The sequence below is a fragment of the Rhea pennata genome, chromosome 3 (genome assembly GCF_028389875.1).
Source record: "Rhea pennata isolate bPtePen1 chromosome 3, bPtePen1.pri, whole genome shotgun sequence".
Taxonomy (NCBI): domain Eukaryota; kingdom Metazoa; phylum Chordata; class Aves; order Rheiformes; family Rheidae; genus Rhea; species Rhea pennata.
This window is the reverse complement of record NC_084665.1, coordinates 113,297,257-113,368,545: the sequence shown is the minus strand read 5'-3', so window position 1 is coordinate 113,368,545 and position 71,289 is coordinate 113,297,257. Positions and strand designations below refer to the sequence as shown.

Here is a 71,289-nt window from a genome sequence, read left to right as displayed (position 1 = left end):
TCCAAAAACATAACTCACCATATGTTGCTTCCTTGTCCCCAATCCAGCGCATGGCCCAGTCAGCCTTCTTTTTAACACATGGTAGCGTTTCAATAGCATTAAAAAGAAATTCCCTGGGAAGCATATAATGCATTAAAATGACATTTCAGTAAAGCAGCCAGTACAATAAACCTTCATAGCTGTAGATGGCCTTGTTCATTTGCAAGGGCTCTGTACTTTTACTTCAGTATAAGCTCCCCTCCATTTTATTTCTATCAAATCTAGGTGCATTTGTGTTTATCTGGCTTTGTATGACTTCTACTTTACATCAACAGCAATTCACACAAACTGATGACAATACTAAAAAGAGTACTGATTCACAAATATGCTTGAACAAGGTTCTCAAAACTATAGACCAGCTCACTTCCACTTTTCAGTGACAGAGCACTTAACTTTTCATGGAGGTAACTCTTCCTTAAACACTTCAAGCAATTAGGCAACCCAAAGTAGGAAGAATGATGTGGCTAGTCAGCTTTCTGCAGAGTAGCAGCAATTAAATCTCTACACTGTAGCTAGCATTTCAGTAACACACGACATTACCCCCAGCAGGGTGCTTATCTCCCAACACAATACAAGAACAACTTAAAAAAGCCTAAGCTGCTCAAAACCCTGCATTTAGTTTTGAGATCAAATTGTTGAACTGATAACATCTTGTTATGAGAAGTTACATTTGTAATCAATATTTTTTCAAGCATGCAACATTATCTACATGTAACTGCCAAAAATGAACCTTTCCTTTATTATATTAAAAATAAAAAGCCCCAAACAGTCAAATTAACTATTTGCAGAGTTTTTCCTCACAGCATTGCTCCACCGATGTGATATGAGCGTCAGTCATTAACTGGAGACAGTATTAGAGACTCATTAAAAAAGCTGTTCTCTGCAGAGAAATTTCCCTATATAACCATCTATCAAAGCAGTGAGTTCTCCATATCACAGCTTATTGTGATTTAACGTACTCTCTCATTTGACTGCTTTATCTTTTAGATATTTAGTCTCATTCCATTATTTCAGTGTTAAGTATCTGTATTTACTCTGAATCCAGACAAAATCTTGCTCATACACTTAGGAACAGAAAGATGTTCTAAAGTCAGTCTTAAGCAGCACTTCAGTGGTATTTTAAATTAGTCTAGTTTAAATCCTAAAGGTAGGCTGAAAGTCACAGAAGAGTGATGCACATCAGGTAAGCCTCAGTTATCAGCTTTCAACCTTCCATTATCAAGCAATACTAACCTCTCTTTTGAATCTTTAATATATGTGTCAATTAGAAGACTGTACATTTCTGAATGTATGTTTTCCATGGCAATCTGGAAGCCATAGAAACAACGGGCTTCTGTGATCTGTACTTCTTGACTGAACCGCTCCACCTAGAGGAAATAGTAACCCAGTGCTTACAGATCCATAAATAACAGAGTTGCATATTAAGGGTACTGATGTTTTATAGAAAGAACTACAGTTGCTCAGCCCATAACATTATCTTCAAATTAAATCTATGCATTTGGATTCTGAACAGAAAAATGAAGGGCACCAGCATCTTACAGCTGCAAGTCTGCCTAAAGCACGAAGCCATTCTTAGGTCCTCAGAGGAACAGAGAAACATCTTGACTTGGTCTCCATTAGGAAGAACACTGACAGATTAGAAGTAGAACAAGGGCTCCAAACTGGCCAATTGTTGCTATAGGGCAGTGCTTTGTGCTCTAGGGGGGCAAATGGCAAACCTGTGGATCTTAAAGAGCATCCCCCCTCCCTCTGCTGAATAGCCTAAGACAGCATTAGTTCCTAAGCATAAGTAATCAAGCTAGATAGGCCAGCAAGGGCCTCTTTAAACAAGCAGTTATTTGGTTGGCTTGATTTCACGGACTAGTTTATTTCAGGGCCCTTTCTACACACTTACCAAGTTCTCATTCACAATGCCATCACTGGCAGCAAAGAAGGCAAGGACATGGGAAATGAAGTATTTTTCCTCAGGCTTCAGGGACTCCCAGTGCTGGATATCCTTTGAGAGATCCACCTGAAACATGGAAGAAGCAATGACACAATAAAGGGCAACTAAAGAAACAGAGGTTTCAGGCTGGAAGCTCGTATCCAAGCCCAGGGAGCCATCCCACAGCAAGGCACTCTCCTAGGCCCCTTAAGGGCCTAGAAGATTGGGCAAGCTTATCCAGCTTTGCTATCAAGGCTGTGGCAGGAGAAGCGCCTCCTCGGCGGGGAGAAGCTCCCGGGCCTCACCTCCTCGGCGGTCCAGAAGGAGGCCTCGGCCTTCTTGTACATCTGCCAGATGTCATGGTACTGGATGGGGAAGATGACAAAGCGGCGGGGGTTGTCGCGCAGCAGCGGCTCCTCCTCGGCGCCCCGCGGCACCTGCGGGCACAGAGCGGCTCGGCCTCAGCCAGGGGGCCGCGCCGGCGGAAGGGAAAGGGAGGGGAGGGGAGGGGGCCAGGTGCTGCCCGCCGCCGGGGCCGCACTCACCCGCTTCGCCTCGGCCTCCGGGAAGATCTTGCGCGCCGCCTTGCTGGCCAGGACGCGGGTGCTGCTGAGCGCGGGCGGCTGCGGAGAGAGGGGGTGAGAGCCGTGCGGAGGGCGCCGCGGCCCGCGCTGGGGTGGGGGGCGCAGGGAGAGGGGCTCACCGTGTTCTCCTTGTCGCTCAGCGCCAGGTTCTTCAGCGGCGACAGGCGGGGCTGGTCGTGGCGGGCGGAGAGCGGGCCGCGGGAGGACAGCATGATGGTGGCGATGGTGGCGGTGGTGGCGGCGCGCACAGCGGAGACGCGGGCTGGACTGGACCGGGCCGCGCCGCGCCGCGCCGCCCCTTTATATCCCCTTCGAACTTGGCGCCAGAACGCCCGGCTGCCCACTCACAGCCCGAGCCGGCCGCGCCGGGCCCCGCCCCCGCGCGCCCATTGGCCGCTGGCGCGGCGCGGGCCCCGCCTCCCATTGTCGCCAAGGCGGGAGAGGAGAGCCCGCCCGGCGCTCCGCGCTCCCGCCGCGGGGAAAAAGGCGGGAGAGCGCGGGCGCGCGGGCCCCGCCCCTCGCGCGGGGGGCTGCGCGCGGGAGGGGCAGGGCCGCCGCTGTGAGGAGCCGTTAGCCGAGTAACGGCCGGCGGGGCGGGCCGCCCCCCGCGCCCCGGCAGCCTGCTGGCATCCGCCGGCCAAGCCACCCTGCCGGGACGGCTTTCCGCAGGGCACGACCCTGGCAGCGTGGCTCGGACTCGGGTCCACCTTTATTCCAGATGCGCAGTGTCAGCGGGGCGCCTCGTGCTAACAAAACTCCCGCGCCGCGCACCGGGATGAGTCTGTGTGTACATACACCCTGCAGCAGTCTTAGGTTTCTCTTTCTGCAGGCTTGAGCTGATCCGGAAAGCTGCAAACTCCTCCGTTTATTGCGGATGGGTGTTAGCATGCATAGGATTTAATATAAAGCATAACAGCTATTTCACCACTGAATATAGGGTATATAAAAAGATTTAAAAAGAAACCCACAACCTTGAGCACTTGCAGTGTGCATAATCTCCTGTAAAGAGAAGTGTGGCAGTAAATCCTGAGTACAGCATCTGGTTTTGAAAGATTTGGGGTATAATAGGGAAGTGGGTAACAATTCCAGATCTGAGGTTTAAGGTACAGCTTTGGAAATACGTTTTGTGCCTCCCTGCCTTGCTTTCCCCTTCTCATCCTTCCTCCCTGTTGATACATTTTCCCTTTCCCTCTACACTGATCATATCTATTTGGAGATAGAAATTGTTTTCATGGAGAAGCAGCCTCCATATGCCACCTGGTTTCATACAGTTTAAATAAATAGTACAGGAAACAGCAGAAAATAGCTACAAAAAAGAAAGAAGATTCATCTGCTTTAAAAAGTCATTTATTTTATATCAATGCAGTCTTTATTTAAGCAGCAACTATTTCCCTCTTCCTACCTCACCACACCAACTCACTGTGACTTGCAGATATTATGAAAGAAAATTGCCACGGTCTGTGACACGTCCCAGTCCCGATCTGAGCCAGGACAGGAAAGACGTATGTCTTGCTGAAGCTTTGAATGTGTCAGTGCAACCTGACTCAACAGAGGATCTGCACGCTTTTGTTTTTGGTAACAATTCGGCCAAAAAGTTTTCTCTATGACAACAGAAAGAGAAACAACTGACAAAGAGCAGAGAGAAACCACCAACGTGGCTTTAAGCTGGTTGCTTTCCTTGGAGCTGCGAACTGAGAGGCCTGTCGGTAGTTCGCGTTGCTGTGCCACATGCACGTGGCCCTGGATAACTGAAGCTTGTCCTCAGGTTTAATGGAACTGGAAGCTTGTTGAAACTTTGAGGCTCTTCAGTGGTGTGGGATGCAACTGAAGTCTCGTCATCTAGACAAAAGCACAGTCTGCTCCAGCGCCATGAGTTATGAGGCCCAGTGCTGCCCAGTGGGTAAGGTGGGAGGGGAGCTTCTAGAAGACCAGGACCCCAGGGAAATTGATAGAAACAGGCGTTCAGGGACCTACCTATCACTGCAGCCCCTTAAACCATCTTTCAACTATATAACAGTACTGTGTAGTACTTTAATGAGTAGATTTGGAAGAAAAATTAGAGTATTCCCTTCTGACATAATCTTCTGACATGGCAAGTTCAAGCCTATTACTTGCCTCAACACTTCATGTCAAGGTCCCTGAGTTTGACTCTTCTCAGCTGGTGCATATCAGAAATGGCCAGCAAAGTAAGTCCATTAGCAAACTGTGATATTTGTCCTATTTAGGACATTGGACTGACTTCAGGCACCCACCTAGGAAATCTTCTACAAGACCTTCTGATCTAGATATATATATAGCAACTCCAGGATGAAAAGCGTTACCAAAGCACATCCCAATATCCTCAAATAAGTCTTCAATCTAATATGCTACAAGCCACGACTTCCATCTGCCGCAGAAAGAACAGAGGGCCAAGAGGCCATCACTGCTATCCCAGACACCTGCAGCAACCAGGGATTTGGTGCCAAATACTCAGATAAAGGTAGATTCTGGCCCAGTGTCCAAGTGAAGGCCAAGGAAAGGCAAAAATGGCAACAAAAATACCCCATGCTTTCGGCTTTTTGGTTTGATTCCAGTCAGGGATTTCAGGGAATATTTAAGGCAGTATCTTTAGTTTCTGTCCAGGTAGGTCTGTGTTTGGGCACAGTGGCCTTTGCTCCAGGCCCTGATCCTGACCCAGATCCTCTCAGAGAGCAGCCAAACCTCAGCAAAACACGGACATCTCAGACCCTCTTATCCCCAGCCATTTCAGAAAAACAGTTACTCTAAACAAGCACTGGATTTAGCTGCAGGTCATGCAGGCTATTTATCTGCCATCCCAGTCCAAAACCAGGTGCACAGGGAAACCCACCTACACAAATCCATCAGCGTGAGTGGGAACAGCCAAAACATGGACACGCTCCAGTTCTGATCCAGGAGCCTGACTGTCTCCTGTAACCTCTGAGCTGTACACGGCTCCACCATGCCCTACTGTCACCTGCTGCTGGGGAGGGGCTGGCAGATAGCTACAGCAGCCCCCTCCCTGCCCCTGCCAAATTCCTTCATCCTCCCTCCCAAATAAAGGGACCCAAAGCTATTTGTCCACAAGCACTAGGCCGCCTCTATGGACCATCATAATGTAACTCCTGTATTATTATTGCAAGTTGAACAACTAGTCTCAGAAGTCAGTGGCACAGGAGCAGAGCCCTACACCATGAAAGATGGCTCTTGGAAGGGCTTGGAGATGTTGGACAGGCCTGCAAGGAAGAATATTTCACCTGTGTGTTCTTATAGACACTGCTTACTGATATTCATGCCTCCCACTTTGCTACTCCTGCCTGACATGCCTCCTACTTTGCTACTCCTGCCTGAACCTACCAGACCTCTGCCACCTACCTGGTCCTGTCAAGATCATAATCTATACTCTAGAAAGGGCACCGACTCACATGGACTAAGACAGGACAGACCCTCAAGTCTGGCAGGTGGCTTGCAGCTTTCAGTTAGCAGGCTGATGTATCTCTTCCGTAAGCCAAAGCTATGATTATTCCATAGAAAGTTTAGCCCAACCTTTGTGAATGACATCCTGTGGATGACACAGGACATTCGGCAGCAACTTCAAACCACAATGAAACACAAAACAGTGCTTTAAATCTCTCCTGCAAAGGGGAAGTCAACTCTGTTACGTTTATATACCAGGTGCAATACCTAATCCTATACATACTGTGAGTAGCACAGAGAAAAGCAAGCATTAGGAACTCTGTCTCCCTATCACATATATCCTTCTGCATGATGCAACTGCATTTAGGGACCAGCATTTTCGAGCAAGCTCCTCGTCAGCTACAGTCAAAACAGTAGGCTGCTACTCTACTTTGAAATGCTAGCAATTACCATCAAAACTGAGGATGTCCTACCGGCTAGCTTGCATCTACTCTTTGGGTATTCAGAGGGATGCTTGGCCCAGAGTGGAATTATGTTAAAAAAAAAAAAAAAAAAAAAAAAAAAAACTAATTAGTTTTACACCTTCTTTCTTTATAGGAATTTAGACACCCAGAAATGTGAAAGTAATAGCAGCCCAAAGGCAATTTGACAGAGGCAGGTGTGGGACGTTGCATAACCAAGCCATTCCTGCAAGTCTACTTCCAGACTGCACACCTGGGAGTCTCAGCCAGAGGAATGAACCCAGCACCCACCTTCAGGCCTTGGCATGTTTGATCAGCTGCAAAGCTCAACATTGATGAATTCAAACTAACACAAACTGGAGGGAAAGGTCTAAATTACTCTTGCACTGTCACAGGTACAAAGTAATGTATGCGGGCAGTGTTGTGAAGGGCTCAGGGATGTTATCTGCACAGAGTGCCACTACTGCTAAGAAAAGAATCTCTAGGCGTACAGTTAATACTCTTTTGCCTGGGATTGATTCACTTTTAAACATATGTGCAAGACCTATAATTCCTGTTCTGTTACAGAAATAATCCCTAGCATTGCAGGGCACATGTGGAGTGAGACTGAGGGAAATAATGGGATGCGTGGCCTCCTGGAAGAGAAACATGGTGCTAGTGAGGATCTGCAGGTCATCTGCAGGCACCTCTACTAGATAGAGTGAGTCCTTTTACTTGTTTGTCTTGTATACATTTCTTCAGATAGTGCCAAGCTCTATCACTCCAGGGCAGGACACTTTCAGAGGTGCTGGTTCATAAGCCAAGCAGCCAGAGGGAATAGGCAAACAAAGCCCGCAAAGGCAAGCGAAGAAAGGAGGTGTTCTCAATGAACACCCTGAAAAGGCGAGGGAAGAAGCAATCATCCATTCAGCTTCTGAGGTACACAGCATCATCTCACCCTTCCTTAAGATCTACTGTTTCGTCTCATCCTAATCTGCCACAACCTTCACCAAAAGCTTTTCCATAACTTTCACCAACCGTATAACTATAGCACTGCATAATAGAGGCTGAACCTGTCATTCCTACAGCCAGTTCTTTCCCAAAGTCACATCTGAGCCTTAAAAAGCCAGAAGCTGTCTTTCATAACAAAGGAAATGAAGCCATTGGTTTATTTAGAATATGAAGAGAAGAGAGAAATCTCTGTCTTCATATCCTTGACATTTGTGAAGAGATGTTGCACAAACTAGGCAAGAAAATAAAGTTGCTATGACTATCTGCCAACAGCCTGGGTCCTAACAACCAACACTGTAGGTATTCTCAGTGTCTTTCCACATGAGCACACCTTGACAAAACTCCTTCCACCTGGCCACAGTTTAACCATCATGTGCCTGCTTCATTTTAACAGGTGCTGCCTTAGCTTTCAGCTGGCTTATGTGGCTGCATTGGGTAACGTTCCTCACTTCTGTAGGGCCTTCCTCAGCAAAACTGTCAGGTTCATTTTCTTCTGTCTTACTGCAGACCCACCACAGGCTGGACAGTCACTGGTTCCAGGTAGTGAACTGGCTCATATCACTGCAGCAATGGGTCTAATTCAGATTAAAGAAGATGAGGATAACTGCATTGGAGAGACTTGTTACTAGCTGAGGACACAGTATTTATTTCAGGTTCAGGGAAGGTGATTATTTTGCATGGCCTTAGCCAGCCAAACTGATCATTTCCAAATTCTGAAATCCCCACCCACAGCTCAGTTCCACACACATATTATTTGTATAAAGTACCATGCTGAAAAGCCCCTACTTTAGGCCCCAAAGTCCCAAAGTCTGAGTTAAACGTGCAGAAAAATAATAATAACTACTTTAAATATAAGCTGAGATAGAGAACAGGTGGGCACAAACAGGACAGCAGGAGGAAGCCACGAGACAACACTAGCAAGATGACACATAGGGGTTTCAGTGGCCACTGTTTTTGCCACCAAGCTTGGAGTTAACCCTTGGCATTTTTGCATAATTTAGCCCAACTCAGTTGAAGAGAAAGATGCTTGACATCTCTCCAGAACTGTTCTGAACCTTAAGGACTTAAACCAACTGTTCAACAGTTTGAATGAAATTTTGCTTGAATTAGAGCTGTAAACACACTGTTTAAAGGCTGTTGCCTTGCACTCATTGCAGGGTTCTTAACTTAAGAGAGAACTCTATAAACTAAGTTGCAAGGCCTCCATGCTGCCTGTTTGGGTAAGGCACTTTAATGGATGGTTTCACTGAGAAATCTAAAGCAGAACAAAATAAAAATCTATATTAGCTTGATTCTAGCTAAATATTAGATTGGCTAATGCCACCCATTGATTTGCTGGGTTGAGTATGTTGTCATTAGGCGACCTGCAGTCTAGTTACCTGATGATAAAGGCCAGCCTTTCCTGAGGTAATGAACAGCTATTGGAAATCCACATCAGGAAGCAAAGCCATAGCTAATGTGCTTAGCACCTCCACTTTCTTTAACTTTCTAAAAACACATTTTTCATCTACTTGAGATCCTTACCTGCCATTTACAACTCTTAGGGCAAAGCCTGCAGATAACATGCAACCACATATGCAATTATAATGGCATAACCCAAAGTGTCATTCCTCTGCTATTCATGAAACTGAGTTTCCCCCAAGGATCTTCTCTTCCACAGTGAGACTCCTGGGTTTGGGATATCCTGCTGGACATGAAAGGTACTGATAAAATGTCTAGTGGGACTCCTTCAGGTTTTGTCCCCCAGTGTGGCAGCTCACAGTGGGAAAATACTGCACTGAATTAGGCAGCTACCTGCAGCTGACACACAGACCATAGAAAAGCAGAGTGCCATACTGCACTGAAGGGAAGGGAGGCACAGACCTGCCTATGAGACAGGAGTTTAGCACGCATGTCTCCCACTGTGTTTAGCTGTGAAGCTAAACAAGGCTGTATAGTGTGCACTAGAGTAACAGAGGTAAATATTGCTCCCCATAACCTTATCAATAATAGATATCTTGAATGAAACACATTAGTCAGGTGATCTAGATGACTTAAAGCATAGCCCCATAGCAGAGCACTGAGGGAATTATTGAGTAATAGAATACCCCAGTAAATTAGGCGGGAAGGGAGCGCAAGAGGTCATCTAGTCCAACCCTCTGCTTAAAGCAGGGCTAAATTGATCAGGCTGCTCATGGCTTTGTCCAGGCCTGTTTTGAATATCTGCAAGCATGGATAATCCACACCTCCTCTGGGCAACCTGTTCCTGGGTTTGACCACCCTCATGATGAAAAAGGTTTTCCTAGTAGCTAATTGGAATTTTTCTTCTTGCAACTTGTGTCCATTGCCTTTTGTTCTTCCACTGTGCATTTCTGAAAAGGCAGTGGCTCCATCTCCTCTACACTTTCTCAGTAGATACTGCAGACAGCGATAAGGTCTCCCTTCAGCCTTTTCTTCTTAAGGCTGAACAAACCCGGTTCCTTCAGCCTCTCTTCATACCTCCCTTACTCCAGCCCCCTGACCTGTTTGGTAGCCTTCTGCTATACTCGCTCCATTAAATCAATGTTTATCTTGTACTGGGGAGCTAAACAAACTGGACACACTACTCCAGATGTGGACTTACAAGTGCCAAATAGAAAAGCAGCATTAAAAGAGTTTCCATAGCTGCAGAATCAAGTTTCTAGTCAGTCCCACTTGCTAGTCATGCTGAGGTCAGCAATACAAAAGAGCACCGCTGATTTTGGTGCCTTCTTCAGAATCTGTGAACCCATGATGGAGCTGGAGTAGCTACACCAGGCACTGCATTTGTACTTGTACTGAGGATGGTTGTCACTCCCCCTTTCTGGCAGGACACTTTCTTGTTCCTTGCAACATTTTGGGCAGGGGGCAATGTGACGGACAGAGGGCTTTCAGCCTACTGCTGACTTGCCCAAAGCAGGTTTTAATCTCTTCTGTACTCTGATCGCAGAGAGCGTGGCTGATCTCTTACCACACATGGAAAATTACAGGCTATTCCTGCTCCAGTGTCAATCACAGCAAACAAATAACTTCAGTGAACTTTCCTTTGGGTTACATTCTTCAACATTTACTCATATGAAACTGGGTATGCAGGGAAGGCAGCCTGAGGTCCCTTGCTCCTGGGCAGGCTTATGTTGTTTAGTTAAGCATGGTTCCTGCACAGTTGCTTTTCTGATACATCTCGCTAATTGCTACCACAGCTCCAAGTGGTCTGAGCTACTCCCTTCCTTTTGTGCTGTGAAACTAGGTTGCCAAGTTAGCAAGCTGTTGGGGAGCCCCCATGCACCTGTAAACATTTTTGAAGAAAACCAGTCTCAGAACTATGAAAGTCAATAATTGAGGAGACAAAAGCAGGCCAACAGATCAGGCTTTCTTACCTGGGTTTGTGGCAGGCAGTTGGTTATCATGTAAACTTTACCTATCTTCCCATAGCCTCTGCAGGAAGGTCTTGGGCCCTACACACCTGCTACCCTGCTCTACCTGCTCTCTAATGACTCTTTCTTCTCCAGTAGAGAATTTTTTCCCTCAAAGATCCACAGTGAAAAAGACACATTGATTCCCTCTCCCTGCCCAGGCTCTCCAGAGTATTCTGGCATCTATACCTGAAGAGATCACCTAATCAAGGATGTCAAGGGACCAAGAAAGTGTCATAGAATCATAGAATCAGTAAGGTTGGAAGGGATCTCTGGAGATCATCTAGTCCAATCTCCCTGCTCAGCAGGATCACCTAGAGCAAGTGTCCTCTCTTTTGTCCTTGTACAATACTTTTTGACGAATGCCTGGAGCACTGTAGGGTTCCAGAAGACCATGAGAACACCAAAAATTGGGTTTGTATCCACTAGCATTTAAAGGGATAACCAGAGGTGGATAAATAGATGCATATCTGAGATTACATAACACAGAGGACTGTAGGGGATATAGGAGACGGAAAAGGATTGGTATCCATTATCCTTTCGGCAGTGTAGTTTTAAGGAATAAAAGTCCCACTGAACAACCAAGGTCCCTTGCTTGGAATGCTGGAGCTTTTCAAATGGTACTAATGTGTCTATATAGGCAACCAAATCAACCCTAGATCTCCACCGATACAATGAGAGGGAGATACCCACATCTGTATATCTAAAAGTGATGTCTTCATCTCAGACTGAACCCACTCACTATGCCTAGTTCTAGCAGCAAAACTTTAAAAAAACCTAAGAGCTGTTCAGAAGACAGACCCTGGGAAGACTGGAGGCTTCAAAAACCTGCCCTGGAGCAAGCTGCCTCATTTAGCTTTACTAGAAGAAAGCTGAGCAGGTAACAGTAGGTAACACTCCACACTAGCAGTGGGGAAGGACTCTGACCAAACACTGCTTCAATCAACTGAAAAACAAAAAGAAAAAGGGTATAAGATCTTATGGCTTGGAGGAGTAACCACAGGGTTTCAGAATAGAAATATTTTATCATCAGTGCTGATTATGCCTTGAACCAGCTTTCCTGGGGACATGTTAAGTTCTTCAGTTCCCAGTTATGATTTCAAGACTTCACATGACAGTTCTATTTATCACATTATTATTTACTCAGAGGTTACTACCAACTTTAACTGAGGGTAAAAGGATTAGGATAGATTATTTTAGTAGTCTTTTTTTTTTCTCCTGACATCCATCAAACTGCTCTTCCATTGCACAGCAAGCTCAAGGGCACGTGGGAAATTTAGTTCCTCCCAGCTGGACCTGCTGACACACCTGACTGAAGAAAGTATAACAAAAAAGCTTCAAGATAAAGTTTTAACAATGAAAATATCAGTAATATATATATATATATATACATATTTTTTTTTTTACACAGAACAAGGCTTCTCATGTAATTTCATCACAAAAGTAACCAAAACAAGAAGCAACTCTTAGCCAGCAGGCACCCACTGTAGCTACTTCACCCAATATTACCACAGTTCCCATTTGGAGGTTCTGTGACTTCTACCATTTTTAGTGAAACTGAGATAGAAATAATGCCTGTATAGGACTCATCATTTCTCACCCCCCTTCCCTCAAAAGCCCTTAAACAAATCCACTCTCTCCTCCTTTCTCACACCAGGCCTTGGGTAAGAAGAGGCATCATTTTCTGCTGTTAACGCATGCATTTTGGTAGCTGAATTACTATTAGAGTTTCTTTTCCAGAAGAATTTAGAAAAAAAAAGAGTCTTCCACTATTTAGGCATCAGAGATCAATCACATATGGATACAGTAAGGCCTTATATGACCATTCATTTGCTCACAGGAATTTCTTCTCCTCTATAGTTTTCTATAACAGTTGCCTTCCCTTTGACTGTCCCCACCTCTTTTCTAGTTTTTCTGGCATTTTTCAGTTTGTTTTAAGTTCCCATTTATTCATTTTTTCTCTAGTCCTATCACATGAATTCTCCAAGACAACACAAATTGCAGCCTTTTTCCCTGGGATCCTCCCCAATTCCCCTGGCCCTGGTGCTTATGTTTGAGCAGCTCTCACCGATCACCAGGCTCTCAGCTACTTTCTGACTCACTTTCCCCAAGAAGCCTCAAATCTGGAGCCCAGTGCTACAGCCCCATTCCATCCCATCACAAGGCTGGAAGCCACCACACTGCTCTGGGAGGAGGGCAAGTTCCATCACAGAGCACTGGGCTCAAAAGCAGCTTGGAAAAGTGGCATCAACTCCACATGTATCTCAGGGACATGATCTCTTCTCTAAAAGTATTCCTGATAAACAAGATGCACGTTGCTTGTATAAACAAGATACACATTGCTTGTATGTCCTAATATCTCCAGCTCCATATGGTGAAGAAATACGACACTTCAGAGATAGAGGTGTGTGACCCATGAGCCAGGCTTGAAAACGGCTTTCTAATGCTGTGATCAAGAGAAAGGGCAAGACTGCTCCAGAGCTACCAGCCTTTCTGTCATCTTCTCTTGGCAGAGCCCAAAACTATCCAGCAGCAGTGGAACAAATGCAGTCTTCAGAGAGGAGGAGGGAGAAGAGCATCTGCACTCTTTGGACTTCATAACCCTCAGTGCCAATAATCCATATTGACAATGTTATCCGAGCTCAGCAGCACCTCTGGGCACTTCCTGGAGGGGGAACAAAACTTCATGCTGGGCTACTGGGCCTAGCGCATGCTGGGAGAAGGGAAACAGCCACAGGGATCAGACACTGCAAGAACACAGCAAGGACAGACAAATCACAGCCCCAGAAATCTAGAGTAATTTCCTGGGAGTGAATGGATCAAGGCATCTTAGTCTTCCAGGTCCTAAATCCCACAGACCCTGTGCAGGAATTGCTCCCTTACCAAACTGAACAATGCAGAGCTGTTTGTCCTGGCTCAGATCATCAGTTTTTAAATCCATTTGCATGTATAAGTAATGAACAAGCAGCAGTGGAACAACATTTTCCTCAAGGTGCTTTTAGTGAACCTGCCGAGAGAATAGTTACAAAGAGCTTTTCTCTTGTTTCTGTCCCAGTATGTGCCCTACAGCCCCCGCCAAGAGAACCAGAGAGCAGCCAGGACATCAGCTGATGTTGCTCCTACACACATCAAGAGAAGAGGGCGAGCACAAGGGAGTAATTTAGGAAGGCTCTAGCAGGGCACATTTGGTGGGTGTCTGAGGAGGCCAGTATGTACGCTTGCACCATCGCCCACAGGGATCCACCTGGCACCGCATATCCACCGCAGTGGGATACAGGACATGGCTGCATGGCTGCAGCTTCCCAACCCTTGCAAACCTGCTTTCTCCCCTCAGCAGTGCTTTCCTGAAATGTGGCATGGTGGGAATAATGGGAGGACATGTTGGCCAGGGCATTGCCAGTATAACAGGGCCCAGTGACACCTTGGCCTTGTCACTCCATCCGGGACAAAGTTACCTCCGCTATTTCCTCTTCCAGCCTGGGAAATGGCTGAGAAAAAAGCACCAAAACCTTAATTTCAGGCCTGAGGCCTGCAGCTCTCCTCCAGCAATGGCCAGGTTGCATGAAATGTGAAGGGGGGCATTTGCAGTGTTTTCTGAATAAAGCTTCCTGTAAAAGCTAAAACAGCTTTAACCGTGCAGGAACAGGAGAGGGAGCTCTCTGGCCTCAAACTCCAGCCAGAGCTCACCACCCGTGGGAAAGCACAGACAGAAGTTACTGCACTAGTAAACAGAAATGTCACTCCACCAACTGTCCTGTGGGAAACCAGCATCGTGTTTTCTCGGACAAAACTTTTCATGCAGGAAGAAGCCAGCGGTGTCTGTGCATAGCCAGGACCCTGCACTCCCACTGCACAATATCACGCTGCAGCACAACCCACGTAAAGGGGCTTATTCTAGAGAAAGGCAGGAAAAAATACCCTCCTCTGCCTGTAACTAGGGGATGCATGCAGCTATGAGACTCCCCCCCCCAAAAAAAAAAAAAAAAAAAGAAAAAAGAACCATACACACAGAGTCACAAAGTTCTGGTGAAGTTGTACCTAGTCTGTAACGGGGTTTTGTAAGGGCTGTATCTGGTCATACAGCACAGAGGGAGAGGAAAAGCAAATAATGTAAAATCTGTCATCCTCTGGAAACAAATTGTTGCTCAGTGTCATAAAATCTTCTCTTCTTCTGATCTCTCTGAAATTTGTATGTCTTGGTGCCTTTTTTAGTATTAGAATTAAAGTGGCCCAAGCTACTTCCAGCGATAGAACTGGACTTGGCAAAAGGCAGAACTCATTCTACCTATCTTGCATTGGCAGTTATCAAAACATTTTACAAAGGAAATGTCCAAGATGGAGATAAGGACTAGATTAAATTCGCACGTCCTCTTCACTCAGGTTTTCATTCTTCCTTATCACCCTTTCCCCTTTCCCACAGCCTATACAGCAGGCCAAAAAAGGTGCAAGTTTCAGTCTTGTCAATGGAATTAGGTTAACTTAAGCCAAGCCATGCAAACCACAGGGCTGCTGCTATTCCAGCCTTTCCTTGTTCTCCAGGGCTCTGGAACACCACTATATTAATATTTGTTAGAACATGTGATTTGCAGTTTCTCAGCTGGTTCCTCCACAAGTACCATTTTCCTCAGCTACTGGAATAGTAGGAAGGTTTCAGCATTGCAGTAAGACACCACAAAGTCATTCTGCTTCCTTGGCAGAACAGAATCCCCTGCTGACAGCTTTGCCTTTTCCATATCCAGTGAGACTAGTTTATCTCCTGTGTCTTCGCAGAGGATCACTGCTAGGTGATCAGCTAATGCTTTAAGAGTCCTTTCTTGCAGGTTCTAGGAGAGGCTATAGAACAGGGTTACATGCGAGAGCAGGAGCTAGGAATTGCGAGCTTGGTTCCTGAGCTATTCCCTGCTTTCATGCTTATGTGGCCGATAATAAGAAATTGGAGGAAAGCAAGGAATCTACAATACAACTCAAAGATTCCTGAAGCCAAAGCTCAAGAGAATTCCCTTGAGGGGCTGAACTGGCAATAAATGTCCTTCACTGGTAAGGCAAAAGGGTGTGGGAATAAACACTCTGAGCTGTTCCTGAAGATCAGATGGGGAGCATTCGGGCAGGGACTTTCTTCTGTCCACCCTTGCCCCATGTCTGCCTGAATGCTACATCCCAGCACAAGCACACACCACCTTCTCTGAGCCCAGGCCTCTGACAAAATGATATATAGAGAGGATGTGATGCATTCACAGCTTGCAGCCACTGGCAGTTTAAGTGATTTAATCTCTGCTTGTCCACCCCAACCCAGGGCACATCCACACCCCTATTCGTGGCTGTGCCACAGTAATGCAATCATCCACTGCAGAAATGGGAATGCTGCTGACATCCTCCTGGCCCAGGGCAGGGTTCATCACGTGCTTGGGGGGTTGCTCGGCACATCATTAACAGTCAGCAGAGCAAGTCAGAGAAAGATCCGAGTAGTATCTTGTATACTGAAAGCCATTTGTTTAGCACATTTGGAAGACAAGGCACTGATCATGGCCTTCTATGGCCAAGGGCTGCACATGCAGTGCCTCGAGGGCCACTCTGGCAACCTGCAATGGTTGTGTGAGTTTTAGTACAGAGAATTTCCAGGGGACAGTAATGCTATCCATGGCTCAGAGTAATCTAATCAAATGGAGATGTCAATATCTGAATTAATCTCTGAGCTGAAAAGAGTCTCTGATGACCCGGGCCCTTCTGGGGTGTGAATCACCTCGTTCAGTAGGAGGTCAGAGGAAGCACACCCCAAAATTGTCTATCTGTCTGCAATATCCCTCCACAAAGCTCAGCAGAGTGTGAGATGAATCCCATCTCTAGTAATTTCAGGTAGAAGTCATTTTCCCTTGCATTTATGCAGCAAGAGCATGCCTTTCTGGTGGATCTCTGCTAGGCTCACTGCTAGTCCCAGCAAAAACCCCATCATGATCTCTAAAAGCTGCAGTTAACCCCACATTTTCTGAGACAGAGTGAGGTGAAGGCTCCCCTGCCTTACACTGCACCAGCTGGCTTCCAGCAGCCAAACGCATTGTGTTTTTACCTAAGTCTGTGGTATCTGTGGGAGCAGAGAGCCGTGCTGGCATTTTCCCCACAAACCCACCTTGTAGGCCAGGAGCAGCCCTGCGAGTGGAGCACACGCAGACCAGCAGTGGCCAAGGTTTAACAGTAGGACCCCACTGACAGCAGCAAAACCAGAGTTTCCCTCATGAAGTCTTGATCCTAGAACAAGAGGTTGCCCTGACAGGGCATGCCAGGACCTGAGAGAGCAGCAGCCCATCACAGCCATCTGGAGAGAGGACAGGGGAGACAACACCAAGGCATTACCTATCACTAGGTAGTCTGGCATTTCATTTGTATGTCTGCCCATGTGTCCCATCATATTGGCCCTACCAAACAGCTCCCAATACCTTGTAAATAATCTATGGCAAGAATCCCAAAGCCCCAGGAAAGATGTACCACAGGAAGATAGCAGAAGGAAATACAGATGTCACCACTTCCCTAGGTCCCTGCAATCACAGGGAACTAGTTAACCCCCAGATAGATGCATATTCACACAAGCCTTTTAATGCCAAGAGGAATAGCCCTTTCTTTACTGATCTTTGTCAGACGAGAGCAAAAGGCAGGCCCCTGTTGTCTCCCACAGTAATACTAGTGATTAGGGAAAATATACAGTAACTCCTGGCTGAGCATTTCCGGTTCCCACCACTGCCTCCTGTGCCGGGAGGAAAATGTGCCCTTTAGTAACATGCTCATGCAGCTTTCATATGGAAGCACTCATGAAAGCAGAGTTTCAAGCCAGCATGTGTTCTTTACCGCAGCATCAGAAGGAAATCAGCTTGTCTACTTTAGCTATTCGGCTCCTCAGCTGTCTCCACTCTGCTCCTGGAGCAGCGCTTTGGGGTCGTGCCAGCAGCAGCGGCAGCTCTCTAATAGCATATATCTGCACTGCAGCAGCCACCAGTGGGCTTCAGGGGGGGCTCACAGGAGTTGGCAGCAGTCTGTTTCCAAGTCTTTAATACCACTTTAATATTACAACAGAGCAAGCGTAACATATGGCTTCCTTATCCCCCCCTCACAGCACCAAGAGCAAATCAGTTACTTGTATTAAAATTCCTCATGCACAGTCTCCAGTTGTCATTTGATTTGACATTAGAAAAGACATGCTCAGTTTGCATCAATCAAAAATGCGCCAAGTTAGCACCTTCCCCCTGCCCATTACCTCCAGGGGGAGTCAGTGATCATTAGGAACATGGTCCATAACTTAGGAAGGCCCACAACTGTTTAATTTTTTGAGTCAGTCCAACTGACTGCAACCACAAATCATGGACAGCTTTATAAAATCAGGAAGAAAATTGTATTTAATTCATTCATCTTGACTGGCAAAAACAGGAGGAGCAACCACTGCTCAGGAGCAGTTTATTACCTTTTTCAGTGGTAATGAGCTGGCCCTCCTCTCATTTACCACAAAGGGAGATGAACAGCTGTCATCTGGGCTCTGATGAGGCCCAATAAAAATATAGCAAACCAAGATATATAGCAGCAAGGCATTTATACAAGTAGTTACTGATGATGTAAAAGATAACCACAATTCTGCTGTTGCACCAAAGAAAGCTTTCAGTTGCCTGCCTTGATTATGGTCCAGTCCTGGAGGAGCACAGTATACTCATCAGCATCTCTCCCAGCTCTTAGCCAGCTTCCAGAGGCAACTGGGGCTTTTGATTCTAATTTCATGGAGTAAACCTAGATTTTAGTGGATGATTGGTGTCCCCTGCAAGCTAGAACACAGCAGGTTGAGGTGAGAGCTGGGAGCAAAGCGTCCCTGACGTCCAGAGGTGACTGCGTGAATGTGGTCACCTCTCAAAAATGCTGCAAAGCATCTTCAAAGCTCTTTGAAAGGCTTCCCACAAGAGAAGAACCTCAAACTGACAGGAAAACACCCTCAGCGCAAGACAGCCTCCAAGAGAAGGAGGGCAAAGAAACCTTCCCCTGCCGGATATTCCTTAAAGAGTTTTTCAACTCTCCCTATACCCTCTCCAGGCAAGAAGTGCCATACATCCCACTACAGGCTTTGCTGCTGCTATCACTGCTGTCTGGGACCTGTTATATCTGCCACAGTGGGAGGCAGTGAAGAGTCTGATGTGAGGGCCAACTCACACCATCTCCAGTGTGCTGACACCCAGGAACTGGCTGCAAGGGCACATAAAGCCTCTGTGGAGCAGCACAACAGGAGCTGGCATGACTGCGGCACTTCTTTCCATCCCAACACTACCGTCCATCCCTTCCACGTATGATCCACCTCAGCAGCTCAGTGCTGGGGTGCTGACCAGCAGCCATCCACCCTGGCATTGGGCATTCGTGACACAGCCTAGGGGGAAGCACTGCATTTCCTAAACACTCATCCAAGGCTGTGGGCAGTAGCTAATCTCCATGTACATGTATATTTTGCAGTGTGTAGTTTTAGAAACAAAAGAGATGAGGACTAGACCCCTGGGGTGTAGTCCTACTTCCAAAAGGTAGCATACTTCAGATGTTCACTGTTCAAGAGATTCTCATAAAAATCACCATGTACTGAAGTGACAGACAGCAGTGACTTCTTTCACCAAACTGAACAAATATTTTCAGTTATCTCCTTTTCACAGGCTTCCAGCAGCGACATTTTATGAGCATATTTTTAGACAGGTTCTTCTCACTGTTTGCTGAAGCTGGTTCAATCTGTTATAACATTGTACACGCTGTTATGGTAGATTTACATTTAGGGCTGTAAAAAAAAGACTCCTGACAGTTTTGAGAGAGAAAAAACACGGTGGTTTCTGGGGGTTGTTTTTGTTTTTTTTTTTTTGTTTTTTTTTTGTTTTTTTTTTTTGGGGGGGGGGAAGACTTAAAGTCAAATCAGCCTGTAAGCAGTGAGCTAGCAAAGACTTAGCTTTCTTATCAAAAAAGCTCACTGGGCTTTATTAGGCAACTCGTTGGCTGTGTTTTATTCACGGGGGGGGGGAGGGTCTTCCATTCACAGCCCTTCAAAGATGGTTATTATTCTACTTAAAATACTTTCCAAAGTCTCTGCTTTTGGGCCTAATCTGCATTAAACAAGAGCTGGGGGAGAGCTTTTCCTGATGAGCTAATAGAATTCCCATTTGAAACTTAAATGACCTCTTTATGGGATGTCATGCTGGAACCAGTGTTAAAACATACTTAAAAAAAAAAAGGAAGAAAAAGAAAGAAAGAAAAGAAAAAGAAAGAAAGGAAAAAAGAGAGAAGAAGAAATCATGCCCTTCTTTCCAAAGCAGAGCTCTGCTGCTATGGTTACTTTCTTTGTTTTGCAGAGTCCTTCTGTACACTCCCCCTTGCTCAGAGCATGTGCAATCACCAGCCTATGTGCATTTATTAGCACGTGAATTTTGCAGGCCCAGGGTCACCAATAAGGGTTAAAAGTCTCATGTATAATAAGAAGAAAATTAAGCACGATCAAACTCTGAGAGATCAACATATTTCTTAGAGATACCAGTACCCAATATTCAAAACTAGCAAACTGGGGCAGAAATAAACCATCATAAGACTGGTTTAGTCATGTATGAAATTCATACAGAAATCCAAATACAGCAGAAAAGTTAAACAAAGCAATCTGGTTAAGTGACCAGTCAAAGCTCTGAGAAGCCCTCGTCTCTCTTGATTATATAAATTTAGTTCCTCTTTATAACAAGTTATTGATCTTAACTTAAAAGAGGACTTTGTTCCTCTGACGCCTGAAAATGACAATTTAAGGATACATCTCTAATGGCAACACTCTCTAAAAAAATGCATCATTCTTATGGCTAATAACGTCAAGGTGAAATATTCAACAGTCAGTGTTAATGTATTACAAGGTTTTAAAGCCAGTTTGTTGCAGAGGCATCCGAAGCACTGCAAGAATGCAGTCACACTCTGGCACCGTCATTACATCTGGGGCGAGGAATTTGCTGTTCTCAGGAAGTGGTCGATCACTGCTGCCTGCTCAGCTCATGTCTCATTGGTTTTGCTCTTGCAATGGAAACCTAGACATACTGGAAAAAAAGACATCCTCACCCACCATACCACAACACGGAAGAGACCTTTTCTGCTGCCTTTGTCGAGACAAAGCAGTTTGGTCAAAGTTCAACAGCAGAACAAACAATAAAGCCCAAACCTCATGACCCAAAGCTGAAGACCAGCCCACCAGACCAGTGGCATTCCCAGTTCATGTTCTGCAGATTCTGGGGGTCTTCATATTATTTCAAAAGAGCTGCAAAGAGCAACTAGCCCAACTACACCATAGGCTGAAATTCATTCTAAGATAAATTTCCTTCAGAGATCTCTCAGATCAAAAGGGAACATTAAGATTTGCTGCATTTAACCAAATGGCTTCTGAAATGCTGCCAGCTGTTGAGTAAAGGCCTTTGCCTGTGCAGTAAACCAACTCAGCTAAAAGCAACATGGCATTAGGCTGCTTTATGTGAAATGCTGCACTGTCAGCACAAAGTGAGTCCACACACAAGATTTTATAGCATACAATTTATTATTTCTATCATTATTATACCAAAGTGTCAAGCAAGATCTTGAAGATTAAACAGCAACAGTTAACATACTCAAAGACATGCTCATTTTCAACTCCACATCCCACTCCACAGCTTGTAAACCACTTAAGCTTGGAAAGACATCCAGTCTACCACAGCTCTAGCACTTCCCAATTAAATCCTCACCTTTAAATCTCTTGCTCAGAGCCCTGTGTTGTTGAAATAGGATAGCACTGCTCTAGTTGCCTGTTCTTTTCACCTTTTTTACTCTTCCAGGACTACTTGGTTTGCAAGGGTCCTTCTATCACAGTGCATAACATAGATGCCAGCCCACACAAAACATTGGTGCTGCTCTGTTATACACAGGCATTAAAAGCTTTCCAGTTCCTCCTCCAAATCCAAAACCAGATGCTTTTAGAGGTGGCACACTCACTCTGCCTGTAACTATGTTTGGCTGAGAGATGGACATTCCCTAACAAACACCACGCTAGAATATCCACACCATAAAATGACAGGTTACCTTTTAGTCATTCTGTTTTATCACCTCATTGCTTGCTAAGGGAAGTGTAGGCAGTCTCTTTTACACCCTTTGTAACTGTTTTTAAAAAAAAAAAAAAAAGAGAGAGAGAGAGAGAAACTTTCTGCTAATTAAATAAGTCTATGCTTATTTGAAAAAGAAAACCTACACACATTATCAAGAGGTTTAGCATTAAGTTCTCGGGATGAGGGAATCTTTTATACCAGCCAAGGAGCCATTGCTCTGCTCTCTGATTCTGTTTTGCCGTTTACAGAACAGAGGCAACCACATCCACTCAAATAGGGGCAAGGAAGTTACACAATGCTTTTACAGGGAAGCATGTGTTTACAGTTTCATTTTGAAATAATTAGTGTCACATACTACAGAATGTCTCCAGGAGTTTAATACCTAATCCACATGAATGGCATTTTACAGAACTCAGCAAAAAATCCTTGTTATTAAGCAACCAATTATCCCTATGTCTGTATGCTCTGTTCTTACAGGTGCCCTGACATGTCTCTGAAGAAGCAGGTAGCAGGCAAAGGTTGGACTGGCTTATGACTCAGTGATGTTAAATCAACTTGTTTTAACTAACTGTGCAGTGACTGCACATTTACCCTACAATTAAAACAAAAAAGTATGTTCTGCATTCATCCAAAATAAGTCTGGTTCAGACAGCCATCAGAACACAGAAGTAGAGCTGTTAAAAGATGACCAATATGGTGCCTTCTAGGCTAAAACCAATACATTTTTCAGGGCTGATCAGCACAAATATCTAAAGCAGCATTGTTCATTGGGAGATCTGAGTTATTGCTGCAATTCTTTTTCAAAACTTCCTCTGACCTCAAATCTTGACTTCTGTCTCTGTTGGGGTCAAGGCAACAGGTCAAAAGAGTAGATCTGACAAGGAGCTTTCATATGGTCTGCTAATAAAGATCACTGAAGGTCTTTAGTGGATATATCTTTTGCTACTGGTTTCAGATAACGAAATACTTTATTTCTTAATTTCAATAAATACGAACCGAACCTCTGGTATTACTGCAGGTAGCATGCTAGCCTCACCAGAAAATGATGTTTTTCGTAAAGCTACCCTTGCTTATCTCCTCGACAAAACCACGCTTCCTTTTGATCACTGCCAGATGCGGTATGAGTACTAATCTCCAAAAACACTTGAGATAACCTCCTCCTTCTGGGGGTATGTCCCTGTGTTTTCAAAATACAAGCTTGTCTGCAAGCTCTACTGAAGTGTTGCTGAGAACTGATCCAGACATTCCATACCATCCTACAACTGGCTAAACAGTTACAGGAGCCCTAGGAGAAGAAAAAGGAGAATTTTTGCAAAGACAGCATCGGTGTTATGTACAGAGATTTTAAAATCAGGGATATAGAAAGTATTTTAAGGTCATGCTTACCATCACAGTAATGAGCAGTACAAGCCTATAGCAAAGCAGAGTAAAGAAGGAAGATAGGAGAAAATCACATCTGAGAATAAAGGTATCGAGCAAATAAGAACACAAGTCCTACATTTTCTACTGAAAATACTTTCCTAAGCAGAGCATTTTTGCTCCCTGGGGTTGCCCCACTAGGGCACCCCATCTCCTTGATTCTTCTGCCTAGGTTTTCCATCTTTGGTTGCATATAGCTGACAAATCCACTAAGATCAGTCTTTACACACATGCACATCTACCTCCAGCTTTCCATCCATTCCAGAGCAGATTTTTTCCTCTGGTTACCCATCCCTTCAATGGCTAGAACTTCACACAAATGTGGGCATCAAACTCAATTCACTATTTTCAGCCTGGCCAGCCTTGGCTTGATCACTCAATCCAGTTCTCCCGTCCAAGGTCAAAGACATGCACAGTGATTTGTTTTGCTGAGCTACCGCTTGTTGCTGTTCCGTTAATTAATGACAACAAAGGCGCTGAGCAAGTGTTTCCAGTTAGTGCTTACACTTGAGCTGTTGTGATGCTGATGGCCTGTTTGAAACTTGGCCAGCAACCCAGCCAGGAAAACTGGACCTTGGCCTTCCTTATAAACAAATGTTCCTCTCACAGCAGCAGATGACCTGGCAATTCCTCCACACATTTTCCACTGCATTTCTGCACTCACCGCCTCTTTCGGAGTTCAGGATTTGTTACATATTCCTACAACATTTGTTAGAAATGAGGCTGACTCAAAACATAGTGTTAAACTGCTCTGAATTCAGAGAGTGTGGAGATTCATAACGAACTTTTATTCCTGTGATAACCTCAGCTCTGACTCTCTTGCCCAAATATCTGTCCTGCCTACATTTGAGTCATAGTCAAACTGGCAGGAATCCTCTGTAGTCTCAGAGGTTACCTCTTTGCTAGTAAATAAAACAGGCCAGAGCTCTCTGCTCCTCTGCTCCCAAGGCCATCTGACACAGCCTGTACAGTGAAACACCTTAGCCTCTGCCAAAACTGGAAGGTCACATCCAAACTGGCAGCTAAGAAAGGTCCCTGGCTAGCGGTAGCCACCCAACCATATCTGGTCATCATCTGAGAGAGGGCTGGCAGGGCCAAGACAGCACCATGTCTGCCAACGTGCTGAGTACAGAACAACTCACACCAGCGTCCATGTCACACCAGGTTCTGGCCTGTAACCTGATCCTGACCAATTTGCGGGTCTAGACATCGCTTGGCACCAGCTCAGTTTTAGAGAATGCTGGGGGAAGATTCTCCCTGTTTTTCACACCAGTCTCCAGGTTGAGAGGTATGGGTATAGAGCTGACCTTCCTCACGTTGGCAAGGCCAAAAAGAGCCAGGGAACAGAGCTGACCAAAGCCAAGATGCTCTGAAAGCAAGAACTTCCTTGCACAGTGTGAATTTGGATGTAGTTTATCTTATAAATGTAAAGGCTGAGAAAAACCTGGGTCCCCTCTGACACCCAGAGTTCCTTAAAAACCTTAACCTTACTGGCAAATACAGCACACTCAACTGCACAGCACATGCCATCAGCTGGTGCTAAGCTGTCTCCAGGCCCAGAGACCAGAGAGGTACAAGGGACAGCAGGGAAACAGGCCTAGATAAAGGAGCAACTGCTCAAATGCAAACAGGTGCATTTGGAAGAAATAGTTTTCCAGTCTTTCTTGGTCTTGACTTCCAGCCCAAGGCCCAGAACAACTGCATCCACAGCTGCATGGAGAAACAACACTGAGGCCACAATTTTCACCCTGGCTCACTACGTGTCCATAGCGGGACAGACAGAAACATCCCCAGCACTTCCATTGCCATGCTCAAGCTCACTGTCTGTGCTGATACAGGGACTTGCCATAGGGTGCTTCTGAGGACAGCTCTGTGCTACAGATCCCTCTGTGAACCAGCATGGCTACTACAGAGCCACCAGGAAGACCTCTTCCTCCTGCATGTTCCTCAGAGCCTCCTGGCCCCTTGACTGGCTGACAGGGCAGCATAGCATTGGTGCAAACTGCAGGGTGGGCACCATGAAAGCCCAGTTACCTTCTCCTCCTACCCCCTTGAAGCTTTTTGTCAGAAGTTTCAAACAGCTCCACATCCTAAGGCTGATACAAAACCCTAGCAGCATCTGGTATAATCATAGAAGAATTTAGGCTGGAAGATATAAACTTTCCTTGATCCCATCCCTGGACCTTGATCAGATGGGGCACATGGGGACATGTGTTTTCTTCAGGCTAGACAAAACCCATCTCCTTAGCTTCTTACTTGTCCAATCTTAGATGTGGTTCAGACCCCTATGAGCTGCCCAGGAGCTGAGGTCCTATGCTCCTCAGGTACATACTTGCATGGCCTAATCTGGGGCTTTGGATCATCTTTGATATTCATCTTTAACACTCCTAGGTCATGACTCTGGCATGTTTGCTGGAGTCACTGCTCCTTTGAGAGCTGGAAAAGCAAAAGTTACAACACAAAAGCAATATTGCATTTTCCCAGCCTGTCTCCCCTGAGCAGGCTCCGATGGATACTGAAAGCAGAGACACAATAAACCTCATCTCCCGGTCTGCAGCACAGATCCGCCTAGCTCTGTCCCTGCTCAAGCTACTCTGTGCTCCCAGTTTTGCTCCCAGCCTCCTCTCAGAGGAGATGCAGTCACTGAGTTTACAAGAAGGGGTTTTGAGTTAGAAGTCACAGCCTTGGATCTCTGACTCAGGTTTCCATCATCCAGGGACAGTTCTCCCCCACCTTGTTCCCATTTGTCCTGGCATACCAGATGTGAACGCAGGGCAACTCTCTACTATGTGAAATCTCAGGCCTGTGTCCTGGTCTGAGACATAGCTTGATAGAGTTAACCACATGCTGAAAGGCACATTGTGCATTAGCCTCATGCTGTACAGGCCAAAGTTTTTATAAAGGAAATGCTTTTAAAAACTTCTCTGCCATTAGTCTCATCAAATGTGAAATACTTAAAATTATACAAGCTTTTTTCAACTAGAAAAATGCAAAGGCTTCCCCTTGTAAAAGCACATCAGCAATTTTGCACTTAAAAGCCAGGTGAGATGAAAGGAAGGTCTCTTCACTATGGTTATTGCCAGCATAGGCTATTCCCACTCACACCACCCTTTTCAGATAAAGACCTGGAAATTGCTGCCCTACCTTTCCCTCAGGCCACCCTGACTTAGCGGTCTCCACTCTACCACCTCCGCCATCCCATACAGGAGTAGCCCATTCACAGCATGTACTCAGCCAAAGCTCATTTTAGATATCTTTGCTACAAACCTGCCTAATCTCTCAATCTCATTAGGAGATATACAGGTTTGCTAAGAGCAGAATGGTTCATGCATATCATTAAGGGATCAGGCATGATTATGTTACAGCCACTCAACAAGTTATCATAGACAGAGTCACAGAATGGTTGAGAGTGGAAGGGACCTCTGAAGATCATCTAGCCCAACCCCTGCTCAAGCAGGGTCACCCAGAGCATGTTGCCCAAGATCCTGTCCAGACAGGTTTTGAATATCCCCAAGGATGGAGACTCTACAACCTCTCTGAGCAACCATGACCTGAGCCACAAAAGCTGACATTATCCAAGCATGTGTTTTTAACGTAGCTTGTCTGTGAGTGGCTCACTTGGCTCAAGCCTGAAGTGGGCTAAGGGCACACAGGGACAGTCACCACCATTCTGCAGACAGGGGATAACCCATCAGCTCCCGTAACTCATAAGTTTGTCCAAACACTATGTCAGTTTTATTGCCTGCTGGTAAGATATTAACTTTGACTATTTTTTCCTAAGTGCAAGTTAAACCAGTTTAACTGCATCTGTATTTGGGTGGGAGGGGTGGCTGCTTGTACTCAGGCCTCCTTGTACAAACTGAACTTGATGCTAGCTCCATAGGGCTGAGCAGCAGGAGACTTTTGAGCTCAGGACATCAGGAGAAAATAATATTCCTACAGTTATAACTGCTCAGTACTGTTCACCTCCAAATGAACAAGCTCTGTCTGCTCACCTCTTCTCTCATCATTACTGACAGACCAGAAAGCATTATCTCATTTTACTTAGGAGACACCAAGAAACTCAGTGGTCCCTTGTTCAAGACCAGTGCAAGCCTGCAGCAGCACCAGGGCAGCGCCACCGTCCTTGATCCTACTCCAGCACCTAGTTTCACAGGGCCCCTTGGCCCAACTAGCCAGAGTTGCCGAAGGAGGTATCCTCGCAGCCCAGTGCCTTTTTGCAGGATGAGGCAAGGGAAAAGCCACTGGAGAGTCAGATTCTGTCAGGGCAACAAAGCAGCTTCTCTCCTAGGAAACAAAGCCTGGTTTCACCTGTCTGCCTGCCTGACTCCCTACCTGATGTCACCCAAGAACTTTGCAAGTCTGCAAGTTGTCTCATTATCAAAATCATCAAGAAAGTGTTTTACTGAGCTGAGATGCAGCTACGATAGAGTTTGTTTGTGACTGCTGCAGAATGAATCTGTGATAGGTGCTTTTGGGGGAGGTATCAGTATATGTTCCCCCTTATGACTATATCTTGGAAAGGATCAGGTCAAAGGGACTAGTCTCGCCAAAGTCTAAAATCAAGATACAGGGAATATAAAGAAAGAAATTTTACCAATAGCTTCGTTTTTTAAAAAGAAAGCTATGAAGGCACTGCCGTAAACCAAATCATTTCTTCCAGCCACTATTCACAGAGAGTTTCTACACAAAGTAAAGGTCCCAGGCCCCACTGAGATGGCTGGGTCACCCAGCAATTGCTTGCAGGTCTCAGCTAAGTAGAGCTGGAGTCCTGGCTCAGCAGCCCTGGCTTGTCTATACCACATCTAACACTCCTGAGCTGCAAGATAGCCAGCCTTGCTTGGCTGAAATCCTGTATCCTGCTGGACCCCAGGAGTGTTCAGGTTTCCGAGATGACCCAGTCTTGAGAGACTTAAACCTTGTCTGTGCTGAAGGTGAGAAGCAACTTTCTCTGCATAAAATCCAATCAGGAGTAGAGTTTCCACTGAGACAGAGAGGGAGCCCTTGAACAGGGCTTATACATCACGTTACACATGAAACATAACTCTTGTCCAGGCTGGACCGCTATTCTTGCATTTATGAACAAAACAGAGCCCTTCCGTTAAAATGTGGGGCTCAGGAAAGAATGAATGTTTACAGACAATGCTGAGGGAGTGGTAAATCCAAGACGTGTTGAAAAGACGCTCTTAAAAAGTATGCTTCTGTGTTTAAACACGTGTTTTCAGTAGTTTTCACAAATTAGAAGAGTCAGGTCAGGATATTGCTCAGAGTCACAGAAAGTGAGATTTCTTCATCAAAGCAAATGTCTAAAGAACTTTCAAAATTACAGATAAATTTTGCGGGGGGCTTTGGGCAACAATCATTGAAAATCCAGATAAAGGCAGCATCTGGGAAAAGGTTCTGAAAATCAGCCCCAGCTGTCACATTTTGCGATATGGGCGGGCTCTGATATGAGCCATGTACATATTTTCTTTACTGCACACAAGTTAATGCTACAAAGACAGATTAATAAATAAACCTGTTCGCTGAAGGGTAACACTAGTCCAGCAGTTTGCAGCAGGAAAGATTAAGTTTTCCTGCTTGCTTTATTGAGACTAAATCTTACTAGTTTCTTTTCTTTCTTCTTAGAGAGTGGTGAAAGCTGCATAAACTTCAATGTTTACTTAATCTAAGTAAAGTTCCTGTGGACTTTCACTGGGCTACTTCTAACAGACCCACAGTGGGGCCATATCTGCACCCAAATCAGGAAGGTTGTCCCAAACTTGCAGGCACATCCACATGGCATAGGCCATGCTACGTGGAAATAGTCACGTCCTCAGGGGTGGACCAGTGATTTTGCAGTGGTGGGCTCAGTCAAGGAAGACATGGACCTTCTGCCTGCCTCATCCAGGGAGAAGCTACACCACTTTGGCTGCAGAGGTGGCTCACCCCAGAATGCCTGGGCGTCACAGGAGAAACCAGCCTTTTAGTCTGTGAACAGCAAGGCGAGATTCCCTTTCATTTTTAACTTTGAATTTCTATCCTTTCTTTAGCTAATACAAATGACTACAAGAAAAACTTAGCTTTCCAGAGCTCTTATGCCAAGGGACTGCATCTTTCCCTCCTGGAGATTTGCTGAAAATATGGCAGCTATCAGAAAAGAAGGCAAAATTTAAACACGTACGGTATGATATTTATTGTTACAAGACCAGCTTCTTCTGTGAACTAACTGCAAATACCCTAGAAAGTTTCTGAAAAAAACAGATCTCCCCAGGTTCTGCTTTGGCTGTTACATCGAAGGCATCCTGTTGTTTTTACCAATTGAGCAAATTCCTAATACATTTGCTCTGCAGCAATCGGGCAATACTGTGACGAGTAATACTGCCACTGCTAGCCATGCCTCACTGAGATGAAAGGCAGTAAGGCCTGGCCCTCATATCAACCCACTGCTATGAGACCCCTGATCCCTGCACTAGGCTCCCTAGGGGTATTGGTGCTTCCATCATCATCCTCCCTTCCCTCTTTACATCCAGCTGCCACATGTGTGCACAAGAGTGCCGCAAGAGAGAAGACTGATTGCTAACAGTCCTGCCTGTTGCCTCTTATTTGACATCAAGTGGGACAATCTGGGTTATTCTGGTCCTCAGGGAATGAGCAATTCCAGGGTAAGATCAAAAAGTGACATTTTGTCCAGACAGTCCTATATCTCTGCTCCACATTGCCATTGGTCTTGGAAGACTATTACAGCCTGTCAATACTACAATAGCACAAATCAGTGTTAGCAGCTTAAATGGATAACACTAATCTTAAAACAAAGATACAAAAAAAAGAAAAAAGAAAAAGCCATATGGTTTGGGCAAGATTTGGGTGTTAACATATAGATACAAATAGGTATAGACGTGTGTATATTTGGTGTAAATAATTCTGTTATTAGAAGAAATGAGTGTCAGGTTTGAAAAGTGCTGTCTAATGAAGGTAGGCAACCTTTTGAGGGCAGCATGTGTCTTTCTTTCCCAGATCCAAGGCTGAGGTGCCAACCGGAGTCAGAAGAGGCAAGATGCTGCTGCTTATGTAACAGCAGTGTCACCCTCCAGAACAGCTTCTGGGCTGCCCTGAGCCCAGGACCCGGGATTAACCAAAAGCCCTTCCTGAAAGCTGCACGTTGGCTGTCAATGCTCCCGGCTCCTGCTGGCCTGGCCACGTGCCACTGCAACTGGATCCACATGCCGTATCGGCAACTTGCACCACACACCTCCAACCTTTGCTCTTTAAGATTAGCCAAGATATTATCCACTGACCCTACTCGGAAATGGTGTTAAAAGCCCATCAGGGAGCAATTTGGTAGCCAATTTTCATTGATTTTTCCAAGGAGTCATGTGCTTAGCAGCCCTTTAGCTTTTTGCAAGTTTTCTCTCTAATTCTCATTAATCTTAAAATAAGCAGTCTTTGCAGCAGGAAGTATCACTGAATTCTGTAGGAATGGCCTCAGAGTCTTTCAGCGTTACTGCTAAATCATGGCAGCACTTCGGGTCACCGCTCGAATGCGTTGCTGGCTCCGGCAGCCAGCTGCTTCAAAACACGACTCCTTTGGCTCACTTACGGAGACAGCGCTGCTTCCGAAGGAATTGCAGGGGCCGCCTTGGAATAAACTGTTTCCATAGGGGCAGCCAGGAAACGCTCCAGGAGGCTTCAGTCTTTCAGAGAGCTGAAATGTCTCTGAATTAATAAATGCTGTTTGTTTGGCCAGGGCCTGGACGCAGTGCCACCGCCCACGGCTTTGTACAAACTTTGCCTGCCTCAGCCTCCTGTGCTCGGTCTTGTGTCCCGGTGTACCTCCCCGCAAGAGAGAGAAAGTGCAGCGGGACTCACCAGCTTCAAGGGACAGGGCAGGGGGGACGACTTTTCTCCTGGCTGGGAATGTTTTTGTCCCTGGTCTCCCAAAGGCCTTTCTCCTCGGGGAGGACTGTGCCACTCAAGAGCCATCTGTGCCTCCAAAGAGGAGCAGCTCTGGAAATAGCTCAGAAAAGCTGCCTCTCGCAGAGCGGTGAAGCAGGCCTGGGAAACGCAGTGGAGCACGACATCCCTGCAAGCTGGAGACGCAGTCCTGCTGCAGCCCATGGGGCTGGCGGCAGCCCGGCTCCCACCCACGCCAAACCCCTGCTGCCTCTGCTGCTTTCAGTCATACCTCCTGAACTGTAAGGCTTCCTCATTACTGAAGGCAGTACTAATAGAGGAATTTTCTTTCCTGGGCTAAAACAAAATAATTTGGGTTAATTCAAGTAAGCAGCTTGAGGTAAAACTTTGGACTGAACTCACTCACTCTAGCGAGCAAAACCAAGGTCAAGAGTCCTATTCTGTCCAACTTGAATAACCCACCAGATTAATGCAGTTAAAATTTGCTGGTTTTTGGAGCCACTCGGCACACAGGGAGAGATGTAGCTGCCTTTAACTGCTCAGCAAATATGACCAAGGGACCACTGAGAGTGCCTGGGCCTCTTCATCCAAAAGGAAGTCTTCATAAACCATGTGCTGCCAGGTCAAAGCAGGCTAATGGGAGTTCCTAGGATTGCATCCTTCACCCATTTTGTAAGTTATTTTAGTTTCATTTTATTTAGTTTATTTTAGTTTAGTCAAACTAAAACATATTTTAGTTTGAGTTATGTAATTTTCTGACAACAAAAATCACCACTCCTCCTCATCTATCTGAGCTCCACACCCAGCTCCCCCATTACCTCCTCATGCTGCCAGGCCCCTTCTCTGCCCCTTCCCCCAAGCTGTTTCTGAGGTCCAAACCCCTTTTCTGTCATACCTCACCCACGCCTGAGCCAAGCCTTTGGTGCGCATGAGAGTCCCTGCAGCAGTCTCCTCCCCAGACTCCCCTGTTTCCCCAAAATATCTTTCTGCTGATGAGTTTGACCATTCAGTGCCTTGCCTCCTCTAGCCCCTCAGATACAAATTTCTGGGTTTTGCTGTGACAGTTTAGAAAGGACAAGCCCTAGCCATCCAGCAGACACAATCACTGCAATCAATGGTCAGGGTTCACAGGAAAATTATTTGGTGGTGCCAGTCAGGGGAACAGCTGTTCAGCCATCCTCCCCTTCACACCGGGCATCCCAGAGACACTGCTCCTTGTGCTGGTGGGTGAGAGCACAGAGCTGCGATCCCACAGGAGTCACCTGTGTTGCTGCTGGCTGGCTGTGGTGGGTGCCAAGTGAAGGAAAGGCTCACTCCATCCCGGCGTGTTAGTCATGTGCTGCCAAGGGACACATATTGGGCTTGTTCAGACATATACCACAGACTCGCTTCTGCAAAGAGCAGCACAACTCATAAGCCTATGCCTTTGCATATTAGCAATTTTATTTATTTATACTATTACTCTTTGGGCAGGGACTATATTTAATATAAGAGGGCTCAGAGAGCCCAAGTGAGACAAAAGGCACAACCAGCTCCCTGGCTCAGGAACACCAGCTGAACTGAGACCTGCCCAGGTGTGAAATCAGTGCCTAAAACCAAACAAAATATTGAGAACTGTGTTGTTTTGCAAAGAGCTGTAACTGCCGTCTGAGTTTGCTAAGAGTAAGATGTGCATGAATTTAGTCCATTTTTCTGATATTTTGTGCCTGACGGTGACAACGTCCCTTTGTAGCTTGGGCAGAAGTATCTAAATAACTGGAGGTGTGGGAGACCTGCAATAACAGGCTGTTCTTGAAGGTGAGCTAAGCTGAGTGAACCAGCCAGCATGGGCTGAAAAAACGGTTGTTAAGGTCAGTGCATTCCTTCCTGCATTACTGATTCTTTTGCTCAGCCCTTTGGGGACTTTTCACAGAATCACAGAATTGGTTAGGTTGGAAGGGACCTCTGGAGATCATCTAGTCCAACCCCCCTGCTCAGCAGAGTCACCTAGAGCATGGTAGACACAGTTGCATCCAGGCGGGCCTTGAAGATCTCCAGAGAAGGAGACTCCACAACCTCTCTGGGCAACCTGTGCCAGTGCTCCGTCACTCTCACAGGGAAGAAATTTCCCCTCACGCTCAGGCAGAACTTGCTGTGCTTCAGTTTCTGCCCATTGCCTCTTGTCCTGTCACACGGGGCAACTGAAAGGAGTTTGTTCCCGTCCCCTTGACACCCTCCCTTCAGGTACTTGTGCACATTGATAAGATCCCCCCCAGTCTTCTCTTCCCCAGGCTAAACAGGCCCAGCTCTTGCAGACGTTCCTCATGGGGCAGGTGCTCCAGTCCTCTGATCATCTTTGTAGCCCTACCCTGGACTCTCTCCAGTAGCTCCCTGTATCTCTTGTCCTGGGGAGCCCAGAACTGGACACAGGACTCGAGATGAGGCCTCCTCAGGGCTGAGTAGAGGGGCAGGATCACCTCCCTCGACCTGCTGGCAACACTCTTCCTAATGCACCCCAGGATACCCGGGATTTGGTTTGGATACTTTCTCTCAAAGGACAGTGTGGTTTTGGCTGCAAGTGGGAGATGAGAGCTCTGGGTGGTGCAGAGCTACCATCCATGTTCACTAAGGTCTACAAACGTGTATGACCCAAGGAACTGAGTTATCACCAGCAAGTGGCATCCCAGCTAAGGCACTGACCAGGCAGATTGACAGTGGTGTTGGAGACTCTGACTACTAACGTCAAGTATTAGTGCTATTTTTTTATTTTCTTTTTATAAATACGAGAGCAAAGTACCCTTGCTTTGAATACCGTCTTAGTGGTGCTTTGATTTCTAAGCATCAGCAGGGGTTAAAACTGACAACACCAGGCACCAGTATCTGCACCCAAACTACCACAGCCAGCTGGCACTGGGCATCCGGGTTGCCTCCATACATCTGGTGCACTGGGCATCCCCGCTGCCACTCACACATCTGGCGCCCTGGGCATCCCAGCTACCTCTCACATCTGGCGCCCTGGGCATCCCAGTTGCCTCTCACACATCTGGCACCCTGGGCATCCCAGCTGCCTCTCACATCTGGTGCCCTGGGCATCCCATTGGCCATTCGCATCAGGTGCACTGGGCATCCTGGTTGCTGCCTATCTCACATCTGGTGCACGGGAGATCCCGGCTGCTGCTCACACGTCTGAATCCCTGGGCATCCCGCGGCCGCTGCAGCCTGGCATGAGGGCATTCCGGCGGCGGCTCCGCGCGGGGACCTGCGCGGCCGCGGCCGCCCCCGCGCGGGAGGGACCCGCTGGCCGCGGCGCCGCCGCTCGCCGTCGCCTCCTTTTCCCGGCGCAGCCTCCCGCCCCCGCTCCGCGGCCCCGGGCCGCTCCCCGCCGGGAGGCGGTCGCCGGCTGCGGCCCCTCCAGGCGGGCCGGCCCGCGGCGGCGGCCATGGGCAGCGGCAGCAGCCGCCGCCGGCGGGGCCGGGGCCGGGCCGCGGGGCCGGCGGCGGCGGCGGAGCGGGAGGTGCTGGCGGAGCGCGAGGAGGCGGCGGCGCTGCCCGCGGCGGCGGGAGGCGGCGGCGGCGCCGGGCCCCCGCCCGCCCCGGCGGTAAGTGTCGGCGCTGGCGGCGCCCTCGGGAGCCCTCCGCGGCCGCCCGCGCCGGCGAGGCGGCTTTACGCCCGCTCCTTCGTGCCTCCCGTCCCTTCCGCAGCCGCCCAAAGTCGCCTCGGTCCCCGGAGGAACGCCGCACCTCGGCTCTACCAGCCAGCAGGAAGAGCAGCTGCCGGGCAGGATCTGTCCTTCGCTGTCCCCAGCTTACCCCCAGCTGATACTAACTGGCATAACCATTGCTTAGCCAAAATCTGAATTGCGCTGAGCTGTCTTTATCTTTGCTGGCAACCTGTTCCTACGGCTGTTTAATTGCTGCTCTTCTTTCCGTTCGCTAGCTCCAATTCAAGAAAACATCCTTCTGGAAACAGAAGGCCATCGTGGTCTCAGATTTCTCCATGCTACTAAGAGTTTCTCTTCGAGAAATATCTCGGTATTAGGAGATAAAGTATGGCTCATGCTTTTCCCTTGGTAGGACTTAGAAAATAGAAGTTTTGAAACGTGGATGTAAAACTGACATTCAGTGTTTGCCAATCTCCTGCAATAACGCTCTTACTCTACTTAAAGAATCATTTTGATCTTTTTCTGTTTAACAGATAATGGGTTTTCCTCTGAATAGAGCTGAGATAAATGTTTTGGGTTTTTTCTCCAAACCAAAAATAACAGCAGCATCTGTATCATCTGATTATGAAGCCAAAAAGCACCAGCATCTTTGATGTCAGCTCGGCTTTGGAAGCTGAATTCTGTTTGTTAGATAAATGCTGCTCCAGGCAGATACACCAGAATCACAAGACTAAAGTAACAGATTTTAAAACGGAAATTGCTGAGTTTTACTCTCTTTAGAATTATTCAATTTCCATTGCCAAACTGCATATCCACAGGGTAATGGTAACTTTGATAAAAATAATTTTACCTTTAGAAAACTTGATGATGGTTCAGAGTGAAAAACCTTTTTGTAAAAGTTTTGAGAAAAACATGAAAGCAAATAAGATTCGGAAACAGAAGAATAGAAGTCTTGTATTCTCACATACTTTATTTGCTATTTTAACTCCAAGCCCTCTTACAGCATGAACAGGAGCTCAGTCCAGCACCACTTTTTCCTCTGAGTGACTCTCGTATATGAATAGTCCTACTGACTTTCCCCATTTATCTTTATGTGTGGGAGTAAAGGCTGTTGTTGTCCATTTTTCTTCCACCTCTGCATGTGAGTATCACGGCTGGAATTTTTTAAAATAATAATTATATTATCCTAAGGCAATATATATTCTTACTAAATATATATCAAAAAAGGCAGTGACATTGCTCCCACCATGGGATTAAGGGCTCCTCAAATAAGTTGCAGGACGATATACTATGGCAGTAGAAAGTAAGTAGTCCAATAATGAGAACTGACAAACCTGGGCTTAAATCACTGAGTGGTGCCTAGGTGGATGCAGCATGAAACTGTACATTGTGTGAGTCACAAGTTTTGTATGAACTTTTCCTCCTTGTCCAGCCGCCACTGATGACTCTTGTCCATTTGGCATGGGAAGGGCAGTTCAAATCTATGATTTCAAGCTGCTCCGCTGCACCTTCCCAGCAGGGCAGACGAGCCATGCCTGAGGCAGATGATAGGGTGGCCTCAGGCATACATTTTTGGCCTTAACTGAACCAAAGCTATTTTGGTTTAGCGGCTGCGTTCTGCAGGGAGGGAGAGCTACCGGCCAGCAATGAGAAACTCCCCAGTAAGTTGCAAGGCTACCTGTGTGCACTGTTAGCAGGTAGCAGGTAGCTACTGTGTTTTATGTATCATTATACAAGTTACTACAGTCCCAAGGCGTTACCCAGCTTGTACAGTCAGCCTTAGGTGCCCCAGTCAAGCTGGAGCTATTGAAGAAAGTACTCTTTCATCTGCAATGGACAACTTGTTTGAAAGATAGGGAAGAATTAACGGTGTTTTGCAAAGACAGAACAAGAATCTTAGACTATTAGGACTATTTTTCTGGTGAATCTTGAAGCTATTCTTAGCAGGATTTTTTCCCCCTTGAATCTGAGGTAGCCAGAGAGCAGTCGTGGATTATAGCTCTGGCTCCTTGAGGCCCAAGAAGTGACTAGCTTGTAAGAAGAGGGGCTGAAGCTGTTCACAAAACAGTTTTGAATGTTTACTGGATGCTTTTACTGGATGTAAAAAACATCATACTAGATGTTTTAGGTCATTGCATACTGCAGTCCCACCCGTCCCAGGAGGACAGCGCAGAAGATTTCTGGAAAGGGATATGAGGTTCATTGCGTCACTAGTTCCTTACTAGAAGTTTTGAGGGCAATTTCTCTTGATCTTGCCAGCTTCTTGGCCGGTGATTTGTACTTGCTTTCACATGGTGGGAACTTCCTTCTTTTGCCCTACTCAGCTGTGCAAACCATGGGAAGGGCAAAGAGGAATATCAGCAAAGGAAGAAGGGCAGATTGATTCAACAGAGCTAGTGGGAAAAAATGAGGGAGAAGGAAAGGCAATGAGACGGCATCAATGGCAGAAAAGTGAGAGGAGAAATAAAAGCAATGAAGGAGCAAAGCGTGCATTGAGCTCAGGGCTCACGAAGCCTAGTAGGTAAAAGTTTAGGCCAGGTTAGGAGGATACCTGGCAGCAAAGGGAGGTTGCCTGCAAGAAGGGGTCAGCTCTTCAGTGTAGTTGTGATTTGCATCACTGTGTGTGTTTGCACCCGAACTTTGATGTGTTTTGTCATCCAGCAAAAAGCTGGCAACACTGATCAGCAGTCAAGCCAGATGGCAAGGGCTGGTGAAAGCGAAACTGCTGCATTTAAAGGCTCAAGCCAACTCCAGTACATTCAGATAGTGCTTAGGAGTGGGAAGTGTAAAAGTATTTCTCAGCAGTGGGCTGGGATCCATACCCTGAAAGGGAACCTGAGCCCAGTTTGGAGCAGACCCCACACCTCCTATCAGCATCAAATGTTCATTTTCAGGTTTGCCTGTGATTCCAGCTCCCCCCTCGGGAGGCAGATGATTTTGCATGCTATTTCTATGTTTCTTTACTAACGCAGAAAAAATATTTGCGGTTTTGCAAATGCTTTCACAGCACAGAACAGGGTGGTGGCTCCCTGTGGAAACCAGGAGAGAAGCCATGGCCTCAGTCATTTCACCACTGGTTTCCTGAAATGGAAAATCACACAGACATGCTAAGGTCTTGCTTTTAACAGCTTTTTCCACAGTGCTGTTGCTCCTTCTTACTGGAGACCAAACTCGATTACAGTAACTCAAATCACCCCTACTGTAGTCCTGCAATAGCTCAGACAGGGTCTATTAGTGGTAGTCTAGAGGGATTGGCAAATATTTTCAAAACGCCAGTTAAGTCTTCAAAGCTTTGCTTATTTTTTCCCAGGCAGATAAATGTGCTTTCTGCAGAGCCGTGTGGTGCAGCGTCACCTCGCGGCTGCCTGGCCCGGCTCGTCTCCCTCCTTCTTAGAGAGGGGCCCGGTGCCAGGCCACACTGCAAACACCTACAAGGTTGCGTGGGCACATTTAATTTCATAACACATTAGTTTCTTACACGAACTCAACTAGACTTTTTCTTCCCTACTCTTGTTAAAATATGCTTCCCACTACAGAAATATGATCTTTTTAATTCAGTGCTGTTAGCAGTTTATTTCATCATTTTTTTCCTGTTTGTGTTAGTGGTCAAAAATGCCCTTGAGTCGAGACATTCTCATTCCCTGCTCTGGACAATGCACAGTCATGTAGGGAGCAGTTCTCCACTGGCCAGGGCAGCTTAAAGAAAGGTCTTTTCTGCTTTCACACCTGGGACTTCAACAACTTCAGATTACGGTGATGGGAGCAGCTCTCCCCCCTCTCTTTAACTTTAGTGTTACTTCTCTTTTTAAGAGAGTCTAAAATTTCAGCACAGTCCTGCGAACAGCCAGTTGTGCTGGTCCCTGCCGCCCCACACCAGTATCAATGGGGCTTTCAGAGCTTGTCACCCTCCCAGCACAGCTGCGCTGCAGCTGGATCTAGAAAACTGCCGCCTAGGTAGTTCTTTTCCCCAGCATCTCTCTGCAGAGAGCCTGGGTCACTTCTGTCCTGAAACCATTCCTGACCTCAACTAAACACAGGGCAGGCACAGAACAACCAAAAGCTGGTATTTTATTTGGCTCGGAAGGAGCACCCCACATTCCTCCCAGTTACCTTCCTCAGCAGATAACCAGTTCCTTCGCTGGCCAGAGGATGCTGCTGCAGGCTGGAGCGAGGTGCCGCTGTGCAGGCACACAGTACTTCGCCTGCCCGAGGTTCAGCTGGGGCTCTACTTCCCGTTTTGTGTCTGCTTACGCATTACCTAAGCTAGATGTTTGCCTGTGATAGCTTCAGCTGCAGATTCAGGCGATGCTGTCTTCAGCAGGGATAACTGGCTTAGCCAGCGTCGCGTGCCGCATTGCTGGAGCGTGCTGCCCTGCTGTCACGCCAGCACGGCTCCTGAGCTGTCCTGTGAACTGGAGCCACCCAAAGGGCGAGTTTTTAATTTCAGCTCAGATGGGTGTCCAGATCTGGTTTGCAGGGTGCTTCTACGAGCAGTTGGGCTGGCCGAGCTGAGGACAGGACAGGCTGTGACATGGGAGTGCGGATGAATGTGCTGGCTCTGGTGACACTGTGCTAGAGAGATGAGCCTTCTTGGAGGTAACCCTGCTCCACTGTGGGCGTTGCAGGTGGCTCAGTCTTCTAGGCTCCCCCACGCATGATGGGCTACAGCTGTTTTGGTAAACCAGATCACAGCAGCTGCCCAGCACCGGCCCCCATGGTCTGACCTGCTGCATTTGGCCAGTTTTGGAATCTATGATATTTTTACAGTTGAGTCAAGGTACTTTAAAGTTCACTGGTTTCGACATAGCCCAGTGGGGCCGCTCAGAGCTGCTAAAGGTGTGCAGCCGTGCAACCAGCATGTCAGCCCAGCGATCCCAGAGCCGGGGCTCTCTGCGAGGCCAGCTCGCCCTCGCTGTGCGATTGCCAGGTGTGATAGCAGGGAACAGCAGAGAGCCGGGGTGGACGGGGCAGCAGGACCACCTCTGGTGGCCACTGCTCACCCTGGCTTCAGTGTGGCGACACCATGCACCCCAAGAGCATTGACTCATGCATCAGCAGAGAGCAATAGCTGCTGTCATCACCCCTCTCCCTGCCTTGCTCGTGGGGCTGCAGCCCAAGCGTAAGGGACAGTTAACTTGTATGTGCAATAACGTTTAGACCACTGTAGCTCACATGTCATTCTGTTAAATTAAACCAAAAACTGGGTGAATTTAGTATCTCAGACCTCAAACTGAAGCAATTCAGGAGCTATTTGAGCTATTTCATATGCAGCTCAGCCATCCTGCCTGCAGAGGCTGCACCATGTTGTGGAGGGACAGAGTGGCAGCAAGGGGCATGGACCTCTTCAGCCATCCCACCTGCAACTGATGCCACTCAGGCCCACGTAAAGTTGGGGACTGGCAAGGGGGAATGTCAGTCCTCGCTCTGGGGCTGCGCTGCTTCGTGTCACAACAGACCCCAGCACAATGTGCCCATGCTAGGAATAGGGTGGAAAGCAAGGAGCCACACTATAGTCTGGATGAGTAATAAAAAGATGACTGCAAGCTGCAGAAATGAGAAGCTGACTTCATTTATCTCTTAAGAGAGGCTAGGCCAAACAGGCCAGCGATTACCCGTTTAGCTGCAGGCTAGGAACCCACTAATATTAAAGTATCGTCGAGTGTGCATCATATTAACCTGCATAAAGGACTAATACTAATTATCTGCTGAACTTGCAACATAGACATTACAGCAGTCCTGAGCAGGCAGGGTGGGGTTGGGTTTTATTGTGTCTAACGCCATGCAACATGCCGCGTTCCGCATCCTGCCAGCCGCTTGCATCATCACGTCGCTTTGTCATCTCGAATCTCTGCATTACTAGCCCATCTTGGATGAATTAGAAACAGCCCCTGAAACATGATGATTTTGATGGAGGTGGAAAAACATGGACTGGAGTTGCCATGATTTTCACTCCCCCTCAGTTTTCTCTTGATGCACTAGATTAAAATGTCAGTCAAGATCTACCTGCGCCAATGTGGTGTTCTCTTGGGAAATAAGTGTTGTTGCTGATAGATCCCTTGGAGAAGGTGGGAGCTAATTTTGCACAGAGAAGCAGATTTTGCTAACCAGAGCTGCTCTGTACTGATGACTAATTAATTCTGTCTTCCACCCACACACCACGTACAGCTCGTAATATGGAGGAGTCAGCCGCAAGAGGGGGAAAAAAAGGAAAGGGCAACCTACTGTACAATTCAAACCCCTCCCTAAAATGATACAAACTCATCCTTTGCCTGGAAGTGCTGGAAGATGAGTTCTCACTGCAGGAAGAGCAGAATCAAAGCGCTGCTCGAAGCGCTATCCCCCCGCAGCGCTCGAGGTGAATGCTGTGGTTTGCCAGGTGGAGGGATGCGGAGGAGGCGACCGGCAGGCTGGGGCGAGGGCCTGCTGCACGGCTGGGGGCGCTCCCAGGAGCTGGCCACAAGAGCTCATCGCTGCCCCGCTCCTGGCATTGCAGTGACGGACTGTGTTTGCTTTTGTCAGTTGTGGGAGATTGCCAAGAAACGATGCTAAATAACCAGAAGGGAACTCTATTTATTCCCAGTCAGCTTTCTCGCACAGCCTCGTCACCATTTTGATCCAAGGAGCTGTTTCTAGAACAGTTTGGGCTATTCCACAGGAAACAAATTTGTTGCCAGAGCTAGGAAACCTCTGAAGGAGATGCACTTGGTTTTGCAAGGCATCAAAAGATACTGCAAGATCTTTGGTAGAAATTTAGTTTGCAGTTTAAGCAAGCAGCTGGGATGCTAAAGAATGTGGAAAGCAGATACCTTTTCCAGCTCCAGAAATGGAAATTAGGAAACTTGTAGCCCAGATAGAAAAGGCTTCAAACCATGTCATGAGAGAGCTGTTTTTGCTGCCATCCCACTCACCAGCTCAGACATGGGATCCAGGGGTGAGCATGGCAGCACAAAACCCACCCAAAAAACTGAGAGAAGTCAAAGTTTGCTGCCAAGGGTCTATCTGCCTCATGGTATCTGAGCCAGCGCTAGTTTAAGCCTCAAGTCCAGGCCATTTGCATGAGCAGCAGCTAAAGAGCAAACATAGTGAAAACATCTCCCCTCCAAATGAAATCAGGTAGTTGCAGTTGCTTCCACACTGCTCTGTTGCCTTTACTTCCTTTTTTTTCTTCAAAAAATAATCTTCTCCTCTTTTCCATGCTGATGAAACAACTTTGTTCTTTACTTTCTGGGTGCCAATGCCTTACTTTTCTTCTGCTCAATGCCCATTTAATATCTGTTAGTGTCATCATGAGAATGAGAATAACCTGTATGAATCAGGTCCCCCAGATCAGGACTACACAGAAAAAATAAATAAATAAAAACACAGGACAATAGGAAAAGAAGGACAGCTAAGAAAAAATAATGGCAAGTCAAAACAGGTCTAGTTATGGGCAAAGCCATGATCATTGCCCCTTCCCCTGATCTGCCTAGGAGAGTACAAAATAAAGAAGCCCAAAGTAATGAAAGTGGTATTTTGGGGCTAGCACTTTGCATTTGGCCTGGCTGCAGTGATTTCATTACCAGTTTGATTTGGTGGGCACAAGATCTGATCATCATCCCTTTTTAAATACCACTAAATTTGGCTTTAACTGGCCCCATTCACAGAATCACAGAATCACAGAATGATTGAGGTTGGAAGGGACCTCTGCAGATTAACTAGTTCAGCCCCCTTGTTCAAGCAGGGTCACCAAGAGCACGTTGCACAAGATTGCATCCAGGTGGGTTTTGAGTATCCCCAGAGAAGGAGATTGCACTGGTGTCTGAGGGGACTGCTCTAGGATTACAGCATATGAAATGAGGATATTTCACCTTCAAGCTGGATCATTTCAGCAAGCATTGTGGGTGCTGCATGGTGAGTACTTTACAGCAGGAAAATTGACTTGCCAGATGAAAAGAGTTAGGTCCGCACTCCCAAAACTTACTTGCTACCTACTGATTTGTGTAGCGCATATTCACAGGAAATTTGGAAGTCTAATCAGGTGCCATGCAGTGATTTCACTTCCATGGCCTGAAGCTGCACAGGTGCCTTGGATGCTAAAACAGAGTTAGCAGCACTACTGTTAATTCAGTGGACTCTTTTGTGCCTGTGTTGTCTTCACAGAAGCTGTTCAGGGGTGTAAATGAGTGCAGCTATGGCCATTAGAGGTGAAGGTAACTTTAAAGTAATATAATGGAAATAAGTGATGCTCTGACATTTGTTCTTTTCAAGGCCTTATTGACAAGAAGCCTGGCGGACCCAGAGAATAACAACGTTGACAATGAGTAAGTAACCCGTGCTTTCATTTCCCAGCTTATGTCTTTCAATATCATCGTGGCTAAATGCTGCTCTGCCTTGCTGTGTGCACCAAGTGACTCAAGGCAGGAAAGCTCCTTGCACTGCGCATTCTCAGACTCCCCCACCCACGGACAGCTGCGTGCACCGATTTCCCCACCTGCCCTCCCGCATGGCTCCAGGCCGGTCTCTGGCCCCTGGACCTGCAGAGGGGAGGGCTTCCTCCACCTGGCAGCCAGGGCTCTGGGGTGGAAGGGCCTGGAGCAGCACAAGCTGGAAGGGAGGAAGCAAACACAGGCATAGCTAGTCCTACATGCCTCCTGCAGCACAAAAGACAGGAGAAGTGGGAATGGCATCAAATTATTTATAGTTCTAAATAGTCTGTCCTGTAGCTATTTCCCAATTTAAAAATCCAGGGCCGTGCTGCCTGAAGAGATCCAGGCTCCAGCTTAAGTACGGTGCAGAGATTCATTCCTGGGCATGAGTAGTGCAGAATTAGGAAGCCCGTGTGTTGCGAAGTCATCTGGCAGGAACTGTGCAGGCAACTGGGGAGGAGTGCTCTGGTGAGTAGCTCAGGCTACGATTTACCCACAGGTCTCCTATGGGCTCTGCAGCATGTATGGAAGGAGGAAAACATCTCTTTTCTCCCCAGGAACCATAAGGGTAAAACTCATGGTAATTTCCCGTACTACAACAGTTAGAGACACGAGAGTCCCTCTAGACTGTGGAAGGAGGGGGGGCATACTGCACTAGGTGTCAAAGAAAAGAAGCCTGAAATCATCTTTCCAAAAGTGAAAGCAGCAGTGCAGACTGCACCTCTAAAGCTGCCTGCAGCAAAGAGCAACGGGAAGAGTTTGATGTACATGTTGAAGAAACCCAGATGAAACTAAAAGGCTTAAAATACTGTTTTAAACTATCATCTCCTTACACTAAAGAGTGGCTCTCTGAAATGTTAAGCTCTTTCTGACTGTCATGCATCCCCGTTCCTCCTGAAGCACTCATGGGCAGACTAATCTGAAAATCCCAGCTGTCAGGCCGTGTGACCTACTACTGCCAGGCAGTGCTGATGGATGTGACAGGCAAGCTCACGCGTCAGCCGCCGTCCCCCTCCCTCCTCACCCTCGGCGCTGGCCAGGAGCAGACCAGACGGAACTGCTGTTCTCCAGAGCCCTCTGGAAACTGGGCTCCCCTCTGCTTTCCCCAGGGCTGACCAGGCCGTGGCAAGGCACTGGGAGCTCTCGCCGTGAGCGTGACTGTGCCTGAGCGCCACAGCATCCTCAGTGGCCTCTGCACTACGGGGACGACTGAACAGTGCTTGTCCTCTGAGGGCTTTCAAGCCTTTACTCGAAATCTCAGCCATGCCTAGCTGGCTGCCTTCCCCCCGCTGAGCTTTGCGGTCCGAGGCGCTCGCTGGCCCCTGTCATTCCCTGCCCAGCATTTCCTTCGCTCTCCCTGTTCAACATGCGAAGGGAAGACCTAGGAGTTCAATATACAAAATGTAACATTTCCTTTATACCCATCCAGAGCCCCGTAACACAGCCCGTTACGTTCAGCCTAGCGTGCCCTTAACATAATGCATAGGATCACAATTTCTACTGTCAAAACTACACAGAAACTCTTTGGAAATGCTTGAGCACCTCAGCAAAACAACCTAGTTTTGTTGAAGGAATCAAATCGCATCAAGTCAGAGAGCGTGTTTAATCTGTGTAGAAGTCTCATCCTTCTGTGGCTTTCCATGGATTTCTGTGGCTAAGGTTACGCTAGATAAACACTGATGTTACAAGCACCAAAATCAGCCTAGCCGTAATAGGATTGCTGACCGAAGAAATACCCATAAAACCAGTTACAAAAGAAATAAACCTCAAGCAGGGAGAAAATAACTAGATAGGAGGCTTAATATTACCTGCCAAGAGAGCAGTCAAATGCAATAGATGCAGACCTACTGTACTGCAAAGCTGCAGGGCAGCAGAGATGAGGCAACATCCATCAAATGGGGAAGGGATGCCTGAAAACTTGCAGCCACTGTTTCTGTAGGGGATATATACTGCTATTTTTCTTTTTTTTAATATTCAGGCTAAGAGTATGTGTGACACCAAATAAAAATCTGAAACAGGCACTAATAAGTACCTTCCAAGTGCATGGGAATATAGCTGTATCTATTCTTGACGGTATTGTGCCACTTTTTGCCCCACCACAGTTGTTCTGTGAACCACTCTAACATCTGGTAGGCCGCCGGCCAGATGATATGGCCCAGGAATGGTAACGATGATCTTATAATTGCTCCCAATGCTTGTGTCACTAGCGAAGTTAGCAAGGTGTTGTTTTGACCCATTTTTCAGTCGCAAGGGCTTCAGAAGGCTTTTTAATGATTAATCCTGGACTTCCCCATCCTCAGAAAAGTGATAAAAAAAGAGTGGCCTAGATTCATCCCACCTAATTTTTAGGCATTTACTTGAGGTTTCTACCAAGGAGCTTGTCACTCTGCCCCATTAGGGACATCATTACCAGACCCGGCACCAGGCAGCTGCCCAGGACCATGGCCCGTGCGCAGCAGGATCTCAGCACTGCCATCTATCCCTGCCACTGGGGAGGCTGGCACATCATGCCTCATACCTTGCTCCAAGATGGTTTTGCTCATTTTTGGTCTAATTTTGCCCTTTGCATTCACTTCCCATTGCACCATTCATTGTATTTTCATTAAAAGATTCCCCTCCCTTAATAATCTTAAAACACAGAGAGGCCTTTAGCTGAAGTAGAGCTCATTTCTTGCTTTCCTTCTTCCTAAATTGCTTTGCTGTATCCCCTTAAATCATTTTTATTGCTGCTTTCTAGACTCCCTCCAAGCTGTTAATAACTTTTTAATAATGAGATACCCAGAAGCCTGCACAGGGATCCTGTTGGAGTTGCATTAGCCTTTTCTTTGCTGTCCTACCATGCTGCAAATTCCCCTCTTGTCTGTTTTCCAGTTACTTCTGTCCTCTCAGCATTTTTGCTTTTTAGGTTTCTCGGTCCCCCAGGACAGTTGGGTTTTGAGTAATTTTCCCCTCAATGTACTGACCTGTTATTTTCCAAATCAGAAAGTCTATCAGCCCTCTGTTGTATAGAACAGGGAGCACTTTGACATAATTGCAATCCCTTCACCTCCAGGCAGACCTGGCTGCTGCATAGATCAGAGCAGCGAGGGGCCTCCTCTGCTTCTGGAGCAGCTAGTTGCTCCGGGCTTTGTCCAGCTGGGGCTTGAAAACCTCCAAGGATAGAGGCTGCACAAACATATCAGGCAGCCCGTCCCACTGCTTGGTGGCCTTATGGTGGAATCCAGACAGCACCTCTATTTTTTTTGATTTATTTCAGTTTTTCCCTATTAAATAATACAGAACTTTGCCACAACAATGGAAAGAATGTGAGCTGTGACTTGCTTTTCCCCCTTTCTCTTTGCTCATGAAATAAAAACGTCTCTGTTTTTCCTGCTAAATTATGGGATCTGTATGGTAGGGGGCTTTTTGCTTTTGTCTTTTTAAAAGCACATGCATTTTTCAGTAAGGTTGAATTTTATCTGGAGATTTTCTCCTGTGCTTAAAGGTCACCATACAGACCAAGGCATCAAGAATAATTAACAGTGGAAATTATGCAATTGCTGAGAAAACAATGAATCTTCTGTGGGCCTGCAAGCATGCTGCCAAGGGCTCTGCTTCTAATTCATCACATAATATAAAATTAGTTTAAGGATTGTCACAGCACAGAGTTTAGTCAATAAATTGTGTGCCAGTTTTGTGTTTTAAGTCAGATTTCTACATTTCCTTTCCCTGATTCTTACAAAGAATTTGCTTTGCAACTGCTGCTGTGCATTTCTAGTTCTTGGACACTGATTTTAAACCTTCTTCCAGCTTGTTACCCTCTTTGCTGTTGTGGCAACCAGATTGCTCACAGTCTGTCAGAAGAAGGAAGATGAACGAAGGAATAAACAGAAAAGTCCTCTTGCTAAGTCTTCTGTGCTGCCATTTATGGCTCTGTCAGTGGATCTGGCTGTCAAGGGCACCGTGCAATGTAAATACACGGGGGGACCCACAGTACCCAGCTGCCATGCCAGCTGGTCGCCAGGTGACTCCAGGAAAAACATAAATTTTTTTCTGACATCTGCAGGCCATGTCACAGACACAGCTAAGTCGGATTAGCTGGACTTTCTGTTTTTCTGTCCTAAGCAGAGAAGAACAGAAAGATGCGCAGAGAAGAACAGAAAGATGCAATTAAATTGATCTAGTTTGTTCTGAGGTGACAACAGTGGGACACTGACTGCTGCCTGTTGCAGAAATCTTATGGATGCTCCCTTGCCCAAGGAGAACAATTCTGGACTGTCACAAAAGACTAACAGTTTCTGAAAGCATCACGCATATATGATAAAATCTCCTTAGGAAAGCATTTCAGCATTTCAGAGCTCTTTTCTTTAACTCTACATTTATTTACCTGCTTTTAGGCATCTCCTTTGATTTCACCTAACAGATTGGCCCTCAGTTTTTTCACCGAAGTGTGTTAATGACCAAATTCATCCCAGCTGCAAGACTATTTATCTCATCCTTAGAGAACTGCTCAGTGAAGAGATGCTAAATAATAAGTCTCATTGGCTGGATCAGAGTTAGAACCATGCTGTTAGCTATGAAAGTATCTACTCTTAGGCAACCACCTGCCATACAAGATCATTTATTTCTTGCTTATTTGGTCTCTATCACTGGATGGCCACATAATAAGCCTACTACGTTAGAGGTCTATGAAAGTGTATCATTATCCAAGTTCCTTCAAATGGATTGCAGCCCAGCAAAACCCCCACACAGATACCAGAATGGAGAGATGTTTGTACTGTCTGCTGAAAGCAAAATCTTTGTGTTCTGATTTCTGCTGTTGTGCACTCCCTCTTAGCATTTGTGTCCACTCAGCTTCGCGAACCTTTATGTGTCAACCTTTGCTCAACTAGCTGGACAAACATTGTCTCTCTTTAAGGGAGAAGGGAAACTGATAACAGCATTGCTAGCACAAATCTGCAGCTGACCTGGTGAGAATCAAGGCCTTAGGTTAGATAAAGCCTTTGGCTAGTGCCCCTATTCCACATCTGAATCATTTCACATGGCACGGCACAGCACTATACAGTTTGGATTTACCAGTACGAGTCTCCACTAGCCCAGCACTTCAGCATTACCCATTTCATGGAGCAACGTGCCCAGACTTCCAGGGTATGAAGCTGAAGGCCCAGCTTTCTTGCCTTACAGTTCCCCAAAAGGTCAAGGCAACACAACCTGTTTGTCAGCTGTTGTGCTGCTGTATCCTACCTCGAGTCCTGGAGGGCAAAATAAAATAGACTTGTCTGGTAGTGTGAATTGCAGTGGCCAAAATCTGCAGAAGACTTTCACTGGTTTTTCTCATGCAGAGAAAGAAGAGATCCTCGTGCAGAGAATCTATTGATTTTCATTGCACCAAACATAAACCATCTCTGAGAATACCAACGAGAAAACATTCCAGTTCTCCTCTGAATATTATTTCACACATCACTTACCTGAGAATCACATTGATGGCAAAATAAATATAAAGCATAAGAGCTTATGTTTGAGGAGGCTGAGTTCATTTTTTGGTTGGAACTGAAATCTCTTATTTAACCAGTTGAAGACAAAGGAAAATATAGCCAAATTGCTGGACTGCTACAGTGGTTCAGATGGAGCAATGAACTTTGTCGTGAATGAAAATTGCCATATGACCTCACTTTTTTGGGCCCAGCATTCGATAAAATTACCTAACTTCTACCTCCATATCTCAAAAGCAGTACGAAATACCAAAGTGCTAGAAACGCAAGCCATTCTTAGCAGTAATAGCAGACCTTCTTGAGAGAGCAGACAGCCACAGGACATACAGATCATGGTCTGATACAAAAGAAAAACCCTTTCCACATAAAATCTAAAACTAGTAACTGGTGTAAAGGTACCCAGTACTTTAATCAGGCCTTAAACAAAATTGACGAAGGGATTACGGGAGTTCAATCTGGAGCATTGTAAAGGCTTTACTGTAATGAAGACACAGAATAAAATAGATGCCAAGTGTTAGAAAATGTCAGCAAATGATACGTTCGTGGGGTATGGGAAATAGAGGTGTTGTAGTCTCTGTGTCGCAGCAAGCCATGCGTGTTTCACTTTTTCCATGCACAAAAAATGAAATAAGGTTCTTCTTGTGCCTTCAGAGCTTGATTTTCTCTCATAACAACTACTCATTCCTTTAACCAACAGATGCTCACAAGGAAACAACAGGAAGCCTGAGGGGCAATCCACAATATCGTATGATTATTCTGAGGAGGAGCTCATGGCAAGTATTGAGCGAGAGTATGGCCCCTGAATCTAATCCCATGTGATGAGAACTTCAAGCATGTTTCTGGAGGCACAGCTGGAACAAAACTACTGCTAACAACATAACCCCTCATGCAGTGAGACAACATGAAAGAGGTGCAAAAGACAAGTAAAGAATGAGAGGCAACACAACTGTTTAGGAAGCTTGGAAGAGTGTTTGAAGAAAGCCTCCCTGAGCAATTCTGACTGAGACCATGGAGAATCCTCACCAGCTGTTGAGTCTGATCAGTGCAGCTGGAACAGGGACCATGGCATCTTGTAAATCAATATTTAAGACCTCTTTTCTAAATGGTATTTACATTCGAGGATTTACTGGAATGTAAATATTCGGGCATGGTGCTTTGGGAGAAGACCTTTTTGTTTTGGCAGAAAAAAAATGTAACAAAATCCTTCAGTTCAGATTTCACTTAAGGGGATGTTGCACAAAGTTCACATTCCTGCCACTTAAGAAATATGGGCCAAATTCACTCCTTTAGCCATACAGGCCTCAGTTCCAGGTCTGAATTTGGCACTGTATCTTTGAAAAGAGTTGCCAGGGAAAAATAAAAGGAAAAGGAGAGCAAATCTCCAATTCAAAATGTAGGTAGTATAATCCAGGAGTTCAAATCCCCCTGCTTAAGCAAATGAGGCTCTGAGGAGTGAACAGGGAGCCTAAGATTTGTACAAAGAGCAGAAGAGCTCCAGCTTCCTCCTGCTCACAGCAGCATCCCGGAGATGTGCAGCTGCAGCGAGTCAGAGTCCCAACCTCTTCAGGGCAAGATCCTCACAGAAATTTCTTCCTGGCTGGCTTGTTGGCATGGATCCACCAGGGAAAACAGGAGGCACATCCCCAGCACTGCCCGTATGCATTTGTCCATCATCTGCTTTGAGACAGAGTTGCACACTATGGTAGAGCAGTTGTTTCCAATCAGTTCTCTATGTTCAGAATCATCATTCCTGCCTTTCCCATATATTTCTTTTCCTTAACAGTTAACCTAGAAGAAAAATCACTATATTTTATCGTTAGAAAACTGAAAAGTAAAATGGAAAGTCTGGAGCTTGAAAGAAAATACTACATTTTCAATGCTCATTGAGAGTGAAACCTGGTATTTTAATGTTTCTGCCTTTATTCTACCTGCATCTTAACATATTATAAGTAGCTGCTTATTATCAGAAGTAGAAAAATATCTTATGTCTGTCCTCAGACGAAGCATAAAACACATCAGATGAAGTCTTCACATATACTACATAAACGCAAGAGGAAAGAGCAGGACGTATCTTAAAATGTTGTATTTTGACTTCTCCTTTGTAACTCCTAATATCTATAAAACAGAAGTAAATGTATCTGTATTCTATATAACTCTTAGTAAAGCCATAAAATGTCATTTTGAAAAAGGCTCTCATTTTGACTGTTATTTTTGCATCCAAGGACCCAGTGAACTTTGATTTATCATTGAATGGTCTTGTTTCCCCAAAGGAAATTTGAATTTAGTCATTTATTCAAATTACGAAAGGGGAAACTTCCATTCCTTGGCTGTTCTTGCCAATGTGATAGAGCAGGAACACCTACATCATACATTGCTAAGAGGCCTAGTGAATCATCGTACAATATCTGCAGTGAATAAGTGAAATGAAAGATGGCAGGAGGGATGCCATGTGCAGATACCAGAACACAGAGCTGTAAACCAGTTTGGAAAAGAAGCATTGCTCCAAAATGCTCTGGTACACATGCTCACATGCTAATTATCTTCTCTGCGGCAGCCTTCAACAAGACTGAACCGCAGCCTTCTGAGAGCTCCCATGCTGTCCCATTACTCAGCAGCAATGCTTAGCAAAAGCTAAGGCAGAAGGGAGCAGAAGAAAGGAAACTAGTCTTCCATGGAGCGTGTGAGTTTAGCACCAAGAGCTCTCATCACATTGGCCATGGGGTCTTCAATACCTCAGTGACTCAGAAAGAGCCTCTTAAAAGAAAGCATATGTCCCTGCACAGCTTGGGGTAAGTAGGGTGGTGCCTCTGGGGTAAGAATCACCCCCCTACTCTCCAGGAAAAACATAACTTCAAATGATAGCACTTTATTTTTTTCAGCAGAAAAAGTCATTTTTAGACAGATGAGTATCTCTGAACTGCAACAGCAACTCTGCTCATTTCCCTGCACTGTGTCAGGAGTCAACAGCCAAATTTCACGTAGCTTGTGCTAGCTTTCAGCAGCTCTCAAAGACCTACTGGGATGAACAGAATATGCTTGTGGAGAACAGGAAAAACACAGAAAACCTACTGATTCTAGTGCTGCAGACAACTATGATTCTCTATACACTGTCTTGCCTTTAACTGTCCTATTGTTTTAGATTTCCGTTCAATCTGAATTTCCTTCTTTGGGCCAGGCCCTTTCTTGTGCAGGGCTCCCAGGAGCTGGTGCTGTGTGTGAGGAGGTACCTAAGGGAGATAAGTTGCACCTTCCGTATTCTGAGGCAGTGAAAGCATGTGGCTGTACTCAAGCAGCCTCCAGCTGTATAGTAAAACAACACTGAAGGGAAGCACCACTCCTGGCACACCACGCTGCAATGTGAAAAGACCTGCCATCTCCGCAGCTGGCCTCCCGCATGGTGCCAGCTCTGCCCTGCAACGTGGCACAGCTACGGGGCCAGGCCTTCACGCCCAAGTCTTCCTCTTCACAGTGTAACTTTGCCTGTGCTCTACTTCCTCCAGCTGCATGTGGTAACCAGTCCAGAGAACAGTTCTAAAACCCACTTCAAATTGTTCTGAAGTAAAGCCTGTATTTTAACTATTTTGCAGAAAGTGACTGATTTTAAAAGATAATCATCCAAAGCTGAACATACTCTTGTTAGGTTGAAAGAAATTTCTCTCAACTAGACATAGCAAACCACCGGACTTTTTTGTGAAATCAGACAGCTGACAAAATAACCAAAGGACAAGCATGCTTTTGCACTCCGAATAAAGGTGTGGTGGGTTTCACAGCTGACATTGTAATGGCATCACTGAAAGAAAGGGAGCACCCACAGGAACACAGGAGGGCCAAGAGCAGAATAATGCACTTGGAGCAGTCACTGGCCCAAGGAAAAGGTGAGAGAAAGAAGTTTTTGTCTGAAAGAGGCCCGTCTCTCAGGCTTTTTCTATACCTTCCAACCAGACACAGGCAGTGCTGCTGTCTGACCTTCAAGTCAGCCGGCACTGAACAGTTCACATCTATCAGTGCTGTCCCTTACCACCCAGAATGTGGCAACGGTACCCAAGCTGCCGGGTGGGAATGGGCACCAGACCCACCAGCTCACCGGTCTGCCTAGGACCCAGCACACTCCCCAACAGGGTCAAAGCTGCCTCCAGCAGTGCGCCAGAAACTGAAGGATGGCCAGGTAGATTGCAGTACCGAGGAATATACTACTACAGTTTAACTAGCTAGTATAAGTGTAGCCTTACTTTTGATGCCTGCTTTTTTCAGGGAAAATAGGCCACTCTGGAATTTTTGCAGATAAATAATCATTTTGAAGAAGAACCCAAGTCTATGACCAAATTCTTCAGAAAGAAACTTTTTAAAATTAACTGCTCTAATAAAGCAAGGATAATTGTACTATGGAAATCACTTAGGATCTGGCACACCTCAGGTAGTGAATGGTGGCATCCAGCCAGTTGCTTTTTTCAGAGATTTTATTTTAATCTTCATTGAATTCCTCTCTGGCCTAAAGGTGACATCACACTGTACAGTCAAACAACAACCATTTAGAAGATGAAAATCAATTTGGCTACCTAATATTTCCCTCAGTCTCCCAAAGATTTAGAATTCTACTTCTGGAGAGCAGCTAGTTCATCATTTAAGAAGTTATCCTCCTATCTGATACCCACAGCATCAGATGTGATAGCTGAGCACTGGTTTTAAGCTAGAGAAAGATCTGAGAGTGCTGGTGGATGGCAAGTTGACCATGAGCCAGCAATGTGCCCTTGTGGCCAAGAAAGCCAATGGTCTCCTGGGGTGCATTAGGAAGAGTGTTGCCAGCAGGTCAAGGGAGGTGATCCTGCCCCTCTCCTCAGCCCTGGTGAGGCCTCATCTCGAGTACTGTGTCCAGTTCTGGGCTCCCCAGCACAAGAGAGACATGGAGCTACTGCAGAGAGTCCAGCGTAGGGCTACAAAGATGATCAGAGGGCTGGAGCACCTGCCCCATGAGGAACGGCTGTGAGAGCTGGGCCTCTTCAGCCTGGGGAAGAGAAGACTGAGGGGGGATCTTATCAATGTGTACAAGGACCTGAAGGGAGGGTGTCAAGGGGACAGGGACAAACTCTTTTCAGTTGTCCCATGTGACAGGACAAGAGGTAATGGGCAGAAACTGAAGCATAGGAAGTTCCGCCTGAAGGTGAGGGGGAATTTCTTCCCTGTGAGAGTGACGGAGCACTGGCACAGGTTGCCCAGAGAGGCTATGGAGTCTCCTTCTCTGGAGATCTTCAAGGCCCGCCTGGATGCAACTGTATCTACCATGCTCCAGGTGACCCTGCTGAGCAGGGAGGTTGGACTAGATGATCTCCAGAGGTCCCTTCCAACCTTACTGATTCTATGATTCTAACACTATTAATCCCCACTAATAAAATTGCAATAGGCCATGTACACTAGCCAAATCTAGTACATTAAATGTCTAAAGACATATGCTAAATACAGTATTTTGCACCAGTCCAAAAAATATGAGAACATTGCTGGCCTTTATTTTTCATAAAGGAGGCAAAAAGCTGAGTGGACTAAGCAGGATCATGTTTTCAGCTGATCATGAAAATTACTCTTTAAGTGCATCAACAGATCTTGCCACTTCTCTTTAACTGAGCCTAATTACTTCTTCCAGCTCATACGGTTTCCAAACTGCTGGCAGAAAGATTACAGTTGAAAGAGTCTGCTATTGAAAGTATTAGTGCAAGCATTAATTTTTTAAATTATCCAATCAACATTATTAAAAAAAAACAGAACCAACAAACCACAAAGAACCAGTTTGCACACTTATTCATATTCTAAGCTTCATCCACCTCAGGATTTTTCATGTGCAAAGAAATATTTTGAAAGCTACAATAATACAGGATTTTTTTTTTTTTTTTTTTTTTTTTTTTTTTTTGAATGTCTTTTCTTGCTGTCAACACTGCGGTAGAAGCTTATCTAGCTTATTGCAGACAGGACCAAACGGAGTTTTTCTTTTTTAGTAGCACAGAAAATGTGTAATCTTTCACAAATAGCTGCAAAACCAGCTGGAAATCCTGAGAAGTGAAGCTCGCTCTTTCCCAAAGCGCAGCTAAGAAAACGGGCCAGCGACAGAGCTGTCTTAGGAATGGAGCCTTTCCTCTGGAAGGCTACAGGTTGAGTAAATCTCTTAAAGGCTTTGAGAATTAGATTGGGAGCTGCAGGAAAACTGGAGTAAGGAAAATAAAGAGCTGTGATTTGATCTGTGCTTGGGTGAGATGGCCAGAAAGAATACAGAACAGCTACTCCCCGTAACTGTAGCCCTGCAGGATGTGAGGTCTTCACATTCCTCCTCTGCCCTTGGACTCAGACCTCCAGTCCTTCTCTCCTTTGCAGTCCTTGTGCATACACCTTGGTGGCTGGCAAGGCATGTGCCTACCTGCCAGCATCTCTCAGAGCAGAGCAGCTGACTTGGTGATAGTTCCCTGATTCGTCATGTCCAGTCCCCTGCTGTTATATAGTCTCTTCCATGATTTTAATCAAGCAGCGAGGGTGGCCCCCTTTCCACCCCAGGGTGCTAATTCCACAACCTGCTTCCTGGCAGGATCAAAATCCTCCTAAGCTTTCAGCAAACTCTGTTCCCAGCCAGTCATACACATCCTCCTTCTCTCAGTTAAAACATTCTAAAGCAAAACTATAGCTTATTTCAGCAGCTGAAGCAACTACCCAGCAAACTTAACCCTGTCTGAGCAGATCCCTAGCAGTGGTACAGTGCTATGGGGCACTCCTAGCAGCTAAGTAGTGCCACTACTACAGGGCTAGGTGCAGCTCTTGAGCCATTTTGTACAAGGGCAGAGCTGCACACAGGTGCTGGTATAGGGGAGGGTGTAGCAAGGCTGGTTAGCACAGAGTTTAGCCATGGAAGCTTTTTTCATTCTGGATGCAGGACATGGCAATTATTTGCACAGGGTGATGCGAGTTAATCTGAGCGATGATAACCAGCAGCAATCACACTGAACTCAGACCACAGAGAAGAAAACAAAACCTGAAGTCTTCACATGTAAAAAAAATCCTCCCAGAAAAGGGCATGCTCTGGCGTTCTGAAGTTTCAAAATGGTGTTACGTGAGATATGCTCAGGGCCTTCTACGCACATCCAAAAAGTAAATGTTAGCTGATTTCCTCCCACACTCAGGACTGAAGCAGAAATTCAGGAAGGCTGAATCTGACAGAGGAGGAAACCAGTCTGGAAAGAAAACAACCCAGTACTAACATACTTTCTGCAGAAATGGTGATGCCATACTGTAAACTGCAATTGCTGTGAATAGACATGGCTGAGGTTTTGTGGTGTTCTCCCAAACTGTATTGCTGTTTCCTTAATCCATATGTGAAACGTTGCCATTTTTTTGAGTCATGCTTTACTCTTTCTGCATGTGTGAAATTTGCCTTTTTGTGGCTGTAGTCTGCTTGATTTAAGCTGCCTTTCCAGGCATGAACAGAAGGTAAACAGACATATGGGCTCACAGACTAACTTCAAAACCAGCTAGAAGATTTATCCTAGCAGGTGAGTTCAAGCAAGATGCTACCCCTAGGGCAGGATTCTACTCACAGGAGATCACAGATAAACCATGGAGTAGTACCTCCTTTATTCACAGTATGTTTAGCACCATTTTCAGTCTAGCCTCACCAAAACAACAACAAAAAAGCAGTTGTGCACTGCTGTTCAGGTGCAAAACTCTGCCTGTGGGGTAGCAGTGGATTTGCTCAGTCTCCCATCAGTTTCACACTTACAAACCCATTGCAGTTCTAGTGCTGAAGCACAGAGAGCTGTCAGTGGTGGCTTCCAAGATTACAGCTGTAAACTACTATAAGATTTGTCAGATCAACCTTCATCACAGGTCATTGTGCTGGAACTGGAAAGATTTAGACTCAGTGGAACACACTAAATACGGAACCACCAAGCAGCGTGAGTGACACCTGCCCACACAACACAGCCCCTTTCAGCTTAAGAACAGATTCACACTTCTAGTATCCTAACAAACTGATCAGTGCTTATCAGTTGTGAGTAAAACAAGGCAAGCCATTAAAATAAAGGGTTTGAGTGTTTAGCCATACACACAAGAAAGTAATGCTGGTCTAACTATAAAAATGTTACATTAAACGAGAGAAAGAACATTTGTGTACACGTTCATTGTTCTTTAGAAAAAATATTCACTTACATTGATTTAGAACCACTGCAAACTTTGCTTGCGTGACAACTGTTATCACATTGATGGCTAAAAAAGCCTCTTCACATGCAAATTTTTCTCACATACAAAGCCGATACAGACATCTAACCACACCAGGATGTACACGTAACCGCACCTATTGACTTTTACTCCAACCTGTTTCATGAAAAAAGCAGAAAAATGACTACTGAACTGTGAAATCTCTACTTGTTTCTGTGTAAGCAGACCAAGGGAAAAAGGACACACAAAAAAATCAGAAGCTTGGCAGGGAGGAGAAGAAAGAAATGCTGAGCATGTAAGTTGCTATGCAGAAAAATCCTACCAGAAAAACAGCAATAAATACAGATAGATGGGATGTCTTCCCACAAGCAAACAGAAAAGTATTAGGGAGATCTGAATTATGAAGTTTGTATTATTTCTTCAGAGCACTGATTTTGCCTTCTCTTTCAGTGTTTTCTTGAGGGAGAAGTAGGACCATCCATCTCCGACATCTTTTCAGCTTGCAAGCACTCGCAGTAACGACCTGTTCTTCTAAGGGGAAAAAGCCTTAAGAGCCTGCTCCACAACAGCTCTCTTGACAGGCTACAACACAGGAACTGAGTCACTTTGCATTCAAAGGCTGTGGCAGAAAGCTGGTATTCACACACATCCCCTTTTCTTTCCATTAAGCTTCACTTATGTGTCCATCCCTATTTCTATGCCATTGTAATTTACTGGAAGCCAAAACCTGACATTTGAAAACATGACTCTAGAATGCTAGAAGCAAGCATTGCTGCAATTTGGAAACCCATCGGAGAAAGGGAACAGCTAAGATACTTTTAAAAAAATTATAGTAGTAGTTGGTGCTGCTGTCATCATCTTTACTGAACACCTCTTTTCCAGTTGAGACTTAGAAGCTACACCCAGTCCATCAGAGACTTCCCTACTACAGAGGGCTGGTACATAGGAATGGGAAGAACCAGGGATAATGCAGTCATCTCTAGGGTCAAATTCTCATCTCTTCTTTATTTCTACCATTCATGCCATGCAGAGCTCACAACACTAACAGAGTAGCACTCAGATCAACCTTTTGTTGATTAACTTCTGAAGGCCATGCTAGAAGAACAGTTATGAACTGCAAGACTCCTGTTTTCAGAAAGCACGTAAAAACCAAAAATCATGGTGGTGACATACACATCCTACCAAATATACAAGTGTTGTGTAAAATTATGAATGGACAAGCACTGGTCAACTTACAAGATGACCAAAAAAAAATCCTGCATTTACAGGTAAGTTAATTAGTGGGCCCCAAAATATTCCACTAGTCTAGATATATAAGCTAAACCAGATGTATTTATATAGTTCTGGAATAGACATTTATATGAAACCTGAATATTAATAAAATTTTTGTGATTTAAAAACAGCCACATTAACTTTTATTAAATAAAAGGTATGTAAAAACAAGTACAAAAATGTGATTCCATTTCTTTAAAATATAGGCTCAAATTAAAAAGACTGAACAATGTTGTTCAGGCAATAAAGTGCAAAGGGAGCAGTTATCCCAGCCATGCTTAATCCATAAATAACCCTTACACAGCAAGAAGGAACAGAAAGAGTAAACTGAGAGCAGACACAGCCACACTGTGGCTTAGTTATTCATGCACATTCACAAGAAAGAGACCTGCATGTCCCAGATACAGATAAGAGCAACACATGCCCCACACACCTCACAAACAGGCTGTAAGGAATCACAGGTCAGATAAACCTAACAGCAGGAGTCATAGAAGTATGTATGGCATGTGTGTGCCATGATAAAGAAACTGATGAAATTCCATATTCTTCGTCATTTCCTCCTCATGACACAACCAATTATCATGACAACTTACTAAATTATAACAAGAGTTTCCAAACAATTTTGCTCAGATAATGCCAAAAATTGTTAGTTAGGGGGAGTCTAAATGGCTACGAGATTGAGACAAGATGCCCTCATTAAAATTTTCCTTCCTCCTGCCCACCAGTTATAACCATGCCAAAATGGTATCCGAAAGGCAATCTTCTAGCACTATGGAACTATGGAGCGAAGAAGAGTGTAACAGATCTCTTTCTTTGCCACACAAATTTGGGAAGCTGAATACTGACACAAAACCAAACACTCCAAGCATTCACTTTATCAGAAAGAGGAGTTTTAACTAAGCCCTTTGTAGAGTACAAAGCAGAGTTTGCATATGCACACACACTCACCAATACATACACTAGTCAGTGGGATTACAATGTGTGTCAACCGAATAAAATCTGGACATTTTAAAGGTCAGGCACAAACTTTAGTATACTTAGCACAGTACTCTAGCAGTTGAAAACTTGTTACCAGTAGTTGTAACCAGAGCCTTAGCTGTAAATATAATGACAGATTTTGCTTTCAACTGAAATAAGTCTCTGCTCAGTTCAGAGAAGTGCACGATATAAACAGCAAATCTGCACCTATTCCAATGATAACACTGAGAAACAATACTCAGAACAATGACGCAGTACAATAGATAGTGCATTCTTAGCTATCTACATTTTACATATCCAGGAGGGAAAAAAAAAATCTCCATCAGTGCTCAGCCTAACAGAGCTTCAGTGCAGGATAGCTGAAGGTAGGAAAAGTCCAGAAGGAATTAACTAGAGAAATATTAAGCATGCGAGTTGTTAACATCTATTCTGGCAACCATGGTGCTGTCTCCTAGCAGGATAACAGGAACTGTTTAACACCCGGTACCTGACAGTGATACAGCTGTACTGTCAGCTCGCTATAGATACACATACATATCCATCTGCAACATGAAATTGAGCAGTCTGATTGTGTATGGGTATTTTGTTTTATTACTCATACTATGCTATTATAACACAGCACTGCTGCAGCCAGTGATTTTGCTTTTTAGGCATATTTACACTTGGTGTAAAAGAAAATCCATTCAACAGGGAGAATAGCTCATTTAATAGAAAAGGGTGATTTTGTATACAAAGTACTGTGGAGAAGTATAAGGCCACAAGAGCATCATCAAGTTGACATGGTGGCTATTTCTTAAGACAGAATAGTACTGCTTCTGTGCTTCTGATACAGGTAAATGGAAGTCTTGAACAATTTCCTATAAGGTGCGTAAGTATCCACAATACATAAAAAAAAAAAAACTTAATTTTCTATTTCTCCTGTATTCAAAATAATAAAGAGACCCAAGCTAATTATTCATGGGTTGTCTTGCTGTTTTTGCATTTTTCAGTAGACTTTCATATGCTGGTTTAGCAGGACTGAAAGGAAAGCATAATTTTTAGTGTCAAAGCTTCTGATAAGTATTTGTGCTTCTACATCCATCAGAGCAGTCTAGCTCCTCCAAACTTTGCTCAGGTGGAGTGCAGACTCAGGAACACCCAGTATACCAAAAATAACAATGGCTTCCACTTGAAAGAGTAAGCTGTTGAAGATACTCTGAATGTGATTCTTCAAGCTTACTAAAAAGTAGTTTCCAAAACCCTGGGTCTCACCCTGCACATCCCCACTAATGCAGGCCAGTAATGTACCTGCATATCCAGACCAAGATGAATAAATACAAAATATATTTGGTATAGAAAATACTAATATAAAAATTAAAAATCATCCTGTTCTACTGTCCCTCAAAATATTAACAGCATTACAAGTGATTTTTTTTAAACCTATTGCCAAAATAATTTCCAAAGAGTTCTGCTTTCCTGAAGTGCTGGTGATTGCATTTGCCCAAACCTTCAAAAAAAAGAGACAGGGAAGGGATTGAGGAAAGATATGAGAGATTTCCCTCAGTATTATTAACTGAGGACCTAAACTGAAGGAAACTGAAATATGCACAAATGTGGGGGAGTGGGGAGGTGGCACACATGGAAAGCGAGCCACTGACAGCTCTGTTGTAACCATCAGAGCTCTTCCTGACTTTCAGACAGTTTGTAGAGAAGGTACTTTCCCACACTAGCCCTGACAGACAGATGATGGCATGGGGATGATCATACTCAAAGCACTGCTGCTTTTCGGTTTCTCTGCTGTGGCAATTCGGTTTAGTTTGCCAACCTCTGTCTGCCAGCTGGGGATCTTCTTTGTGGTCATATGGCGGCGAGTGTGTTTTGTCAAGTGATCGCTACGCATAAAGCGACGCTCACACACAGGACAAGCAAACTTCTTCTCTCCTGTATGAGTTCTATGATGACGAGACAGTTCATCTGAGCGTGCGAACTTCTTGTCACAACCTTCCCAATTGCAGCTGAAGGGCTTTTCTCCTGTAGGACATTAAAAAACAAATTTTTATTTACTATGTTAGAGTTTTATCAAAGAAACAATTTACAGCCCCACCTTAGAACAACTGAGGAATTTCACAGAACTACTCGTGTGCTGTTAACATTAACTTAAGCACAAGCTGTATTTCAGTTTTAGAGAAAAAATAGATTGTTTTTAACTTATTCTCTCATCTGTTTAAGCCTTCTTTAATCAAGTCCATTTTTTCTAAATATCCAAAAAAGTGAAAGAGTGAAAAAGATTATTCACAAAGCTCTGTTATCTTCCAGCTGAACCAGAAGCAACCTCCTGCTCCATTCCTCCTACGAGGCTGCAGCTCAAAGACTGTTATGTGTCATTAGCAAACACTGCAGGCAAAAAAAAAAAAAAAAAAAAAAAAAGTCTGGAACCCAGCCTCAGAGTCCTGCTAAAATGATCCATTTCTACACACAAATGTCAGTGACTACTAAAGAATGGCCTATACTGCCATCTTCACGCTCCTATAAGTCTAACAGACAAGTTATGGGAGTTCTGGATGCCCCAGAACAAAAAGCAGTCATGAAAGCTTTCAACATTAACTTTTGTTCATCCTGGATGACCACTTAATATCAGACCTATTCTAAACAACAAGATCCACTGCCTGCAGTCTCCACAAACCTCAACATAAATATGTATCACAGCCCAAGTTTATCAGTAACACTTTGAAGCAGAAGTTTCCACCAGAAAGAAAGCACCATAGGGAACTTAACTCTCAATATATGAAATGAGATGAAAGTTTGACACTTGGTATATGCAATGCCACCCAGCCAATCAATAAGCAGAAGGAAAGTAGGACAAGATAAACTTCTCTGTCCACTGATCTTATCTGGCTGACTGACTAGTGAAAGGTCAGTGTGCTTCACCTCCCATGTATGTGGCTACAGTCTTAATCATGTTACAGGGAGACAGACACAAAGCTTCCTTATGGTGAACAGCAGTATGTGCTCCAAATTAGACCCCCTTCTTCCTGCTCTATGATCATCCTGTAGTATTAGATAAATTAAGGCACCTGTAGCACTTGCACTCTCTAATCAGAGGCAAGGACTAGAAGCATATTTCTACCCCTGGGCTCCAGTTTACAAAGACTGTCAGCTTCATTCAGGGTTTAAGCTATTTTCTCAAAGTGATTTTAAAGAGCTAGCAAATTAACGTCAATCCTGACACAGAAGCTGACATCCAATAAACCACATTGTCCATAGGGGTAAGGCAGAGTGAGAGAAAGAAGCCAATGAAAAAGCAAAGTTTAGCCAAACATTTGAATGAGCTTTTCTGTACCAATCTCCCACTATGTATATCCCTCAATATAAAGAGTAATCTCTTCCAAGAGCTCAAAATTGAGTTTTAAGCTGACAGGATCTTTAACCTAGGGAAAGGATGAGTAGAACACATTTATACTGTCTCCACAATAACCAGATTTTATGCAGCAAATCAGCTCATATTAATTACATTTATTTACCTTTAGAATTCCCTTCCTCTAAGCAACTGAATAAATCCAGTATGATCCTGCAACAGCTCTACCTTCTAACACAGTAACTCAGAATCTTAATAGCCTAGACAAAACTCTAGAAAGCAATGTGCAGTAAATTAACTTTTTTTCCACTCATGTAACAACCACTTTAAGTAGATTCAGCTATATGAAGTTCAGTCCCCCAGAATTAAGATCAACTTCCTGCTACGGTTTACTTGCACAAACTCCTCCCATACTCAAAACAAAAAATCACAACAACTGAAAAAAAAAAAAAAAAACTTTCACAATTCACTTTGTTCTAATTCCAAATGTCAAAATTCTACACATATCTAAACACACACATACATACATAGCACTCAGCTTTGCTCCATCTAAAACCTGTGAAATTCAGCTAACACTACTGGGTCAGCTGAGGTCTCAGAACAAAGTTCATCTTGTTTTGCTTGCCCACAGAAAATGAACATTCTACCGTTCTCCAAGAAGGCGGACATTTCTTGATCACCTGCTTCTTCCCCCCGCCCCGCCCCAGGAAAAAGTGCATTCGAACACCCCAATGCAAGCAAAAGCCATAGCAAGAGAGGACTTGTCTTACACACCAGTGTGGGTGCGAAGGTGGGCTTTGAGGTGGGAACTCTTGAAATAGGTTTTCTTGCACCCTGGAAAGTTGCAAACATAATTCCTCCGTCTAGAAAAGTCCATCTGAGGGGTACAGCTTTGACCAGAAGCTATAAACACAGGGGCAGGAGCAAGAGGCAGTAACTTGGTGCTCCCAACAGTCATTACTGTTTGTGGGCACTGTGGTGCCTGTGTGACAGCAGTCTGTGGAAGAACCAACATAACAGTCCCCTGAGGCACAGAAGGTCCCATAAGTACAGGCTGAGAAAGAGTTGTCGTCTGTGGTAAAATTGGTTTGACTGGAGTTGAAACTGTTGGAGCTGAAGGCTTGACATAAGCATTAATCATACTAGTTTGTCCATTTAAAGGGATCATTTGACAGAGAACTTGGGGGCTTGAAACAGGGACAGGTGTCCCTGAGGTAGCTCTTTTTTGCAAGTCGTTCTCACAATTCTTTGGCAAGTGGGTCTGTGGTGAAACAGGCTGGACTGGTAGCTGTCCTTTATTGGTCACAATATCACTGGACTCATGCACATATGGTTGAGGTACTGGAGACGTTTTAATTAAACCATCAGCAGCACGTGTGTCTTGTGGCAGTCTGGAATGTCTTCGGTCATCTGCTCCACACCAATCTTTGGAACTGCTGTAGCCTGAAGTTACCTTTGTCTTCTCTTGCACAGCAGGAATGTAGTGGTAAGCAGAACTGTCACCTGTATGACGTATCACACTTGTTGCCATGGCCCTGCAAGGCTGGGGGGTAAAGGATTCAGATCTCACTGGTTTCTGACTGCACTGTCTCTCCATGTTTATGACTGATGGCTTGGTTATAGGAGACACACAAGTTGCAGATGTGACTGAACAGGTAGCTGTATTTGCCATGACAGTTCTTGGTTTGGAGTAAGTGACTTGTGAGGAGAGGAGCATAGCAGCTGATATCTCAACAAAGTCAGGGCTGTGCGGAGGGGTCATACACTGCAAAAAAGAAAATACCATTATACAATAGTGCAATGTTATCGGACATTTTTCCACAACCTTACTGTGAAAATAAAACTGTCTCCCTCAACATTCTGAAAGCCTGCATAGTGGAGAAACTATGACTAAAGCATACTCTTGTCATCTGATCGCCATTCTGAACAGGTTCAAAGCTCTACCAATGAAAAGAATATAATGATGCAGATATAAACCTGCATAAAACATTGTGTGTCAACTCACTGTACAACAAAAAACGTCTTTTCTGCTCAGTAACGAGCGCAGCTTATTAAGATGAGCTATCTGTTGTTCATAGAAAATAAATTAGCAATAAATAATTATTTAATTTTCAAACTTCCATTTAGACCTAGATCTTTTATTAATGATTACCCAATCAGCTGATGGCTTCTGTGGAGATAAACCACAACTGGAAACACTCTCCTTTCTCTTATTTATCCACTTCTCTCTATGCTCTCTTGCTGCTACCTCTTTCCTTCTTTAACACTGAAAATTCATGCCTATTTTCTACACTGCTCCAGAGACAGTTCCAATACTAAGAGGCAGGAGTGTGACAAAAGTAGTCCATTAACCAGTTGTCATTCCATCTTAATTTTTTTCCTCTACTCTCTCTTCTCCTTTTTCCTGTCATATCTGTATACTAAAAGCCTACTGGTTGAAATAAGTATCTTACCCTTCCAAAACCTGAATGGCATAAAGCCCTTTCTTAATATTTTCTTTCTTTGTAAGATAAATTGCAACAAAAGAATGAGATTCAACTGACATTAGTCAGCAATACTTTGGAAAAACAATAGACTACATGTAGAAACACATAGTATAAGTTACCATTATGAAATAGTAAAATTAATTAGTTTTTATGATTTCTCTTTCAGCACTAAAGTGAAACCAAATGTCATCAAGAGTCTTTTTCTTATAGTCCTTGTAGGTAAATCGATGCCAAGTCACTGAGGCTCATTCTGTCATTCTCTTCTTACTCAAAGTACTCCAAAGAAAATTGTAATAACCATCCAATAAGTTTTCTTAGCACACCTGTCAAAGTGAATGCCCTAGCAGTAAAAGCTTTCCCACTTAGACTTAACAAGAAATCAAAGCATTACATATGTTATTGAGGAGACAGCAGAAAAAAACAAACTCAACAACAGACACCTTAATATTCTGTGTATTAATATACACTCACACTGCTGGCTATACTATATCTATTCTACACAAAAGAAAGGTAGAGTATCTTTTCCAGCTAAGTTAAAACATTACAGGGATGTAATGTCAAAATGTCATACATATTTATTTGCATTTATGTTTTTCTTACCAGTGTAGATAAATAATCCTTTGGTAATTCAGACGTAGCTTCAGTGTGCATTGTGAAATCACCCGAATCTGAGAAGGGTGTAAGTGGTCTTATCTTTAATATGTCACCTTTCTGTGCTCTTTGACCCCAGGAGCTCATACAAACAAGGGCTTCAACAGCTTCAATGTCATTCTTCTCTAATGTACTGCAGGTAGACCTTTCGCTGTCATGACGCTGTCTTTCCCGAATAGACTCATAGATGTCAGCAATGTCAACCTAAAGGTAATCAGATTACTGGCTGTTAGGACAAGTCAGAAAACAAAGCTGACACCACTTACGTACTGTCTGCTAATAATGAAGGTCATCTGAAACAGATCCCATGCCCAAGGCAAGACTTTTAACAATCAGCTCAACTCTCACCCTCACTCAGAGCATAGCTTGTCTCTCCATCCCTGTTAGTCTTGTTAAAAAAAAAAAAAAAAAAAAAAAAAAAAAAAAGTGACTTGCAGGAAAGGAACTGATATACATAGCACGTAGTTCAGGTTTTCAGAGTTATTTTCCTGGATTACACTGCTGCAAAAAAACACCTCCCAAACTCACACACAAGCAGAAACAAAAGAATCTCAACTTCCAACAAGACACAGTGAAGTTTAGACAAAGCTGTTTCCTGGATCCAAGAAGACTATTATTTAGCAGAAACCTTATACACGTAATAAGTCTCAGCTGACAGTAAGGTGCTCTAAGGTCTGGTCCCTGTTCTGCCATTGATTCAGGGTACCACACACTGCAAAGCATTTTAATCTTATTTTACCAATAGGGAAACTGGAGTGAGGAGGAAGGAAAGCAAGTCCCACTGCACTTTTAGGAGTAACTATTTATACTGCATCTTAAAATACACAAAAACACCACATAGATGCTAGATATCCCTAAATGCACTATCAGGTGTATTAATTTGTTTCCAAATGGGAGCATCGTAGAAAACTGAGGGGCAAGGGAGAGGGTGCATGCATGTGACTTATCTCTGAAAAGGGTTCCTGAACCACACAAAGCCCTCACAGTGAATGGGGCAGTCACCAAAACTCATGGTGTGTTACTCATTTATCACCACGTGCTAATTCCTATCTGCTTTCACCACTCTTCAGTCTCAACTATGTGTCCAAATTTCCTCAGTCTTTACATGCACAAAGCTAGATGTAAAAGCTGGGATTCAGAAGCATGGACCAAGATTATTCAACCCCATGCTGTTAAATAGAGCACTTATGTATTGCAGCAAAAGGGTTTTGATTACGAAAGCAGAAGCAAGCACCACCACACCATTATGGCCAAAAGCCCCGCATGGAACTATGCTTGCTGGATGACATTGTTTACACGCTGAAGTCAACGAGAGTTTTGCTACTGACATGAGGTGAGTGACATGGAACAATTCTGGCCCAGCAGTGTCACAAAGGTACACTACTGTGGGACACTGTCTCCATTGTAGAGATATGCATTGGCAAGTATTTTAAACACAATGCATAAAAAAATGATAGTACTGCATCCACTGAAACCACAGATGTATTTCCTCTAAAACAAGAGGTATCAAATGTGGAAATGTCAAGAGTGGGGGCAGTAAAGGGTTAAAGCATTCAAAAAAAAAGAATCTAATAAATTAATTGCTCTGATAAAAAGACTTTTAAGCATTTTCACTGAAAATTAATGAAAATAAGAATGAGAGCAAAACGTTCTAGCCTGCAAGCCTAGACTGGCTACCAACTGGGGTCATACAATGTAAGGCTCTGCACTAAAGCTAGACTTTGAATACTCCTTGACTGCTAACAATCAAATCTATCTATATGTGTGTGTGTGTGTGTGTGTGTGTGTGTGTGTGTGTATTTTTTTAAGTTTGCTTTTAAGTTTTCTCTAAATAAATGAGAATAAAATATATTGGGGAGGGAGGCATGGAAAGAGGGCAGAAAGCCTTCTCAAAGCAAGCATTCAAGTCCAGGCTCTCTGCTGCCAGGGAAATGGCTAGCCACGCCTGACCGCCTGTCCTCAGATCACCCCGCCGGGTGCGAGGCCGCAGCGTCTCTATCTGCTCAGGCACAGCGGGGGAGCTGGCAGGCACTGGGGCAGAGATCTGCAGCAGGCGGACAGGAGATCCCTCACAGCCCTGCGGTGCTAGGCCTGGATCCGCTCCCCTTCCACCCCTTTATCCCTAGCTACGAGGGGAATAAATGAAGGCAGGAGGAGGCGAGGGGAAGCTCTCCTCGGCGGCCCCATTTCCCCCGCGCCAAACCGCCGTCGGCTGCCCGCAGAGGAAGCGCCACCCTCGGGAAGGGGCGGCGGGGCGTCCCCAACACGCCCGCACCGCGGCGGCCGCCCACTCCTCATGTCACTCCGAGGCAGGCTGCCGGCTCGCAGCCGCCGCGGGAGGCCTGGCGGCGCTCCGCACGGGGCGGGGAGGGGCCAGCCCCCGCCATGCCTCCCTCCCGCCTCGGGAAGGGGCCAGCCCCCGCCATGCCTCCCTCCCGCCTCCGCACGGCCGCGGAGCCACCGCCGCCCGCCGCGGCAGGTGACCCGGGGAAACACCGACCTCCCGGCCCGCGCCTCTGCGGGGCTCCTCCTGGGCAGGCAACGGTCCCAACGGCGCCCACCTCCCCCCATACGCACCCCCGAGCAGACAACGGTCCCAACCGACGCCCCCCTCGGGCAGACAACGGTCCCAACGGACGCCTCCCCCCCACACACACATACACGCACAGAGAACGGTCCCAACGGACGCCCCCCCCCCCACACACACACAGAACGGTCCCAATGGACACCTCCCCCCCCCCAAAACACACACACACTCCCGGGCAGACAACGGTCCCAGCGGACGCCCCGACCCCCCCCCCCACACACAGAACAGTCCCAACGGACACCTTCCCCCCCACACACACACACACTCTCCCGGGCAGACAACGGTCCCAACGGACGCCCACCCCCCCACACACACGCACAGAGAACGGTCCCAACGGACACCTTCCCCCCCCCACACACACACCCGGGCAGATAACGGTCCCACCAGACACCCCCCCATACACACCCCCAGGCAGACAACGGTCCCTACGGAAGCCCCTCTCGGGCAAATAGCGGTCCCAACGGACGCCCACGTCCCCCGCCCCGAACCACCCACCCCCTCTACCCGCCCCCTAAGCGGGTAACGGTCCTACTGGACCAGGTGCCCGGTTGCGGGCGCCTCGTGGCGCTGCCCTGCCCTGCCCGCCGCCCATCGCCGCGGCGCCGGAGCGCACGTGCCCGGCCTCGCCTCGCGCTGCCCAGGCGCGGGGGGGCACCCAGCCCTCCCCGCCGCCTGTGCGGAGGCTCCGCCATGCCAGGCGGCTCCATGCCGCCGCCCGCGCAGCCCGGAGGTGCAGTGCTTACCGCAGGCGCATCTCCCATCTCCGAGCAGGGCGAGCCGTGCATGGTGCGGCTCCCACAGACAGCAGCGATGTGACCAGGCTCCGAGGAGCAGCAGCAGCAGCCGGCACCGCCTCTGCCTCCTCCCCTTCCCCCGCCCGCGGGGCCGGGAGCCGAGCAGCCCGCGCGCGGGGGAAGCGCTCCGAAATACTCCATGCACCAGACAGCGCGGGCGGGCGGGTGAGGGGGGGGGCGCTCGCCCACCAATCACAGCGCGGCCCGGCCCGCGCCCGGCCAATGAGCGGCGCCGGCCGGCGTGATCGCAGCGTGCCGCGGGGCTGCCACCAGGAAGGGCGGCGCGTGGGCGCGCTCCGCGGCGGCCTAGCCGGCGGCGGGCGGGAAAGGCGGGAGGGGGGCGCGCGCCGCGCCGCGCCTCGCGCTGGAAACTAGGGGAAAGGTCGGCGCGGGGGGCGGGGCGGGGGCGCGCGCCGCCGTGCTGGGCGGTGGCCGGCCGCGCCGCGCCGTGCCGCGCCGTGCTGCGCCGTGCTGCGCCGTGCCGCACGCGGGATCCGCCGCGCCCCGGTTCGGCTCGGCCCGGCCTTGGGCTGCCCGCGGCCCAGGCGCGGCCCGGCCGAGCACGTCCGCACCGTGGGGAAGGCGGGAAAACGCCTGCGGGAGCCCCGCCGCCGGCGCCCGGGGCCGTGACCGCAGAGGGAGCAGGCCAACGTGCAGCCTGGGGCACGCGATTAGTCCAGGACAGGGCGCAGAGGCCATCTTGAGAAACCAGGAAAAGAAAAAAAGCTGGGGTTCAGTTTAGGAGGGATAATAAACTAGGGCAGGCCGCGCTATCTTCACTACTTTTGTTGGAAACATCCTTTTCTCTGAGATTTCTACATTCCTTTAATTCTTTTTTTTTCATTAAATAAATTGCTGGCTGCGGCATGGAGCTTGGAAAGGGGCCTCACATCTGTCTGACTGTATAGACCCAGATCACAAATTGGATCAGTGAAAAGACCCAAGTTAAAAAATAACCTTGCCCCCCCAAAAAGGAGCAGTAACATTTTTTTTGGTTTAGATGGTGGATTCAGGAAGGGAAACCAGGCTGCAGAGAAAGCACGCCGCCAGGTTACCATCCTGAGCCCCGGCGCTGCGGGTTGGATGGGCGCTGCAGCCGGCGGCGGCGGGGGGGCGGGATGAGGCCCTGCGGCGGGGCTCTGCGGACGGTTCGAGCCTCCCGCCGTGGTGCCACGCGCTGGGGCTCAGCAGCGGCTGACAGCTGCTTTCCGAGAGGGCCCGATGGCTGCACTGGGCAGCAGGTGCTTCTTCTCCTGCTGCCCCAGTGAAGGCAGTCGTGTCCTCGGCTTGTCGGCCCGAGGTGCCGGTGGTGAGCAGCGGTGTCTGTATGACGCTGCCGTCTCATCCCATGCTTGGCAGTGCCAAGCTGCTCTCCTACATGGAGGCAGCTCAGTGTGCTGGGACCTCCTGTTGGTCCCCTGCTCACTCTGGCCCTGCTGGACTTCCACAGTAAGGGGAGATGAGGCTTCACCATGCATGGGCGGTGGGGACTTGTTCAACGTCTGTTCCATTCTCTTTGCTTCTCACATCTCCTGTGTTCCCCCAGGAGTTGCCCTGTTGGAGGAGCAGTGAGTCCCTGCTGGGATTCACCACTTATTGCCCCTCTCTGGCATTTTCCTGACCCACCTCTCCGAATCCACCTGAATACATCTGGACTTGGGTTGTCCCCTTCCTGGCCTAACAGGAGCAGTCTTTAATTCTGAGCCAATGTCCCTCCACAAGGGTTCCTCAAAGAGGTCCTTGCCACGATCATGTCATGGCACTACTGCCAGCAATACATATTTTTAGCAAATCTTCAAATTACAATGGCTCAAGAACTTACAAGATTAGAAGAAATACGTGTTCTTTCTTTTTTTACTTTCTTGTCCCTAGCTCGCTCTTTTTTTTTTTTTTTTAATGGAAGCTGAAACTTGTTAGTCGCCATTTGACAGCAAAATTTGGGTTCTTTAATAAAAACACCAAAACCTCCACAAGGCTTATACAGACTTTGCAAGAGCTGGTAACTTTTCCACAGTGCAGAGAGTTTAGACAATCTCACCTGAGCTCCTGTCCATTACAGTACTGGCCATCAAAGGGGGAAACATGGATCTTCCCATGACTGAAGTTCCTGCTGGGCTGATACGCCAGGTAATGTGCAGAGGGATGGAAAAAGTGATTGAGCTCGAGGGAGGATGGGGATGCAAGTTAAGGCCCTTCAGCAAGCTCTTGCTGTCAGGAAAGTGTCTCCAGACTTCTCTCTGAAGACACGGTGGTG

The 71,289-nt window shown here is 46.0% G+C and overlaps 2 protein-coding genes and 1 long non-coding RNA gene across 7 annotated transcripts in view; 1 reads left to right on the top strand and 2 right to left on the bottom strand.

Moving 5' to 3' along the window:
• Positions 1-2,759, bottom strand: part of RRM2 (ribonucleotide reductase regulatory subunit M2) — a 5,512-nt gene extending 2,753 nt beyond the window's left edge. Inside the window, exons 1-7 of one of the 5 annotated variants that reach the window (XM_062571156.1) lie at positions 2,667-2,759; positions 2,524-2,586; positions 2,441-2,482; positions 2,269-2,382; positions 1,934-2,050; positions 1,273-1,406; positions 19-113 (exon numbers count right to left, since the gene is read on the bottom strand). In XM_062571156.1, coding sequence (XP_062427140.1) covers positions 19-113; positions 1,273-1,406; positions 1,934-2,050; positions 2,269-2,382; positions 2,441-2,482; positions 2,524-2,586; positions 2,667-2,759 — 658 coding nt within the window. The other 4 variants (XM_062571154.1, XM_062571155.1, XM_062571152.1 and 1 more) reach the window with 4 other exon arrangements.
• Positions 2,760-34,719: 31,960 nt separating this feature from the next.
• Positions 34,720-50,934, top strand: LOC134138831 (uncharacterized). Its single transcript, XR_009958028.1, has 3 exons — positions 34,720-34,807; positions 43,118-43,170; positions 49,444-50,934. It is a non-coding gene; the product is annotated as an uncharacterized LOC134138831 (long non-coding RNA).
• Positions 50,935-58,403: 7,469 nt separating this feature from the next.
• Positions 58,404-69,141, bottom strand: KLF11 (KLF transcription factor 11). Its single transcript, XM_062571150.1, has 4 exons — positions 68,985-69,141; positions 65,604-65,858; positions 63,292-64,282; positions 58,404-61,193 (listed from the first exon to the last, which is right to left on the bottom strand). Exons 1-4 carry the CDS (start codon positions 69,024-69,026, stop codon positions 60,889-60,891), a joined length of 1,593 nt encoding a protein of 530 aa, XP_062427134.1. The 5' UTR covers positions 69,027-69,141; the 3' UTR covers positions 58,404-60,888.
• Positions 69,142-71,289: the final 2,148 nt, after the last annotated feature.

Excerpts from the sequence above, each read along its gene's own strand:
- KLF11 (XM_062571150.1), bottom strand. The coding sequence starts at position 69,026 with ATGCACGGCTCGCCCTGCTCGGAGATGGGAGATGCGCCTGCG. Across the intron at positions 65,859-68,984 it reads AGATGGGAGATGCGCCTGCG|GTTGACATTGCTGACATCTA; the intron begins GTAAGCACTGCA and ends GATTACCTTTAG. Across the intron at positions 64,283-65,603 it reads AGGATTATTTATCTACACTG|TGTATGACCCCTCCGCACAG; the intron begins GTAAGAAAAACA and ends TCTTTTTTGCAG.